Source organism: Pelobates fuscus, chromosome 4 (genome assembly GCF_036172605.1).
Source record: "Pelobates fuscus isolate aPelFus1 chromosome 4, aPelFus1.pri, whole genome shotgun sequence".
Lineage (NCBI taxonomy): Eukaryota > Metazoa > Chordata > Amphibia > Anura > Pelobatidae > Pelobates > Pelobates fuscus.
The window spans coordinates 298548192-298620280 of NC_086320.1; the positions used below are offsets into that span (position 1 = coordinate 298548192).

Genomic DNA, 72089 nt, shown 5'->3' on the forward strand with positions numbered 1-72089 from the left:
GTGCATGTGGTGGATTTGACAGGGTATATGTATAACTGTGCATCTGACTGTGGGACTGCGTGCACATAACTCTGCAAAAATATACACCTGCATTCACACATAGGCTTAAATGCATATTTTTATCTGAATTAAATACCCATCACACACGGCCAATAAACCCAGTACAAATTTCACATACAACCAATACACACATATCACACATAGTTCATACATCCATTACAAATATCACACACAGCCAACACATAGCATACATATCACACACAGTCATCACACTATCACATACACAGACAACACAAGCATTACATCATTTATAGTGAGATGTATTACAGTGGAGCTCTGGTATATAAAATGCACATTACTCTGTGTTTTATAGTTAGGTAGCTCGGTGATACACTAATCGACACATTACTTAAAGTTGTATTGTTGTGTAGTGTATGAACTTGTCACAGAGCTCCACATTACTGGGAGTTTTATTGATGTGGAGCTCTGTGATAAATGGAGAAGTAGCGCATTACTACAAATTTTTATTCCAAAGAGGTCAAGGTAAATAAGTATAATCCAGAGCTCCAAAGCAAAACCACTCATACTTAGTCTGACATACTTAGTCTGCTCCTCTGTAATGTAGGGGAAGCAGTCTGGCACTTCTGGCCTGCACTTCTGTTGGCTGCAGACCATAAGTAGCTGTGTTCCTAGCTCGGGATAATCAGAGCGCTGCCGCAGATTACCACTGGGTACTGCAAGTCCCTGAGCTTGCGAGACAGTTACGGATGGTCTGTACCCAGGGCCGTCTTTAACACGGGGCAAAAGGGGCAGCTGCCCCAGGCCCAGTCAGTCTTAGGAGGCCCAAAGCAGCTGCCCCTGCAACCCTCCAGCCGCTGTGGTGTGTGCGGCCCGCGTGGAACTACCACCGTGGGCTGCGCGATGTGGAGGCTCATTGGGTGGCCAATGCTCTAAGGGCCACCCGATGGCGATGGATTTTCAGGGGCCTGGCCGCTTTAGGAGCGCAACCGGGCCCCCTGTGATGTCAGGATGCTGGGAGGAAGTGACAGACAGTCACTTCCTCCCAGCATTCATCGAGCGCCGCGCGGGAGGAGGAGTAGAAAAGGAGGGAGTCAGAGTGGGAGCTCTGACTCCCATCAGCCTGAGCCAGCCTCCTGCACTCCAAAGGTAGGAAACAAATAAAAAAATGTGCATGTATGTATGTGTCTGTCTGTTTGTATGTATGTATGTATGTGTCTGTCTGTATGTATCTGTTTGTATGCAGTGTCTGTTTGTATGCATGTGTGTTTCTGTATCTGCATGTGTCTCTATGTGACCCTGTGCATCAGTATGAGTTTCTGTTTGTCCATATGTGTGTCTTTGTATATAGGTGTATCTGTTTCTGTTTGTATATGTGTATGTCTATATGTGTATATGTTTATATGTGTATCTGTTTGTATGTGTGTCTGCATGTCTTTGTATCTGCATGTGTGTCAGTGTGTATCTGCATGTGTATCTGTGTTTGTAACTTTGTGAGTGTCATTTTGTGTATTTGAATGTGTATCATTCTGTGTGTATGTGTAGCTGCATGTGTGTCTGTGTATCTGTATGTGTCAGTGTCTGTATCTGTGTGTGTATATATGTATCTGCATGTGGGTCCCTGTATGTATCTGTATGTTATTGTGTGTATCTGCATGTATGTAAGTGTGTTTGTTTGTGTGTTAGTGTTTCTGTTTATCTGCATGTTTGTCAGTGAGTGTATCTGTGCATCAGTGTATGTAGGTGTGTCAGTGTGTATATGCATATGTGTCTCTATGTATGTCAGTGTTTGCATCTGTAAGAATGTTAGTGTGTGTATTTTGTCTCAGTAAGAAATGAGAGGGCTAAGTGTGTGTTTTTTATTTATTTTTGTGTGGACGTTGATGGCGTGATTTCATGCTAGGAAGGGGAAGGGCTAGGTCAAGGGGCCCCAATCAAATACCTGCCCAAGGTCCAATCAGTATTAAAGACGGCCCTGTCTGTACCCAGTGGAGGGGCAGGCCAGATTAAGATCAGCATGACCCTCTCCCAACTAGGTAACAACAGGAAAGGAGGAATGAATATTTGCTTTTAAATCATTATTAATTTAATAAATTTCCTATACAATCACTACACTCCTATGCACACACATTATACATGGATGATGGTGGGGGTGGCGGCGCTGTCAAGATTTTTCGCACACGGCACCTAAAGCTGGCCCTGAATGCATTGCTGACTAAATTTACTGAATTGATGAGTGATAAGTGTCACTGTGATATGACATGTCATACTATTTATTTCTGTATTGCTGAATCTTTGAACTCTTAAATAAATTTGAAGAAAAAAAAAAGATTAAAAGTAAATGGTAAGACAACCCACTGACTTGCAGCAATAAGGCCTATGTTAATTTCGCTCTGCAGTTCCACTTTGACCAGCATTACATTGCATGTTTATTAATCTGCTCTTACATGTGGACCTTGACATTTAACACAGTAAAAGTTATTTTCGTATTGCGATTTGTGTTTTCCTTAATAGATATTTTGCTACTTATAGAGGCTCAGTCATGATTTTTTTTTTCTAACAGTTGTTCTTTCATTTTTCCCTTGTTTCTTAAAGGGACACAACTGTCAAAAGAAAAAGAAAAGCTAACATCTCTGTTAAGTAGATATGCCCACAATGAAAACATGCATGCACTGAATTATACATTTTTGTGTGTGTATCTAAAAGAAAAACGACTTGCAAATCGTTTTCTTCTGCTGAAGTGCATTAGGGGTCTGGAGTGCCCCTTTAATGATTATAATCCCCTCTTTGCCACTTCCCTTTATTTATACTTATTGTTCTTCTGTGTTACTCATCTCAGTACTTGGGCGCCTCCATTTTGTTCCCCTCTGTCAGTAAAGTCTGCAGTTTGCCCTTCTGTAGGATTATTTTGAATGATGCATTGTGGGTAAATTAGCCTAGCATCTGAAATGATCACTAACTCAGGGGTCGGCAACATATGGCCCACAGGCCACTTCAGGCCTAATGGAAGGGAAGGAAAAGCGCTAAAGTATCTGACTAAGACAAGATATAAAGGCAGCAGCTAACCCCAAAATAGGAATCCCTCTCGTTCTACTGGTATGGATGAAACAAAAAAAACAAAGCAAGATAAGGGTAGCGCCACAATATAAAGAAATAAATAAGTAAAAACAGTGGTATAGTCCACAAATAAATGGGTATGATTCAGTCCCAAGCAGAGTACAGACAGGAAATCCAATATATGAAAGTCCACACTGGTAATAGGGGAATTAACTTGTAAGTAGTGCTGGTCCAACTGGGTATCTGCGTAATTCTTATATGAGCGTGTCAGGTTGGGTTCAGCTTTGGATCCTTATGAAATAACAGAGAGGAGAGGAAATAATAGGGTAGTATGTTCTTATTAGAAGCTGATAAAAGGAATAAGATATAGTCCTACTCACGTTTTATGGAGCTGTAACTAGCTCCAGTATGGATGGCATACAGTGCTACAATCCCCACTTGCAAGGATATGTGAGAGTGGTGTCTTGGTGGTGTGAGGACCATAAAATATAAAAAAACACACAATAGTGCTTTCTATATATAATAATAGATTAAAAATAAATGAAGAACGTACTCACATGTACAAGAACAGGTGAACTGCTTGATGGATAGGGCGTGGGTGGTATAATCCCCACCAGGGATATCTTGAGAGTAGTGCTCCCTGGTGATAAAAATACAGGTGCCAGGGAGTAGAGGTCAAAATAGAATAAAATGTAAAAGAAATAGTAAAATAGCACACTAGGGGAGTGTAGTATAAGCCAAAATACCTTTATTTTAACAGATAAAAAACAGGATAAAACAGCATATAATAGCCACAACGCGTTTCGCCTCAGAGGCTTTTTCAAGTGGAGGTATAGTGATATATAGTGATATTTGTGCTGGGTTTATTGGCTGTGTGTGATGGGTATTTAATTCATATAAAAATATGCATTTAAGCCTATGTGTGAATGCAGGTGTATATTTTTGCAGAGTTATGTGCACACAGTCAGATGCACAGTTATACATATACCCTGTCAAAAATGATAAAAGCAGGGGGGTGGGGCCTAACCGCCGAGCTAGATAGACGTGCTGAGACACAGCTCCGGCAACCAAGCGACAAATATTGGGGTAATTGCCCAAAAACCAGAGGGCACACCAGCGGAAAGGCAAGCAACCTAGCCAGGATACCCGGGGGCACCAGCAGACACCCAAAATGAGACAAACAACTCCCGGGATCCCGAGTGAGCAAATGAGGCCTACCCGAGGAGAGGAGGTCGCTCTCCTTAACGGCGAGGCCCGGGACAGACCCCTCAGCAACCTCACAGCCTACCTCCCCCCCCCCTCCATGGATCGGTGGGGGTTATCCCGGTCCCCGATGGGAGTCTGGGGCAGCAAGCCAAGACCTCACCTGCGGCACGAACTCGAGAGGCGCAATCAAAATGGCGTCTGGAAGCACTTCCTACAGCCCGCACAGACAGCCTATGACACAGCAACAACAGGATTTCTCGCAGCGCCTGGAGGCCATCTTTACCAGCTTCTGGGACAAGCTGAGGAACCGTCAGGCCGCATCCCGACCCGATACGCATGCACCACGATTGGCAAGGGAGCAGAGCCGCAAGAGATGGGAGGTGAGAGAGAAGCCCTTGGGCACACCACTACCGCACCAACTCCCACACACCTACTCTGGCCCACCCGGGCTGCAGGCCACAGGGCGAAAAGGCCGGAGGCATCATCCACATAGACGGAGGCACAAGCATCGTAAAAGTCACACAACAGTCAGACCCTTCGTCAATCCCACACGTGGAGACAACTCGAACCCCAGAGGTGACCGAGTTGGTGGCCGAGAGATGCAGGCCTGCACACAAGCCTGGGACTGGAGGGACACTCACTCCCACATGACCGCGGAAGACCACAGAGATCCAACGGCAAACCCCTACCGTCCCCTGAGAGAGGGCATCGGCTGAGAGGGGCAATACCTAAAGCCTCCTGAACGTGTCACAAAACGGACATATGACGGGTGCGGCCTGTCGTGCCACCCACAGGAACCGGGAGATACACCGAGCAACAGGACACTCAAGAGGTCCCCATACCACAGTGATTAATCTCACCATGACCTATCATAAGTTAGCAGAACTGTATTTTAGCTCAAGTTACCTCACCTGCCTAATAGCATCATAGCAACATAATTAAGCCTGTTTTCCGTTATAGGATTGTCATTAGTGTTAATGTTCTGTTGACATAACCATTCAAGCCGGTTTCTAGTCTCAACGCAATGTTAATGTTGATGCCTAAACGATCTAACTATTGATGCTGCTGCCTGCATGACATAACTACTGACATAACTTAATTTTGCAACTCTACACTTCAGCCAAAGTTACCTCGCCTGCTTACTAGCATCATAATTACATAACTAACTTAGCATGACTATGTTATCAGCTCATTGTTAGTGTAGATACTCTGAGGATATAACTGTCCAAGCCTGTTTGCTAATGTTTGCATGTCATATCTAACTAGATTGTCTTACTACATTTAAAAATGTTAAAAAAGTGCTTTCATCTCAATGCCACATATGTACAAATCTGTGATATTGCTGCGATCACGTTTGCTGTCGTGGCAACGTACATCTTTTTGTCAAACCATGCACAACAAAAATAAAAAATTCCCCCCAAAAATAAATGATGAAAGCAGTACCAGCGCTAATATTGAAGAGATGTACAATATCACGAACTAGTGAAATACAATTTCCAAACAGCTGCTATATCACCAGAAACGTATCTTGTAGAAATAGTGATTGTAAACCAGAGTGATGGTGAAGCGCTTATAATAAAATAACGGTGATTTTAAGTGGCGGGAAAAAAATTTGAAAGTATGGTTTTTTTTGTTTTTTATTCTTTATTTTGTTGTGCTTTAGTATACAAATGGCTCCTGCAGAGCCACAACAGCTTCGCATGAGTAACGATTGACATTTTACATGCATACATGGGTTAAATTTTGAAGTCCGTGGTTATGTTTCATAATGTGGCATTCAGTCTCTTCGCACATTTTTATAATATAGAGCTTAACTTTGTAGTAACGGTGAGTTTTAACAAGAAGGGAAAATAGTTTAATATGTTACGGTAGTGATATGGTGATGGATAGGGGAAAGCGACCTGCTGCTACCGATGGAGTAGTTTTGTCGTACAGGCAAGGTATGGCTGAGAGTATGCTCTATTAGGGTGGAGTTGTGTAGAGGGGAGCTCCCACCCATATGCTGCTATGGTGAGTCTGTAATAAGAGTCTTGGTGTTGTTCGCTTGCCTATGGAGTGTGTTGGAGGAGTGAGGGCGTAGGTTTTGTGCTGGTGTTTGTTGGCTGATGTGTATGTGTCAGGGTACCTTTGGAGTGGGAGCGTGTGTGGTGGGTGGAGTAGGTAGGCCCCTGGGGCCATGGGAGTGTGACTCTTTAGGGGAGTCTCCCGGTGTTTGGGCATGTGATTGCGTGAGTGTTCTCTCGAGGTCGAGACAGCTTCATTAGTTTGTATGAACCTTGATCAGAGGCAGTGCTTTAGGTCTTGGTGCTTGTTGCCCATAACCTAGAGGGCTGCGGGGGGAAGGGGGGGAAGGGGTAGGATTGATAAGGGTTGTGTCACTGAATGTGTTTTTATGGCATCCCTAACTAAAGTGTGTGTTTCGCTTTAACTGAAAGGACATTAAAATGCATTATAAACTAAAGAAACATTGTCGATGATGTGGGTAATTAGGTGTTTTCTTGACCCATGGCTGAACTTGCGAGCCTGGGGAGTGGTGTGGGACCTTCGCTGTGTTACAGGTTGAGAGTCCTGAGTCCCCATGTGTCCCCGGTTCTCGGGACAAAAGGGGTGGTGCGGTCCGGGTCCCAGATTGCCCTGGAGGTTGCTGGAGCCGGTCTCTCGTAGTGGGTGGTTAGTCCCAGTGCTTTTAAAAAGGCTGGAGCCCCTTCCATTGAGGTGAGTACGTGCGTGGTTCCGTTATGAGTCACTGTCAATGTTCCTGGGGCTCCCCACTTGTAGGGAATGTCCGCATTTCGCAGTTGTGATGTGGTGGGCCCTAGTGATTTGCGCCAAAGAAGCGTGTTTTTCGAGAGATCCTGGAAGAAAGTCAAGGATGCACCCTCAAAGGTCAGAGGTATTTTGCCTCTTAGGGCCCCCATGATTTGTATCTTGTCGTGGGTGGTTAGGCACCGGAGTATAGCATCCTTTGCGGTGTTAGGTGGGCCGTTTAGGCGGCATGCGCCGTCTATGGTTACCTTTTTGGCCTCCGTTTGTGGTAGGATGGTTGATAGGAGTCTCCGCACGTAGTGTGATAACTCTTCCGCCGTGATTTCGGCAGGTATATCGCAGATCTTTATATGGTTCCAGCGTTGCCGGTCTTCCAGGGCCATTAGTTGCATTGATAGTGGGTATTGGTCAGCTTGGATTTGTTGCACCGTTTATTTAATGTCGCTGATGTGTGACTGGATGTCTGAGATGTCCTCTTCTGAGGCCCGCACCCGGTCGGTGATTGCCTGGATATCCGTTCTCAGGTGTGTTAGGTCTGCCGCCCACAATTTCTGTATGTCTACCAGCATTAGTTTTAGGTCATTTCTGGTGGTGGGGGCTGACCCATCCAGTATCTCTAGGGACTGGAGTAGTCCAGACTGTTGGTGTGTGTCAGTCTCAGTTACCTCGTGGTCGGATCCTCTGCGGGAGATTGCTTCTGTTGTTCAGGTCTCCGGAGCATGTCTCCTATGTCCCTGCCGTCAGTCACGATGTTTGGTTTCTGGGAACGGCGTCCCATTGCAGGCATGTGTTCTGACTGGGGTAGCGGTGTGTGGAGTGGCGTGGGTGGAAGTCCTTCTGTGAGTCGCCCGCTCAGGAAAGCCTCGAGTCCCGTGATCGCTGGCTCGAGAACGCCTCTTATATTGCTTCTGCGGTTGAAAGAAGGGCATCTATCGATGTATGCAGGTGTGGGGATGCCCGCTAGGTAGTTTACAGGGACGGATGGGTTGCAGTTTTAAGATATTTGACTGGATTCAGCTGCTTGTGGAGGAGCTTTAGGATATGGCGTCTGTTCTGTTTGGCTTGCAGGCTCCGCCGGTATTTTCAGTATACCTTAAGCTTTTTATCCTATATTGAGGTCTGTATGTAGTTCAATTTCAAGAGCTAAACGACTAAGCTCTGTTAGTGCGCTCTTAGGGTCCATAGAGGCTATCCTCTCCCTTTTTTAGGTGGTGTACTTTGCTTCTTTATCCTATATGGCAGATGGGAAAGAGTGCATATGGTGCAATAATGTAGATCTTATTTTATAAAGGTGGTAAAGTAAATGGGGTACTTACAAACCCGGAGCCTTCCAAATAGGCTCAAATGTAGTGGCGTATGTGGTTAAGGACCACACTCCTTCTTTCAAGATATTGCAGGAAAAATGCCAATAGTGATTATTAAAGTTGTAAAAATATGTATACTTTATTATAAAACTATATAAAACTATATCTAAAAAATATATTAATAAAAAATAACAACAACACTATATTGGCAAAATAAGTCCAGTATTTGTCTCAGTTTCTCCAGGACGCGTTTCGCCGTATAGGCTTCCTCAGCTGGATGAAAAAGTCTTTGTAGATCCTCATTGGGCTAATTCCTGCTATATATACCCCTCTCAGGGGTCGTGATGGATTTAAGACTTTGAATTTTTCACGGGCTATCACCATGGTAACGGTGACGCCATGCGTTTCAAGCCTCTCCAGTTGCTTCCTTGTTCGTATGTTGATTCCGTCACTTCCGGTTTATGCGTTCACTAACGGAGCTTAATCGTTTAGCTCTTGAAATTGAACTACATACAGACCTCAATATAGGATAAAAAGCTTAGAATATACTGAAAATACCATACCTTCAATTTTTTTTCCGGCACTTAAAATAACCGTTATTTTATTATATACCCTGTCAAATCCACCACATGCACAAAGTCGCAGGCAGATAGTCACATACACAGGATCAGACAGAAACACACAGGTACAAGTAGTAACACGTTTTGCTTAAGACATGTTAATAGTTGAGCAAATATGATGTATGGGTCATCTTGGAGTGTGTCACGGATGTCATTACCCTAACACACAGGAAAGAAGACACCCACACAATGAAGGTCCAAATAGTCATATTACAGGGCCTTAGAGTGGCCAGACGTAACATATTACAAGAAAGAATCAAAGTCAGGAATAGCCAAGGTCTCTAATACAGAAATATGGATACATGAAAAACAAGCCAAGTCATGGCTAAAGAAATACACAGGTCAATATACAAGCCAGGTCAGGATAGCAGAAGTTCTCAAAGTCAAAACGAAGCCAAGGTCAATAACAGGAAATCACAAGAAAGTCGCTTGAAGCACTATACGTGCATTTAAACAGAAACCACGATAGGGCAATGAATAAGGGGCAGAACAAACTATTTATAGGTTAGCATGTGTTCTGAATGGTCCATGTCATCTCTGCGACCCCAAAAAGAATAAGCATGGGGTTGCTAAGATGATGTAGTCACATTAAGGGCGTACATGATTTCGCTATGTTAAAATTAATTTAAGTTTGTGACTTTAGAGCTGGCAGAGCCTGCATTTCTACCAGCAGAGTGCAGCAGAGGCTTGGCGTCTGTGAATGCAGAGGAGCAATTCGCCAGTGACAAATGGTTAAGTATACTTTCCCTTACAGGACTCGGGCCGCGCCACTTAAGAGGAGCTGCTTGGCGTGGAGCAGGTAAGTATCGCCACAGAGTAAACAGTGATTCACTTCTGGCAGATAACGGTATACCCAATATTCTTGAAGGGTAGATGTGAGAACCAACAAAAGTTACTTAAAACATGTAAGCCCAAAGCTTTATCGTACGACTTCATTTAGTTTTTGGAATGGGAACTACTCTGGCCTACTCTCACCTGTCTTTAGAATGTGACATTAACCCCTTCAGGACGGAGTCAATAGTACACGTTCTGATCAAAACAAAACGTAAACAAAAACTGGAATTTGCGCTATATGTCTGTTCACCCGTAGTTCCCCTCTTTCATATTAAATGCACCCACACTTATTATATATCATTTTGTTCAGGAGAAACAGGGCTTTCATTTCATATAAAATATTTGTATTTGAAACAATTTATTATGAATAAAATTAAAAAAAACTGTGAGAAATTTGAATTTTTTTTTTAAATTTGTAGTTCCGCCTCACATTTTAGCTGTAAATGTCATAATACTGTTAGGTTTTACGGCAACAAAATGCACATATTTGTAATCAGCGATGTCTCACGAGTACAACAGTACCCCCCATTAACAGGTTTTATGGTGTTTTGGAAAGTTACAGGGTCAAATATAGAACGTTCCATTTTCAAATTGAAATTTGCCAGATTAGTAATGTTACCTTTGAGACGGTGTGGTAGCCCAGGAATGAGAATTACCCCCATAATGGCATACCATTTGAAAAAGTAGACAACCCAAGGTATTGAACGTGGGGTATGTTTAGTTTTTTTTAGTAGCCACTTAGTCACAAACACTGGCCAAAGTTAGCGTTCCTATTTGTTTTTGTGTGAAAAAAGCAAAAAACTAATATTTGGCCAGTGTTTGTGACTAAGTGGCTACTAAAAATGACTGGACATACCCCATTTGCAATACCTTGGGTTGTCTACTTTTGCAAATGGTATGCCATCATGGGGGTAATTCTTATTCCTGGGCTACCATACGGTCTCAAAGGCAACATAACTAATCTGGCAAATTTCAATGTCAAAAAAATGAAATGCAAGCCTTATATGTGACTCTCTAACTTTCCAAAACACCATAAAACCTGTACATGTGGGGTACTGTTATTCTCGGGAGATTTCACTAAACACAAATATTAGTGTTTTAAAACAGTAAAACATATTACAACAATAATATAGTCCATAAAAGTGCAAAAAACGTCACTTTTACTTAAAATATCATCGTTGTAATACAATTTACCAGTTTTAAACACTAATATTTGAGTTCAGCGAAGTCTCCCGAGTAAAACAGTACCCCCTATGTACAGGTTTTATGGTGTCTTGGAGAGTTACAGGGTCTAATATAGTGCTTGCGAATTAAATTCTCTGCACTTTCTCCCTGTGTTGTCAGGCATGTCAATCAAATTTTAATTAATCAAATGACATAATTATGTTAAAAAATTACTTAAATATACACGTAGAATTTTAATATATATGCATTTATAGGTATATAAATTCTACGTGTATACTAATGTAATCTTTTATGTAATTATATGTATTTATCTCTATATATATATTTGCAGTTATTTGTATTTTATATATAGATAGATATATATAGAATGTCATTCTAAGTGTATTCTGTTTCCAATATATACATATTAATAACAAAATACAGTTAGAATGAAATTACATATGAATATATAATTTATTTTATATTTTGTTTCAATATTTTATTTATTTATTATTGTAATTATGCGTATATATATATAATATATATACCGTATATACTCGAGTATAAGCCGAGTTTTTCAGCACATTTTTTGTGCTGAAAAACCGGAACTCGGCTTATACTCGAGTCAGAGTCTGTATTATGGCAATTTGCATTGCCATAATACAGACTGAGGGAGAGGGGGCTGGCAGAGATCTTACTTACCCGTCCTGCAGCTCCTGTCAGCCCCCTCTCCCCCCCCCCCCACTGAACTGCCAATGCTGGACCACTAGGGAAGGAGCCCCCTCCCTGCCATGTATCAAGCAGGGAGGGGGGCCGAAAAAAATAATAATAATTAAATAAAAAATAATAAGGAAAAAATATATTAAAATAATACAAAATAATAATAAATAAAATAATAAAATTGCCCACCCCCCCACCACTGCAACACACACACACACACTGCACTCATACACACACTGCACACATACACTGCACTCATACACACACGCTGCACTCATACACACACTGCATTCATACACACACACTGCATTCATTATACACACACTGCAAATAAATATTCAATTAATATATTTTTTTTAGGATCTAATTTTATTTAGAAATTTACCAGTAGCTGCTGCATTTCCCACCCTAGTCTTATACTCGAGTCAATAAGTTTTCCCAGTTTTTTGGGGTAAAATTAGGGGCCTCGGCTTATATTCGGGTCGGCTTATACTCGAGTATATACGGTATGTAGATCTATTATATATATATATAATATATATACATATTATATATATGTAACGTCATTCTAAGTGTATTTTAATATTAATATATACTAATATTAATATTAAAATACATTACGTATGACGTTACATATATATAATATGTATATATATTATATATATACATATTATATATATATATATAAAAAGGCATTTAATTTATTTTATAACATTTTAATATTTTTTTTTTTTACACTACCTACCAGCAGGGGGACTGTCTAATATTTTAGACAGTCCCCCTGCTGGCAGATCCATAGCCAGCTATAGGGGGCCATGTGATCGCTCTTTGAGAGCGATCACATGGCCCCCGGGGGCCTCATTTGCCGGAGGGGGGCTGCCTGGGCTCTCAGACAGCCCCCCAGAAGAGGATCGCGGCGGAGGTGAGTACACCTCTGCTCCTGGGGCTGCAAGCCGCTACGGCGTTCTATGCCGCCGCAACGGCTTTAAAGCCCTTTAAAGCCGCGACGGCATAGAACGCCGTAACGGCGTTAAGGGGTTAATAGTCATTACTACTCTTACATTAATGATGAACAGGCACAGTCCTTCCCATTTCTCAGTGGGATGATCAGAATTATATGGTGGTAATCTATAGTGATATCTATTGTTTATTAAGATATGTCTGATAGAGACTGTAACTTGTTAAAGGGACACTATAGGCACCCAGACCACTTCAGCTCATTGAAATAGTCTTGGTGGAATGTTCCTGTCCCCTTTAGTACTGTAGTGTAAAACATTGCAGTACTAAGATTGCCTCTAGTCACTTAAACGGCTCTGGACGAAAAAAAAAAAACACACACACACACACACACACATACACAGATTTTTTTGAAGAAGGATTTTTTTTTTGTATTATAATTGCGGCAGTTATTATGGTTTTTTTTATTTGTCCTTTTTGGGGGCTGAAAAAAGAAGATTTTAGAAGAAAGAAAACATCGAATGGTAAGTTGTTTTTTTTTACAGGTACTTAGTTAAAGGTCCCCCCTTATTAGTTTTTAGGGTGAGGGCGGTAGGTAGGGGGATAATATTTATTGGGGGGAGGGGGTGACTAGGGGTTTGGGGACCCGTAGTCACCTGGGGGAGGAATGACAAAAAAATTTTAGGGCCCCCACCCGCCGCTCAGGGGTGGGGGCTAGAAGGGAGGACACTAGGTTCCCCCCTTATTACAATTTAGGGCCCCCACACGCCGCTCAGGGGTGGGGGGTCAGGGTAGAGGACATTAGGTCCCCCCCCCTTATTAGTATTTAGGGCCCCCACCCACCGCTCAGGGGTGGGGGCCAGGGGGGAGGACCTTAGGGCCCCCTTATTAGTATTTAGGGCCCCCACACACCGCTCAGGGGTGGGGGCCAGGGGGGAGGACACTAGGTCCACCCCCTTATTACAATTTAGGGCCCCCACCCGCCGCTCAGGGGTGGGGGTCAGGGTGGAGGACATTAGGTCCCCCCCCTTATTAGTATTTAGGGCCCCCACCCACCGCTCAGGGGTGGGGGGCCAGGCGGGAGGACCTTAGGTCCCCCCCTTATTAGTATTTAGGGCCCCCACCCGCCGCTGAGGGGTGGGGGCCAGGGGGGAGGACACTAGGTTCCCTCCCTTATTCTTGTTTAGGGCCTCCACCCCTGAGCGCTCAGGGGTGGGGGCCAGGAGGGAGGACATTAGGTCCCCAACCTTATTAGTATTTAGGGCCCCCACCCGCCGCTCAGGGGTGTGGGCCGGGGGGGCACTATTTTTTTTTATGTTTACTGTTTACTAGACATGCCCCTACTCGCGGTATAGCAAGTAGGGGCAAAATGTACTAATACTAAGTAATTTTTACTTAGTATTAGTAAATTTTGCTGAATGACCAATTTAGGTCTTTCAGCCTTTTGGTAGATAACTCCCTAATACCGTGGGAATTAGGGAGTTATCTACCAAGCGGCTGCAAGAGAAGTCCCAGGGTGCCGAAGTCCCGAAATGTCGAAGTTCCGAATTGCGAAAATCAAGAATTTCGGAATGCCGAACCGAAAATTTTCCCCATGCACATGCCTATTCAGCAGTCTGTGACTGTGAGCAGTCTGTGTGAGTGTGTGTGCTTACTGTATACCTGTATACTGTATCAGTAAAGAGAGAATTGCAGGGAATTGAGATGGTAATTTCAAACTTTAGGCCAAAATAGTGCAGCTGAATGGGAGATTTTTTTCCAACTCAGTTACTTTGGCCTTAAGTTTAAACTTACCATCCAAATTCCCTGTAATTCTCTCTTTATTGAGTAGACCCTGTAAGCTGCACTATGATAAGTGGTCGGAGATTATGTGGGTTGGGCACAGTGGACGGGGCTTTGCAGCAGTGGGTGTGGTAAATTTTCAACGTAGTAATTGATAGCTGTGCTGCAAAGAGTCCCTGGAAATTTTTTTCAAATGTTGGCAACTATGCAGATGAATGGCCTGCTTCCTGTAGGTGTGCTGCTGATACATAGCACAGCATATCATATCAGTAAATGGCCTTCTGTGACTGTATGAGTGTGCAAGGCTGCCTACATGTGTGGCTGTCTAAAAGGGTGTGTGTCAGTATGCCTACATACATGTGTCTGTATGACTGTTTGTATGGCTCTAGGGGGATATTTACGAGAAAAACAAAGCCATATAAAAGCACCATGGGTCAAACAGTGTTTGAAAACTGAAAAAACTGACAATCTCTATGGTCTTCCCTGCTTCACTCCCTGCACAGTGCAGTGACATGACTGCTGACCAGAATAACCCCAACTACCTGTTGCCCAAAAAAGACACAACAACACTTGATATGGGTAAGGGCAACGGCCACAGCTTTATTATTACATTTTTGCCAGCGTCCCAACTCTGTCAGCTGTTGGGGGTTTACCAACACACAGCTCTATCCAAATGAACCACGATTCCGGAGCAGCCTGCCCCCGCCACCAGCTCTCAAGCAGGCTGCGACTCCCCAAGCCACTTGGGCACATTTTTGCAATTTTACTTCGCTGGCCAGGACTACCGTGAGCTGTGACAAAACAAAGAAGAAACAACAGCACCCAAACAACAATACAACATCCACACTAGAATTGCTAGGGCAGACGGGCGGGAAAGCTAGCACCACTACGCCTCTGACAGGGAACTGGTGAGTACCCTCTCCCTTTACCCCTTCTTATGATGTACTTAGGTTGCAACATTGTATCCCCCCGGGACCATCCCCTTATCCCTGTCATCAGTCATGTCCTCCCTTCCTTAGCTTTCCAGGTCTGTATTTGACTGCTGATCAGAATAACCCCAACCACCTGTTGCCTAATAAAGACACAACACTTGGTATGGTATCTGAAATCATGTCTAATCACGTGGATGAGATCCACTGACCTACTGCGCCCTAGGTCGTTACCCCCCACATGAATAATTAATGTCACCGGACCTGTTACGTATCTGAGGAGCGCCACACACTCCGTATAAATTTGCTGCCACAGAAGGCCCGTAACACCCCTCCACCTTACCCTAGCTATCTCATAGGGGAACCCCAAATTCCTTCCGTAAGGAGTGCCCCAATATCCAGATACAACGCGGCCTTGGTCCTACGTGGAAACACACGTTACAACAAGTGAGGCCTGACATAGGACTTGTAGCGATTCGAGCCCCACCTACCCAGGCGCCTAATCGCTGCGGCTGAAAAACCCCATAAATTACCCTGAGTGGCCGCCCCGCTGTGAAAGGAATGAGCTGAGTACTCCTGACCATCCAACCCACACTCCACCAGGGCAGCACGAAACATCGCCGCGAACTGGTAGCGCGTAAGAGGAGACCCATCGCTATGAATAAACAGGAATAGATAGCCCCCAGGCCTGATACTCAAATATGATGAACACAAACAAACTGGGTAAAAATCACCACCTGTAGAACCGATGCACACCCAAGAACCCCTACATTCTTGGTCAGTTTTAGATCGCCGAATGAAGACATCAACGGATGCTTCGGACCAACGAATATCCGCAACCAAGAGAGGCACTACCGACGCCCAATTACTCAAGACCAATTCGCCCTCGTGAAACTCACCCCCAAAAAAAAAAAAAAAAATAGGAAAACACAACCCGAAAAAACAATGTCTCATACCCCAAATAACAAACCACCCCCAGAGCCGTCAGAATACGCCACAACAACTCCGCTGACACTGGGCGACGCTGATCAGGGCCCCCTCTCGCCAGCCCATAAACCTGCATAAAAAGGACAATGCGGACAAGGACTTTTCAGCCGAGCATCTCCTCCAGCAATGTCAAGGTCGTCTCCAAACGTCCAGACTCGGACCCTACCACCTGACTTTGCAAGAGAATGGACAGCGAGTGGCACCACACCGCTTAATACGACCTCCAGGAAGCGTCCGATAGCGAGTCTGCCACCAATCCCCTCAATCCACCTAATTGATCCCCCATAAGGAGTCCAGACATCTGAGACCAACTGCCTCCGCCGCTGGAGCGGACTCCCGAAAGCGGTCCCACTGAAACCGAGAGAGAGAGTCAGCTACCACTTTTAACACACCCGGCACATGACATGCTTTTATCCAGATGTTTAAACTTTAAGCCTGTGCCACAACCAGGGCACCAACTGTGCGCATCACTTCCAGTTGCGCCGTTCAGCGCCCTGACATCCTTCCGGTGGATCATGGGCGCCAACGTGTTCCGTCACTTCCGGCGTCTTCACGCTTTCAGACTTTTGGACCGGAAGAGACGGAGGGCTTCTAGACCTTCCCACCATGCTGCCATCTTGTCCACTCACCCCGGCTCCAGCATCAGGCCTCCGACTCCTCCTCACATCCCAAGCAGACCCTGGGGACCATCTGCCGCTGATGGACGCCTCTCCTCTCTGCCGACCGTGTCGTATCGCCACAGGACTGGGAGATAAACACGTAGGAGGCCGCAACCACGGGGCCCTCCTACCAGCACCTGGAGCTCCTTCCGTTCCTGCGGACCCTGCAGCTGCTCCCAGACGTCCGTCTACCCCGGCCAGCACATCCTCCAACGAACCGGTTCCATGGGAATCGAGGTACGCCTGTAACAAGGCTACCACTGCATCTCTGGACACCGCCGACATCCTGACACGATACCAGGTGAGGAATATTGTGAAGTAAGAAAGTGAGAATGTTATGGGAATTAAATCAGGGTATTAATATATTTTTTTTTTTTTTGAGAAAGCACAGTCCCTGTGGGAAAGCTAAAACCACTACGCCTCTGACAGGGAACTATCACACCTACTAGATGTCAAATTCAAACACTGTCTGACCCAAGGTGTATGGATATGGCTGAAGGATCCTATCGTATACTAAAGGTAGGGATGAGTTTTTCCAAATAGTTTCCCCTCTGTATACTTAATTTGAAGAAGAAAAAAAATATATATATATTTTTTTTTTCAAAAAACTTGATGAAAGACTGTATTAAAATACAGTGAAAAATAAATACTAGTGATCGTATGTGTGCTAGTAAGTAGTGATCGTATGTGTGCTTTATGCTCTTATACAAGCATTATTTGGAAATTCCCTTTTCCTCAAACATTGACATCTTGATAACTGTGACACTGGTGGGAGTGGGTACCAGTGATGTGATCACACACCAGGGTGTCGACCAATCAAGCAGGCAAGTCCCCCCCAATGACAGGACATGCAGACAGCACTGCAGATCCAAGTACCCAGAATGTTCCACTTGCGCTGCACTTTTTGGTGTCCGTTCCCTCGTGTTATTGCCATTGGGATGGCAGGACAGAACCTAAAAATAGGGACTGGGGGGGCGGGGCCGGACCGGACCGGCATGCGAGCACAGCTCCTGCATTTTATTGGGATTATGCAAACATAACCTCTGCAAACACTTGCCCAAAACCATGAAATTAACGGATGGCTATGTAAGCAACTACAGGGGCTACAGATTTCCCCTAAACTTGGTGTTTTGGAGGCCCTAAGAAGAAATGCAGATTTTGAGGCCTACTTGGGCCGGGAGCACAGTAGACGGCCGCCGCTTCGCAAGTTCTGTGTCCAGGTCCTGCATCCACTTACCTGGACCACCAGCCTTGTGATGTGGAACTCCCCATCACAGACCTGCTCCCAGGAGAGTGGTTCACCGGCGAGAGGTGAGCTTCTTCGGGAATACCGATCTCGACTTCCTAGAGGAACGGATCCGAGGGCATTGGATGCTGGCTTGAATAGAGCTCTGGGGCTGGTGGAGCAGTCTGAGCTGGACATACCTCTAAGCTGGGACTTTACCAACTTACACATCAAAAGCACCGCAGATCGGAGTGGGAAGAGAGAATCTCCTGAGAAGCTATTATCACGATCAATTGGTCATGCTATTACTCTGCACATACAATGCAGTCTTTCTGCTCAAACTGACTATACTAAGCAGGATTAAGGCTCTAAGCTTCCTGGAGCTCCAGTGGTTTCTGTATTTTTTGTTATCCTGATTCATCACTACTAAACTTTAACATTTTTTTTTTCTTATTGGTTTTCATTATCAACTAACGATTTTTGCATATCCTCCAGTCTAAGTGACAGGTACCTGCCCAGCAACTCAGTCTTAGCGTAAGACACGTAGCCTATGCCTGTGATTTTCTGTTTTTATGTCTCTTTAATGATATGCTTACCAGCTTAGCCAGTTTGTACTTTGGTTCTCTTTACAAAAAAAAAAGTGCAGTCTATCGTATTCCAAGCTGGATATTAACTTATGTGGCTTCAAATCTTGTAACTGGGATATCCATGCTGTATCGATGCACAACAAAAATAAAGTATTTAAAAATAGGGACTGTCCTGCTGAAATTGAGATATTTGGAAAGCTGCATTCACAAAAGTAAAACCAAGATCTCCAGGAATATCAGCTTTTGTCCAGCCATAAAACACAATATATCTTTGTTAAAGGGACACCAAGCACCAAAACAACTTTAACTTAAAGTAATTATGGTGTACAAATCCTGCCACTGCAGTCTCCCAACTCGATTCTCTGAGTTAAATCAGTGTTTATATTGCCCTAGCCAAACCTCCCCTGCCTGTGACTTACACAGCCGCCGTACATACTTCCTGTAAAGAGACACCTAATTTGTAAACTTTTTTTATTGCACAGTATGTTGAATTCAGAATGTCTTATCTCCTGCTCTATAAATTGTGTTTTACAACCTACAGCAGTATTGTGTGGGATTTGAGCTCAATTAACAGAGTAGGCAATAAGATCCCATTGTACAGCGCTACGGAATCTGATGGTGCTATATAGATAATAAAATAAGAACATATGAATTAAAAATACAGTGTTGTAAGACTGGTTTGAAAAAATGTTTTTGGAGGCTGAGTCCCAGCCAGGGCTTCATAAACAAAGTGAAATAAGTCCTGAATGGCAAAGAATTGAGCAGTGACACTACTGGGGCATACAATGTTCACCAAAACCGCTTCATTGCAGAGTTGTTTTGGAGTTTAAGAATATCCCTTTAACAGTAGATAAATGCCAGCCTATCCCGGAAAGCATCTAGCTATTATTGGAGACAATTCATTACTGACAGAAGGAAAACAACCCTCTCAGATATACATATTTAAAACGTTAATTTAGTTTCAAAAAGGGAAAACAAAATTCCTCACTGGCTTCACTTACAAAGATCACATCATCAACAAGGTCAGTTACTAATGCATAGCCTGGACAGATATATTTAACACCCTCCTGAACAGATGTACTGCATCAACCACCAACTGCACACAGGGCAGATTAAAGTAACAAAGAGAATCAACAAAACATTAATTACACTATAAAATTCTGTGTGGAGGGTGGAATAAAAATGCAAGAATCCTCGTGAAGATATCAGCTATATACATACACTTGTCCAGTTCATAAATAAGAGATGTTGGAGCTATATCCAGCATCTATAGATGCTGTAAAATAATAAAACTGTTAATAAAAAGGTCTCACAGTGCGGGTATGAAAAAGAGCGGTTCTTTGCGGTGGTCCAGAATTGTTCCAGACATATATAGTTGTTGGCTGTATATGCCAAGAGAAGCAGAAAATGTAATCAGGAAACAAGTTTTATACACAAATACGGATTAACAGTCCAAGGCATTATGTATTTCAACGTTTTGGTTACATCTACAAGCCACGTTAACATAAATAATAGCCGTCTTATTGACGTCACTCATTCTCTTCTTTGTCTTAGTTTATCTTTTTACGGTGTTTAAATTTGCCATCTGAAATTCCAAACACAGTCAAAAGATAAAATAAGACAATAAAGAGAATATTTTGACTCAGTATTTCTCCTAAACTTGAAAAAAAAGGAGGAGCTACCTTTTGTCAAGCCTTGTAATGCTCCCAGCCATCACTAGTTACAGCTAAGGGGGTAAAAGGGTCGGTCAGTAGAGAATACTACTGTCTCTTCCATAGACCCCAGTGTCAGCTCCTGGCAGCTTAAATGCTATTAGCTGAAGAGGACCGGCAAGAAGAAAATGGCGGTTGCAGCGAGGGACAGATTCAGATGAGTATAACTCACCTTGCCCAGCAGCAAAGACACAGTTGGAGTTTTTTTGTGAATTATGCCATAACACCAGACAGAGACAGAGCAGCTTTAAGGACTTGAATAAAACATTAGGAGTCTGTATCTAGAAAATATCATACAAAGTTCTGGGTCTCATTATTGACCATCTAGAATTAAAAAGTGACAAGAGGTATATGGTGTTAGTAAAATCTTTTATTGCATTACAACATCATTTGTAAAACAAAAACCTTAAATTTAAAGATGTTAGATATGCTTTTACAACATTCCAGTTGTGCAGGTTCAAGCAAAAAAAATCTCTCAAAAAAAGTTGGTTATAAATCACAATATGTTTTGTTCATAGAATTCTAAATCAGTCACTGGAACTGTATATAATAAAACGTACATAAATCTACAATAACTTGTATGTAATACATTTCCCTACACTCCAGTTATGTGATGTGGGTGCTGGAAAATATATATATATATATATATATATATATATATATATATATATATTTAAAAAGTAATGGTTGTAAAATAAAAAGTTACTCAATAGGATGGAGTGGACCAACCCTCAATTACTTTGTCAACAATCATGTTTGAAATAAGAAAAACCTACACATAACAAAATTTACCTCTTAATAGTAAACGTTTGTCTCAAATACACACAGTGCTAAAACTGGCTAGAAATTCATAATGGTAGCAGCTCTCACAGAACAAGTCAAGACAGCCTGTACAAGCAAATCAAGAAACAGGAGTTGTATTGCACTCTCTGGGCAAGAGATGTCTGAGGGAGGATCGTTTCACGTACATCATATCAGCAGGTGGAAGGATTTCAATTCACTGCTAAGAAAAAAAATAAAAACAAACTAGAGGGAGACACAAAGTGGGATCTCCTTGCATATCTTATGTAAGAGGCATGTATGATTGTCTATGATGCTATCAGAGTCTCATTATTTCAGGTTACAGCTATGAACTTACAGGGGAAAAAAAAAAAAAAACTATTTGCAAAACGAATATTGCGTTACCATAAATCTTGTGTACATAATTTTGTTTATAGTAAGTCATATCAGCAGATATTAATGCAACATTATGTGGTGAAGTGTTTCCACCGGTTGGTAACAAATAAATCAACAAGTTAACTATACTGTACTTTTAGATGAAATCTGAAATGGTTTAATATTATGTGAAATACCAGAGAGGCCCACTAACTAATGCCAGCTGTCTTGGCAATGTCAAACAGAAAATCAAAAGCTTTGATCCATGTGAAAAAAAATAAAAATAAAAAATAAAAAATAAATCACACATCCACAACCTCTGAGCATGACCATTTCCCATAGACATTATGTTTTTAGAGTGGACTTTGAGGAATCTATTCAATTACTTCAGTTCTATGGCAATATTTTGAAAGACTTTTATTGAGCAACAAAGGAATTGAAAGATACTTCACGCACTAGGGACGTTTTGGTGTTAAAATTATTATTTCACACATCAGGGCTGTACTTCAAGTAATGGCTTTAGACAAGAGAGTTTTTAGTGCAACAGCTTTAACGGTCACCCTTCTGTTAGCCTGCAGGCTTCATATCGGATCTAGACATTTCCCACAGGGTTATTCATTAAATTGAGAATTCAAACTTTACGGTGACAATAGCCAAAATGGAAAAACAAATCTCTAAATCAGCTTTGCTTCAAGCTACTCTGCTTACATTTGAAATTCAGTTTAGTAAATAACCCTGACAGTTTTGTAGTAAAAAAGTCAGTATAAAATAATTGATGAATTATAACTGATTTACAGACTTCCTTAACTCCCCAGTGACTAACTTAGAACTGCCACACTTTGAAGGACAGAGTGCAAATGTGCGGGTTGTAGTAAAACAAGCATAGCTGCCATACACTTCCACACCTTTACTACTCCAACTTTTTCAGAGGAAAAAAAAAAATAATTTTATAGGCATCAGTTTGAATTAAAATTATTTCAATGAAATATTGACTTGTTCCAGTTGCCTAAATGAACTTTATTAAAATGAAAAATGAGTGAGAACAAAACCATGCATCCATATAAAACACACACTTCCCAAAAAGCAATGGGCTGAAAAATGTGCAAATGCAGCCTTGGGAACACACAACAAATTCAACAGCAGCAGAATTTCAGCCATGAGGATTTTCATTGATATTGGCACCTATGAAAACACACCTTCGCACAAAAGGTGCCCAAACACACAAAGAAACTGACACACCAAATACTTTATACTGGTTTTAGTGGCATTCTCAATAAAACTGAATACCAAACAACCAACATAATCCATACTGAAATTTTGACGGTGTGAGCGTTTCATCCTTTAGGGGCTAGGTGAAATGTCAAGAGCGTTGTGTTTATGGTGTGATTTCACAGTCAAGAAACCAACCACCTTAACATATATCTAGTCACCCATGCATCTTTCTTATATGCATCAATTGGCACAGACACCTATTTCACAATAAAAACATTAAAACGATAAATAAAATAACAGTGTGCATAGAATTACTCAGTAGTGACATTGTCACAACATGCATGGAGTATAAAGCTTACACCTTAAAGGGAGAGAAGTTCTTGGAATATTTCAACACAGGACCTTTTTTCCCCCAGTTAACAGGTATGAATATTGTTCTGTAAATATATATATTTCCTTAGAAATTTAACTTATAAATATAAACACTCTGAAAATTGTTGTAAAAGCTGTACAGCACTACTAATTTGAATTCCTACAAAAGGCACAATTCTGGTTCAATGTGCAAGTGTCTTTATAAAAACGGGGAAAAAGCACCAGTAATCAGGAAGCACATAGCAATTAAAGTGCTCTATCTGCATTGTTTTGTTTGCATCCTTCTGACAAGCTGGAACGAGTGCCCATAGGAAAGAGGGTTAGCGGTCTTAATCTCTCAATCCACAGAATCACAGATCTCTGATACTTTTTGATTGAAGTCTTCTGGCTGATCAGCAAAAACATAATGACCAGCTCCAAGAATTGCCTAAAATTAACGAGAAAACTCTTAATTGATCTTCACATAACAATCGACATGTGTACAAGGAGAACATCGCAATTCTTAAAAACAAAGTTATTCTAAGAGTGCATTAAGAGACCCTTACATAATTTGCTTAAAAAGGACCACTACAGACTTATTTTCTTTTATTAAAATCACTGTTTAGTGGATAATCTCCCATGAATACATACATGCATTCATTGGTAATAGATCTTGAAAGAGTTTGCAGAAGTTGCAGTTCTAATTTCCTGCAGCCTTTGCAAGTCATCTTTTTTTCCTCCAGAAGAGACCAACATTCTCTTCACAGGGATAAACCTATCAAAGGCTTCTCAGTAGAAGCCTCCAAATCTGTGCACTAGTGTGTGCGGCAGCTTGTGCACGTGGAGACGCTGGATTGTCTGCAAACTATGATCTGAGGTCTTTGTGAGTGGGAGGTGAGCACAAGTATAGCGCGCTTACCACATCCGTTAGCAGAGGGGAACTAATGTAAGGAGATCGCAAACCTCACTAGCTGGGGTGTTCCATAATTTATTAATAGAAGTGCTGAGTTCTCATTAAAAATACACATTTTTATCCGGAATACCTAGCGGAACCTATGTCTCACCAATGTTGCCAATGCGGATTCTACTGTGGTCAAACTACTGCTTATGTTTGTCGCATACCACTGTATATGTCACTGTACCACTAAAACACAAATAAAGAATGTAAAAAAAAAAAAAAAAAAAATTATAAAAAATAATGCGTTTTTAAAAACTGGGGTTATAAAAAAAATAATAATAATAAAGAACACTCCTCACCCATAAAGAACTTCAGCAATTAAACTGACATTTCCTGTAAGTTTAATAAAATATTTAGTGCATTTTCCATTCCTTTGACTTCTGACAATTTGGAAAAGTATTGCATTCCCAATTTGTCGTTGAAGCATGTGTTTGAACATGTAATGCATAATTACACAAAGTGAGCAAGTCAGCCTTCATGCAAGTATACGTCATAAAATTCATGCACCAGCACTACCAAAGGCATGCGGTTAGCTTTTAGGTCACAGGTGGGAGGGTATCAGTCAGCAAGCAGTGTTGCAGTAGTGTGTGCACATTTCATAATGATTCTCTATGACTGGAGACCTGGAATCGGCTGTCCATCCGTGTTAATTTTGGCTGTAAATTTCAATTTAGTTTTCGCCAACAACAAAAATCTAATGGGTTTAGTTAAAGCCTCTGTCTCTTTTGCCCCTCTGTGCAGTGTTAATTTTGGTGTCAAATTTCAATTTAGTTTTAGTCATCTTAATTGTTTTAGTCTAGTTTTAGTCGACTAAAATTTGATTAAATTGTTAGTTGACAAAATTAAACTGCTGTCCATGTGAGATTAGTTTTCTATGGAAATCACATTAGTGTGGAAAATAGCCAAACTGGTAATACATGAAGGATCAGTCACTGAACACTTATCTCTGCAGCACTTCCAGGGTCTGGGGTGGACAACTTCCCAAGGTATGCTGCCATAATTGTGTACAACATTATAAGTGGCATCTTCAACCTTCTTTTGGCACTCCGTATTTATCATGTGATATAATATGCCACCTATGCTGAATAGGAATCATGGGAGAGGCAGCCAAATAAAAAGGTCAGCTAAAGTATTTTACTTGAAATGCCCAGCCCAGGTAATGGCAGGGTTCTAGTAACGTGATTAAATATACATTTATGTACTCTAGAAATTAATTCAATATTAGTCTGCTAAACGTTTGTAAGGGAAACTAGAACTCTGAACTGGCATTACAGGCATAAGGGTTGCAAAATACCAGTGATGTCCTCAGTCATGATCAGAGCAATAAAGATATAAAAAATTTTTTGCTATGTATAGCGGTCTGATAATCAGTTGATGTGTGATCTCCTGATTAAGTGAAAGGACATGATAATACTTGATGCGCTGTGACCTTGCACACTCTGAAAATAGCACATTGATATCTGCCTTGCAGCAATAACCGATGTAAAGACTTACAATGGTGTTCACATAGGAATTTGGACGCAGTAAAGGGAGATTGTTGCCAGAGCTTCCGTCGATGCAAGATCGGGCACCATAGATCACAGTGATTGGAATGTCTGGGTGCAGTTTGTCAATACGATGCAGCATTGGTCTTCGTGGCCAGCCATGTGAAACAGTCATATTCCTGAAAGCAGTCTCACCGCTGCAATGAGAAATATATTTAGCTTAAATTCTATCACAACTTAGTTGATATTTTTTGTATTATGCACAAGCTTACCTTGGTGTCTGTGCATTGCAGTGGTAAATATATTCAGTTACAGTGTCATCATCAAACAGCGAGGAAAACTTTTTCTTGAAATCAGGCCTCAGACGTTGAACCAGGCTTAGTCCTAATGTGAAACAAGTCAAAATATAAAAAGTTTAACAATAGCTTGCGGGGAGGGGAGAGAGAGATTGAGGCACATTCAAAGCACTATTTTACTGGTTATTTCTTTGAGATCACAACCTAAGAATACTAGTGCAGATGTAGCTGGACGACTCCATATCTTATTTTTAATCCATGATTATGGAAGTACATTTCCATAGTGGTTATTACTGCTGACAAGGTGGGTCACTCACAAACTTCATTTCACACCATACTGAACCTATTCCTCTTATGCAAGGATAATGCTCGAGAATGTAGGACAGTTGATTTTTAGATTGAGACTGTTAAATCTGTTTATTAATGTGATTATGTATCCAATTGGATTAACTATATCAATACAGATCCTAAAAGTGGAGGTTGGGGTTGAACTTGATTGCCATGATGGGCATACACATTGTTTCAAAGATTCTCCAGTCTTGCCAAATATTTGTCTTATATTGACTTCTATAGTCATTTAAATTCAGCCTACTCACTAAATCTTTATACGTAACAACACCCAAAAGGAAATGGACATACAAATCTTTACTTGAGGCCATTAAGGACTGATAGCCAGGAGAGGCATCCTAACTTCTACGTAACACAGTCCTCAGTATGTCTCCAAAGTCCCTGCTTTTGGCCCAGAGCAGTGAACGTTAGGGTTTGAATCAAATATAAAGATCCATGTATGAACTATTAGTACATTTGCCTGAAACAATGCCTACAAAGCAGATTGAACCGGTTGTGTTTCTGACATTATACAGGTCAATAGACTAAAGTCGTGAAATAATGACAAAGTGTGCCAAGATAAAGGCCTAATTGGTAGGAACGAGTAAAGATTAACAATTTAATTAGGCCAAAGTCTCTTCATAAAACTTAACAGATCACCTTGAAGGCAGATAAATAATTTTACGTTATTCCCTTATGTTACATAGTTACATAGCTGAAAAGAGACTTGCGTCCATCAAGTTCAGCCTTCCTCACATTTGTTTTTTGCTGTTGATCCAAAAGAAGGCGCAAAAAAAAAAAAAAAACCCAGTTTGAAGCACAATTTTGCAACAAGCTAGGAAAATAATTCCTTATTGACCCCAGAATGGCAGTCAGATTTATCCTTGGATCAAGCAGTTATTACCCTACATTGAAAGATTATATCCTTGAATATTATGTCTTTGCAAGTATGCATCTAGTAGCTGTTTGAACATCTGTATGGACTCTGATAAAACCACTTCTTCAGGCAGAGAATTCCACATCCTGATTGTTCTTACAGTAAAAAAAACTTTCCTTTGCCTCAGACAAAATCTTCTTTCTTCTAGTCTAAACGCATGGCCTCGTGTCCTATGTAAAGTCCGGTTTGTGAATAGACTTCCACACAATGGTTTGCATTGGCCCCGAATATATTTGTATGATGTTATATCCCCTCTCAGGCGACGTTTTTCTAAACTAAATAGGTTTAAATTTGTTAACCTTTCTTCATAGCTGATATGTTCCATTCCTTTTATTAATTTTGTAGCCCGCCTCTGCACTTTTTCTAGTGCCATGATATCCTTCTTTAGAACAGGTGCCCAAAATTGCACAGCATATTCAATATGTGGTCTTACCAGTGATTTATAGAGAGGCAAAATGATATTCTCGTCCCGAGAATGAATGCCCTTTTTCATGCATGACAATACCTTACTGGCCTTGGCCACTGCTGATTGACATTGCACATTGTTGCATAGTTTGTTGTCTATAACAATTCCCAAGTCCTTTTCGTGTGTTGTTATCCCTAATTCACTTCCATTAAGGGTATACGTTGCTTGTGTATTCTTTACGCCGAAGTGCATAACTTTGCATTTTTCAACATTAAATTTCATCTGCCATTTGAGTGCCCAGTCCCCCAGTCTATCTAAATCCTTCTGCAGCAAAGTAATATCTTGCTCACATTGTATTATTTTACAAAGTTTTGTGTCATCTGCAAACACTGAAACATGACTTTCAATGCTGTCTTCAAGATCATTTATAAAAATGTTAAATAGAAGGGGTCCCAGAACAGACCCCTGAGGGACACCACTTGCCACCTCTGTCCAGCTTGAAAATTTACCATTAACGACAACTCTTTGTATTCTGTTTTTAAGCCAATGTTCTACCCAAGAACAAGCATTTTCATCAAGACCGATTTCCTTGAGTTTGAACACTAATCTTTTGTGTGATCCTTGCAATCTTGGTTGGAAGATTTGACACATGAAAGTGAAATCTTGAAAATGTAACCTTGAACAAGGTTTTGTTCTGGTTGATTTGAGGTATGTTGTGAACTGAAACAGTTGGATATCTACCTGACCATTCATCTTACTCAATATAGAGGAAAGCAATGTTATCACTTGACTCTTAAAGAGCATGATAGTAACTCACAATTAGCAAGTCCCTTGGCCTGGAGATCAGTCATGATAATCTCCCAGATATGGAGTGGAGCTGCAGTGAGAAGACTGTCTTACTGCAAGAATAAATGTGAATAACTTTTTTTCTTAATTGAGAAAGTGGGGGGTTCTAAATCTACTCCAGAAACATAAAAAACAAATGCATTTTTAATGTTGAAGTATTCCTTTCAAATAATTTAAATACTGGTTGAGGCACTTCCTTATCTAGGCAAGACCCACTAGAGACCCTGCAAAGAATGTCATTTAAAACAAAACGCAGGAGCTTAAGAGATTTTTTTTCTTGGTTGCATATTTGTAAGTTACCTATGTAAAAAAATATATAAAATCAATGTTAAGATTTAAATACCTATATCCCGGATATGCTACGAGATTTTAGAAAAGATGTTTGGCAATAACTAAAAATTAAAAATACAAAAATACAAAAAACAATTCAGAAAAAAAGTCTGAGAAACTGCAATAATTACATTTCCGGGTTAACTCCACCTCAAGTTGAAATCCTAGCACGAGCGTACCCATTGCCATGCATGTGAATAAGGTCTCTCCCGGTAGCAGACGTCACGGAAAAGGAGCATGAGCGGAGTCGCCTGACCCAGATTTACGGTAAGTGACTAAAGGGGTTTTAACCTCTTAAACACCACGGGAGGGGGTGTGTGAGGGAAGGGGGCTCTGTAGGAACCTATAGTGCCAGGAAAACGCACTATAGATCCCTTTGAACTATATGCACACCCACCACAACTATGTGATATTAAAAATAATTCCTAGTAACGTGTACCGACTCGCTAAGGCAGCAGCTGCGCTCGTGTGGCTCAAGTATTGGATAAGCCATGCTTCTGTTACCTTGCCGAGTAGTTTCATTCAGGAACTTATGGGATATGAGGAAAGTTCCCTCAGGAGAAATAGGAAGGTCAGGAGCTTATAATTACCACCCATTTACCAGTTCCTAGAGAAACTAGGGATTTGAAAAGAAAATGGAAATTGCAGAAAGTTACTTTTTCATTGAAATAAACATTTAATGGGGAGAGTGGCACACTACTCGTCTTTGAGTGTCTCAATGTTTCTGAATAAACCTCTAAGATTTTAAATGCAAAATATGTATCCCTATGTTTGTTTTGCACATTTGTATGTGTACGCTATATTGTACATACACATTGTAAGGTGTTTTTTTTTTGCTGCTAATCTGGAGTGTACAACTGATATCTAGATATGTCAAAAAAATATATATAAAAAAAGTGTATATATACACACACACACACAATATATACATACATACATACATACATACATACATACACATAGGTTATGGTGGGAAAAATTGTGATTGAAAATCCTTTCCATCTGAAGTCTGTGGATAGTTAATACAATGTTAAACAAAAATCTGCACACCAGTCAAGCCATAAGACTTGCTTTTCCCACAGAAATCCCAAAACTGCAGCGATGTTACAACCGCAAAGGATTCTGGGTGGACATATGCAAATTAGTTTAACAAAATCCCATTTTTGCCTCATTCCATTTTAAACATTGATTCCTTTTAATCTGTGTTTGCTGTATACAACAGCTTGAAACACAATATAGGAAAAGATTCAAAACCAGTGAACCACTCATGGACAGCTGTTTCATTGTTAATGCAACTCATCAGCATGAGGTTGGTAACTGGTTTGCTTATTGACTGGTGTGCAGATTTTTGTTTAACATTGTATTAAATATAAAAATAGAATTTGCATGAGAATATATATATATGCATCCTTTATAACTTTGTAACTCACCAAACGGCCCTGCTAAGCGAAGTCCTGCCAGTGGGTTAAATGGACTCAGCATGGCTCCAACTGCTCTGATCCAGATTGGAATTGGTCTTTCCTCATCAACATTGTCTGATCGTTCTGAAAATCCCCATGGTTCCACTAAAATTAGACTTTTTACCCTTATTGAAAAAACAATATAATAAATTAATCTCTGCACTGAATTCACAGCATATAAATAAGGCTGTATTCAGACCACTAACCAAGTCATTAAAAAGGTACTGTTCAGCAAAGACAAAATAAAGTACAAACAAACAATCCAGGAATCCATGATACAGGAATGTATCAGAGAGCATCATGCAAAAACTACTTTTGCATCCTTTCTATCCCACCACAATCATCTTCAAACATTAAGAGGGACACATAGGTACAATCCAAATCTCTTCTATACATTTTTACAATTCTATATTTTTTATAAATACAACTACGACCACCACACTATCTGACAATGTATTACATGTTAACCCCTTAAGGACACATGACATGTCTGACACGTCATAATTCCCTTTTATTCCAGAAGTTTGGTCCTTAAGGGGTTAAACAGGTTTCTGATAACTTTGTAACTCTGATAAGGACCTATTTGGCAGTGAATACTTCCCTAATATCTCCACAGCAGGTCCCAGTTATGTCATGGTCTAGTACTACTACTGTATAGTCCAATATCGTGACATAAGTTCACCAGGTCTTTCATTGCCCACTGCAAAGATCCCAGAGGCAGATACATGACTAAATGAAAATTGTATTCCTACACTGCTCTATTTGTATCTGTACCTGTATATTAATATTTATAAAGTGCCAACAAATTCCAATGCGCTGTACAATAGGTGGACTAACAAGTATTTGTAACACGACTAGTTGGACGCAAAGGAACAGAGGGTGTTGAGGGCCCTGCTCAAACAAGCTTGAGTTCTAGAGGGATATGACAATTCATCATACATCTCAAGTATGTATCTTAAAGGTGGAGGGACCATTTCAGAACTTAATTCTTCTATTGTGTTTTCTGCTATTCCTTACTGCATTATGAATGTAAAGTACAAGAAAGGTGCTTACACATTATTTTGCATTATATTTTTTGCACTCCATCGTTTTTTCACTCCATAAGATGCACATTTTTCCTCCTCAAAAGTAAGGGGAAATGTCTGCATCTTATGGAGTTAATGTGTGTTCCCTGAAGCCGAATCTGTAAACCCGAGTGCAGGTGTGAAAAGCAGATCCCAGTCGGGAAGCATACTGAGATCGTGCAGCATGAAGGAGGGAAGGCAGCAGAGAGGAAGCGGCTGGGGTTCCTGTGTCGGATCTGTCAGGAGTTCCTGAGAGTGCAACCGGATATCAGGGCAGTGGAAGCTGAACCCCACAACTTCGATAGGAACCATGACAAAAGGACTGGACTGGTACAGGTGAGTGTTGCTCCCTGCATGCCGTTTGATATTTCCCAAACACTGGCCAAGCACTACCTAGCAGCAGCCAAACACAACAGGGTCCCCGGTCTCCTGCAGCCAGGGAAGAGGGCTATGCACGGCTGGGGTCCTAGCTTCCTAATCTGGCTTCTACTTTAGGAGACGCTACATTCACTGAGTGACAAGTCCATGTAGAGACACACTGATCCACGCACACACAGTCACCGACAGACCCCACGCAGAGACACACACACACACACCAACTCTCTTCATGCAAAGAGTCGGCATCAGAGATATACCATGACATCATATCCCAGTGGCAGACAAAATGTATGAAGAGAGAGCAATATGTATTGCAAGGAGCAGGCTGGCCTGCTACCACTCCTCACAACTTCCCGAGCAATGTAGTGCAGTGTCCTCTTAACTTCTGGTCATGTTTCATAATAGTTTTGTCTCATTTGTGGTTATATCCCCATGTTATAATTGTAAAGCACTGTGTAATAAGTAGGCACAATATAAAATGCAAATAATAATCCCATAAAAATAACTGCTTATAAACAAGAGAGCAGATAGCATTACTTACCGAGAAGGGTATTTCAAGGAGTAGGCAGATGCCAAAAATGCACCCAGATTATGTCCAAGTAAAATCATATGCTCCAAATCTAAAGCATTCCTCCATTCTTCTATAGACTGGACAAATTTTTCTTCTGCTTTTCTCGCGTCTCCATCAAAAAGAGGTCTACTACTACGGCCAAATCCCAAAATGTCAAATGCATATACAGGTCTGTCCTTGCAAAGTGCCTCAAAATTGAGAGCCCACAGTCCAACCCCACCACCAAACCCATGCAGCAAAACAAGCGGAGTTTTATCTGATAATGTTTCAGTAAATGATAAGGTCCATATCTTATTTCCGTCAGATATTACCATGTGTTCTTTAGTGCAGGGGCTTTTAATACCTGTACAGAGTGAGGGAAAAAAAAAAAAAAAAACACAAAGTCAAAAACATTAAATCTTTTTGGGTTATCAATTAAACCCATTAAATAAAACGAAATATGCAATTGATAAATTTAGCTAGAGTAGAATAGTAATCCTGATAATGGATACAATGTTAAAGGGACACTATAGTCCAGGGCTTGAAAAAAAAAAAAAAAAAAAATAATTGCTTTCAATCCACGAGCCAGCAAAAAAAAAAAAAAAAGGAAAAGCTTTTCCCCCCATCGACAAAAATAAAATTCTTAAAGGGACACTATACTCCCCCAGAACTACTACAACTTAATGTAGTGGTCTGGTGTCTATAGATTGGCCCTGCAGGATTTTCAAAGTAAACTATGCCTTTTCATAGGCAGTGTTTAGATTGCTGCCTAGTAACACCTCCACTGGCCGTCACTCAAACGGCCACTAAAGTGTCTCCTACCTACATTCAGCGTCTTCACGCTCTGCATGAAGTCGCTGGACATTCCCCATAGAGATGCATTGATTTATTGCATCTCTATGATGAGATGCTGATTGGTAATTGATAATCTTAGCGATAGAGGCTGGCCAGCTGCAGCGAGAACAGCATAGCGTTGAAAAAAAGGTGAGTAAGAACACCATTCCCATGCGATCAGAGGGGGCTGGTGACCTAAACTCACACAGACACACACCCCCCCTCCCGACAGAAACACCCGCCCCCCCCCCAGACAGAAACATACACACACCCATATATAGTTTTAAGCCACCCTACAACCTTTTGGGCTCACGGGGGTGGCTTCCCTGGGGTCCAGTGGGACTGGGTAGGAGCAAGTGACAATAGGTTAGTGGGGGCTGGCTGCGGCTGATGGGAGCAGCTGCCGCTGTTCAGACTCCCTCCTCCCGTCTCCTCAGCCCCATGCAGATCTGTGCGCCAGGACGAAGTGAAGGGAACTGTAATTCCTTCATCCTGGCGCGCAGGCAGCTCTGCTTAAATGGGCGGGCTGGAGGGCCGGCTCTGTGGAATGGGAGCAGGCGGACCAGCTTTGCAGCAAGCTGGCAGTCTTTAAATGCTGCCCTTCAAGCTTGCAAGTCCCCTGCTGGCGGGATCAGACTGACCTATTCCATTGTTGATTCGTCAAGCCCTGCTATAGTCACCAGAACAACTACAGCTTTTTGCTGTAACGGTCTTTTCATTTAAAAAAAAAAAAAAAAAGGCAGTGTTTACATTAAAGCCTAGAGACGTCTAGTGGATGGTCACTGAAGGAGTTTCCTGGGTCAGTGCTGAACTGCCATTCTGCGTCTCCACATTCTGCATGGAGACGCTGAACTTTCCTTATAGAGATGCATTGATCCAATGCATCTCTATGAGGGGATGCTGGCTGGCCACGCTGGGGTTTGGCCCCGCCTTCCTCCTTGACAATCTAAGCCAATCCAATGCTTTCCCTATGCGAAAGGATTGGGTTGGCTACCATCATCAATTCTGATGACAGTCAAAGAGGCGGATATGGGGCAAGGCCAGCGACGGCAGAAAGGTAAGCTTTAATCCTTACTAAGGGAGAAAATGGGGCGGGGCAAGCCACCTAAATGGTAGTTTTCACACTATAAAAGGTCAGTTACACACGTTTGTGTTCCTGACCTTACAGTGTTACTTTAAGGATCAGGACTAATCCCAATGAAGCTCTGAACCGCTCATCCGATATGAAGGTTGGCATGACCATCTGCCCCAACCCCATGCCAAAGCAGTTTTTTTTCTATGTTGTGACTGGCACAAGGAAAAAAAATATAATGCAATAAAGCCTGATGAATGAAACAATAAATTGGCCAATACATTTATTTAGTAATGGAAAAACAAAACCCCTCTGTGGCGAACAGAGTCTCGCCACAGGCTTTTGGAGGGGCCTGCTTGCCAGCCTCCTGCCAAAAGACTATGGGCCAGGACAGCAACTGTAATGACCCATATTTTATTCCCCTTGTTCGGCACTTTCCATAGAACCGAACGGTAGCTCCCTGACGGCTGTTCGCATGGACCAAAACCGCAAATAGACTTCAGGGGGACTTAACCGCGAATGCCCTGGAACTATTTTCGGAATGAAAACTTTGCCATTCCCGGTCGGTCCCCCAGCGACACTTGGCTGCGATGCTATGGAAACGTTTTAGGCATAGGACCATGCGTGTGGTCCGTCAAAAAAATAAGACTTCCGGGAAATTCCTGAATCGATCTGGGAGATTTTTGAATATGTTGTTCACCCAGATCGGGGCTATTAGGGGATATAACTTTTGTGGGTTTTTTTTTTTACGTTTTGAAGGTATTTTTGGGGTTTTATAAAAAAACAAAAACGTGTGTTTGTGTGTCTGGAGATAATCGAGTTAATACAGTACTTGACTCAATTATCTCCCAGGTACAGAGGAGGGATTGACCTAATTATGTGTGGGAGTGTCCTGGATCTGAGAGCCAATGTATGCGTGTATTTTTTCTGCTGTGGTTTACTCTCAGGTCCAGCAGGGAGTGCTCCTTGCATGGGGACTTGCATATAAGGCCAGTTGTGGCTACCAATAAACGAGTTCCAGCTTACCCTCAACACAGAGCCTAGTCTCGTGATTGAGGGAACTACTATGCCTGCTATAATCTCTGCTCCTGGGATTGTTCTTTGGATTGGTATAGATCACTAGCTCTTGAAAGAGCTACACTGCTATACCCTATTGGAGGAGAGGCCTTCTCACTGGGAGCTGGATCCAGGAGTTTGGTCCAGGGTGGGAAGGGACGTCGAGACCCCAGCCAAGCTGCGGTGGCTAAGGTGCTTATGGTGTCCGGTGCGGTGCTTATGGTAGTCAGCGACAGCTAGGAAGCATCGATTGGCGGAGGTACCCAGTCGGGGTGCCAGGCGGTCCGTCACACCCTCCACAACAAATTAATCACAATTTGCTACCCACTCCGAAGGAAACAGAATATCAGAAGGAAGATTGCATCCAATGAGTGGATCATCCAAATTTCAAATGTATAAACCATCCCCTATTGCTCTGACTAACACATGTGGGAAGGTGTTGCCTAAACAAACATACATTATAAAACCATTCCCTACCATTGGCCAATATTAATAAATCAGTATCCTTGCCTTATCACAGTCCACTTTACCCCTTATTATATTCTTGGGTAATAGAGGTGAAATAACATTTGCAGGAAAAAACAAAACAAAAAAAACACACCATACAATAAAATTTGCACATGGAATCCACCCATTCGCAGAATCTCTGAGCTCTATTGAAATGGCTCCCTGTATTTTCGGACCCCTATACAGAGAGAGACTCCACCATTGAATTTTCGTTTGTTCCTTTTTGTTGGTCAAACATCTACTGGAAGCACAACCACCCACCTACTGTGAACAATTATCAATTATTTATTCAGGAAGAGACACCCTTGGCAGGATCGTTGCTGCTACATATATACAGAACTGATCTAGCGCTTGATCCACTGTTTGTATAACGTTACTTTAGATAGAATTCAAAAATAGAGCAGAAAACGTTGCCACTTGCCAGAGATTTAAATTTACACTAAATAAGATATACAGCATATAAACATTAACAAGATATGTAGAAACACATACATATACTCCCTACAATTTATTTGCTAGACTTTCATTCTTCGGATTAACTGACTAACTTTTGTTGGGACCAGAAAGTCAAAAACTGAATTAGTTCGACTTTACGATCATGGAAATAGTAGGACTGGATACACCGTCATGGAATGTGCAAGAGGCTATGGGCAGCATTACAGCATTGCCCCAAGATTTCCCAAGGACTTCCAGGAAACTGAAAGTGCAACTAAGAGGAAAAAAAGCATATCCTTAAAAAAAAAAAAAAAAAAAAAAAAAAAGTGTAAAAAATTCCCTGTATTGCGTGTGTAGCCAGACTTTATATGAAGTATTGGTACATACATTAATTAAATATCAGTACACAATTCACAATTAATCAAACCATCTTCTGGAAGATAACAGCATGTGTAAACAGACGGGGTTAAGTGTTTTAAATTAAAGCGAGGTGAGGCATCCAATAGATATGCTTCACGAACAACTTAAAAGAATTCCAAGCACACCATAATCACTACAGACAGCCTGCTGTAATGGTTACACTACTAGAAGTGCCCCGGCACCACCCCTAAGTATGTTGCCAAACCATTTAAAGAACAATTTGACAACTTACCTGTGGTCCGCTGGGTGCCTGTTACTGCCTCACCTGCCACCAGAGCCACTGAGCTAAGTGAAAACTCCTTGCAGAAGCTTCCAGCTCCTGGGGAGGCGGTGACAGGCACCTGTAAACCTTAGGTAAGTTGGTTAACATTCTAAAAAAGCCCGACTACTAACTAAGGGAGAGCAGGCTGTATCCATTATGGCGCGTGTTCATATAAACACCTCCTTGACTTACTGCTGGCAGCTAAAACAAAGGACTATTCTAAACAAACCTTGGTAGTATGCGCATGTTCATCTAATTTGGCTTCTCCATTCAACCCTACCTGCAAAAATGCAACTTACGCTTTAGTATTTTCTCTTCAGCTTCTTCAAGTTGACACATGGACGTGGGGCACCAAGTTGGAAGCCAACTTGAAAGCCATCCTGACCTGCAAAGTAAAAAAAAGTTTATATTCCTGTATAGCTCAACCATACCAGTGAACATCAAAGAGGAAATGACAAGCTACTAGGTCACCATGTGTTCTCTATTAAGTCGACCCCATTTGTTACCTAATCAGGGCTAATAAGTGCGTAGGGGTTTAAGGAAAATTCCCCTCTCTGTATCAGAGATTTTTACCTGAAGCTGAAAGAAGCATGGTGAATTGTTAGTGTAGGACTCACCTAAGAGATTTGTCTTGACGTGGCAGGAGAGCTTGCACTTTAATGATCATTGGAGTTATACTAAAAAAACTCCAGTTATTTAAATATGCATAGGGATTTGGGATATTGCACAAGTAACTTTTTTCGTAGGTCATCATTTTAGTTTACCATAATAAAGGTACACAAATTATTATTATTATATTATAGTAAATTAATATTTTCATATGTTGCATTTTGCTTTCTGAAGTGGTCTGGGTGCACTGGTGCCTTGCCCTGCAACGTAAACAGAATTTGTATGGCAAATGTTTAGAACCATCGTAGGCAAACTATCTTTAGCTTGTCCCCATATAGCTTGTCCCCACTTTATGGTCAACAACCAACATATGTATTGTAGTTTTGTTATGGCTGTTTGAAAATACACACATTCATATTCGCTTGAATTCACGACAATTCTCACTTTAGAGACTTCAAACAACACTTTAGGGTCAGAAACACAAACATGTATTACTAACCCTATAGTTTTAGAAAACCACGTAAAAAAATTTTTTTTTTTAAATAAAAAAATCCACCTGCATGGCTGTGATAATCAAAACTGATGTCAGACAAAGCAATGGAAAGCATTGGTATAGCGGAGATAGTCAATTAGAAAACTCTCTGCCAAGAAGGTGTGGCTGGGGGCAGAGCCAAATGCCCAGCTGGTAAATCAGCATATCCTCATAGAAATGCCTTGAATCAATGCATCTCTGTGGGAAAAGTTCAGCAGGAATCTCCTCTATTAGCCGCCTGAGAGACTACCACTGAAGGTGCCCCTAAGGAGAAATGTAAACACTGCCTTTTCTCTGCAAAATGTCTGCAGGAACATACTATACTCAGCAGAACTACATCCGGCTGTAGTTGTTCTGGTGAATATAGTGTCCCTTTAAATGCCAAAGTAGATTAAGTGGAAACATAATCAACTAATATTCCTAGAGAATTTTCCTTGTTCAGCTAATTTAGTCATAACATTTGAAATTCACTTTGAATCTGTGAAAATTCTCACTTTGGTGTACAATCCTGCTGGTCTATTACAATGCAGCTCTGAATTCAAGCATCTCCCTGAATTTCCTATTCACTAGCTTACTGACAAAACAGGCAGGTAAAGTTCATATTTGAAAGATTTTTTGAGTTTCACTCATTTCATGAATTTGTGATCATTTAATTCAGCACTGGTACAGGGTATCCAAATCTGTTACATGCTTCGCAGGGAACAGAGCTACCAGAACCACCACTTTACCCTGAGCGCCTATCACTAATTCAAGAAAGTGTTTGACAGTTTTCATTCCTGCGACATTTGAACATTCTATAGTGCAAGGCAAAAGGTTTCATGTGTTATCTTTAGCTTGAATTGATGTCCAGAAAATATAGTGTTTGATAAAAGGCCTCTGTGTAGGTCAAAACGTTGCAGTTTTTGTTTCCATAAACCTGCGTGCCCGGACTAAATTTATTTTATCTACTAAACTGGGTTTTGCCAACCCTGGCCCTAATAAACACTTGGATTCCTAAGAGAAAGTGCGGTATCCTCAGTTTGTGAATTACTACAGGAAAATATAGTGGACAGAGTCTCAGGTATTTATTATGACAAAACCCTGGGAATTGTACCAGTAGTATATGGATGAAACCTGCCATGTACCTCAAAAGTTTCGAGGCCACTAGTGTACATTCACTAAACAGGCAATAGGGGTGAAAAACTAATTTGCTAAATTTAGGCTCAAACAAACAATCAACAAAGTTGATAAATATCACCAGGATAGAGCTTGTTTTTAAGCTCACCTATTTAGGCTTACATTTTGTAAATCTGCTTTTTTATTTCATAGATTACACCATCCCACAGAGATCACAGAAAAACAGAGGGCAATTTGTACAAAGTTGAATTCCCAGGGATTCTTTCAAAGAACGTTTGGCTGAATAAATTTACCAAGAACTCTGCATTATCAACTCTTAGCTATTTGCTTATAACAAACAAAACCTATGTGCCACAAGATAAATAAGCACTTAGTTTTTTCGAAGTGGGTATTACAGATCCCAGAGCAAACAAAGTTCAACTGGCAGACCTTTTAAAGGATTCTCTTTAAAAAAATTAAGGCCAATAGAAGATTGAAAGTAATTAGCTCAAACGTTCCACTGTCATTTAAATCAAATAGACCGTCACTATTGCTTGATATGATTCAACTTCATACAAGCACAGAGGTCAGTTTACTAAATGCCAAACTGTGCTAGTTAAAACAATCAAGTCTGGGAAGCCTAAGTTTTGCTTCTCAGAAATGCAGATATTTCAACCATAGCTGTGCTACAAATTGGCTACCATTTGGTTAGTTGTTAAAAATCCATGTGATTTACACAGAGATCCAGAGATATATATATATCCTATAAATAGATCCCCACTATTCTTTTAAAGCGGCACTGTCATGGCGAACTTACATTTCCCCAATCGATTCCTCTTCTCTCAGGATCTGTTCTACATTTCTTCCGGTCTGCTCTTGTGCTCTTTAAAACATAAGACAAAGACCATCGGAGGAGCAAAGTGTGCTCAGTTTCCTGTGGTCAGACATTTTCCCACAATTCTCACCTTTGATCCATTATCTCGCGATGCTTCCTGTCAATATTCCCGAACGTCCTGTCACTTAGGACGAAATTAGGTAGTTTCGCCAGTGTTCTAACAGAATGAGAACAGTTTGGGACGCAATTCAGGACTTTGTTCGGATCGGAATCTTATCCTAATGAATGAAATTCCGATCCTATTCGTGCCACAGCTGCATCTTGCAGCCGCTTAGTAGATAGCTCCCTGATACCGTGAGAATTAGGAAGCTATCTACCAAAAGGCTGAAAGACCTAAATTGGTCTTTCAGCCAAATTTACTAATACTAAGTAAAGATTACTTGGTATTCATAAATTCTGCCCCTACTCGATATGCCGTGGCGAGTGAGGCCCCTAAATTAAAAGAGAATGATGGGGGGGACTTATTTTCCTCGCCCCTGACCCCCACACCTGAGTGGCGGCCCTAAACAATAAGGTGGGGGGGGGGACCTATTGTCCTCCGCCCCGGCCCCCCAACCATGAGCAGCAGGTAGGGGGCCCTAAGTTAAAATATTAAGCTGAAGCTCCTGTCAATGCCGCTTTAGCCTGAAATCCTGCTGCTTGATATACTCTTCTGCTAGACTTTTCTGCTCTTTTATCCATAGGGTCTTTAAGTCCAGAAACTTCTCCAATCGGTATAGTAGTTTTTTTTAGACAACTGAGCAACTTGTACGTCAACAACAGGCAAGTCTTCCCACTTGTCTTCTCCTTGCAGTTTTATGATCTTGAAATGCCTGGAAATAAACACCCATGTTTCAGTGTTTTTCCACTCTCACAGGGATGTACCAGAATCTGCTGTGGAACAGGAAAGGCTTTCTTACTCGCTTTATCTGATGTTTCTTCAGAGAAGGCAACATGAACTTCCTTAATTCTTCTTGTGGGAAATAGAGTTCTGTAATAGAAAAAAAATCGCTGGAAGTTTCTGAATAGGAAGACTTGGATCATTCGCCCAAGGACAGCTCTGATCTAGAAGAAGATCTCTTCTGTTTTTGCCTCTGGTTGGCTGTAGCTTTAACGGGTGTTACATTCGACTTTGTAGAATGTTTGAATGAATCACATGTCTGGGCCTGATTGTCTTGAAACCTAGATAAGAATTACTTCATGTCCTATTGCTTGGACTTTTCCAGCGATAAGGAAGAACACTGGTTGCAGATTTTCCTTTTAGTACCATCTGGTAGTGGTGTGGAGCATTCGCTACAACTCAAAAGGTTTTGACTTATAACTGGCTTTTTTTAGCAGCAGGAGCAGGCACCTTGTCTTTATCCATAATATCTGGAGAGACAGGACTAGACATCTGCAAAACATAAAGCAATTAGGAAATTGTAGAAATTTAAGAAAAAGAAGATCCACAGGTCTTAAAGATCAGAGACTAAAATATCTTGCCTATAAAACCTCTGACCAGTGTGGTGGTGGTGGGGGGTGACACGGGAGATCCTTCCTGGCAAGCATTTATGCTGTCAGTAGGATCTGCACAGCTTAAATAGGTAGCATTCAATAAAATTTTGGCGCAGTTTCTAGGAATTCCGACCGCGCATGAGCAGTAGAACGCATTACCTCCCGGGCGTGCATTCCACCGTTGTGCGCATGCGTCTCGCTGGGGCAGTGATTTGCTGCCGCTAGAGACATCCTCCTTGCTTTGCCAGTGACCGCACTCTGCACAAAGCAAGTGAAACATACCTGCTCTGCAAGTCCTGCAGGATACATGCAGGCTACACTGCTCTCCACCCGGGAGGCTAACAGGCCAGATCCCCCTGGCAGCAACCCATGTGCCTCACCACAAAATCCAGATGCTGTCCGTTCCTTAATATGGTGGCAGTACATCACTCCCTCCCTTTATTAATACATTTTATATTTTTGCAGTAGTAGGTCTCTGATGTTTTATTGGGACTTACTGAGGGTCCATGGCAGGTTGGTGTCTTATACCTATTGGGGGAGGAACGTTTATGTTAATTTTTAATTTCAGATGATTGTCCCATGGGAAGAGTACATCCCTATTGAACTGCCACCATATGTCAGTAAAAAAGATTTACTGCTACCGAAGGGAGGTGGGGTGTCCGGGTTCTCATGGTATCATAACCACTACAATAGTGGATATTTCAGACTGCAGTGGCACCTGGTGAACCACATATAAGAAGTCAAATAATTTAAAAACGGTTTAATGAATATCTGCTAGATGTTATCACAGAGGTGATTAAACTTTCTGCTTGAAAGAAGAAAGATAAAGAAGCTGACAAAAGAACTTCAGAGAGCCAAAATGCTCTGTAATGAAAGCTATGCAGGTGTTGGGACACCTCACTTCCACTATTCCAGCAGTAAAATGGGCCAGAGCAGAACCAAGGCCTTTGCAGTGGGAAATTCTTATAAAGTGGTCAAAGAAAGAAAAAGGTCCATCTTTTCGGCCAAAACGATGGGTCATAATCACCACAGATGTTTTGAATACAGGTTGGTACATGGTCTGAAGAAGTATAAAGGCAACCCTCAAGTTACAAGGAGTTGATAACCGTCTTATACGCTCTTCATCAGTTCAGAGATCAGAGATCAGTTCAGAGATCTCATGATAGGGAAAGCAGTGAAAATTGAGTCAGACAACCAGACTATGGTGTCTTACCTGAACAAAGAAGGGGGCACAAGGATAAGAAAATTGCACTCCCTTTGCACGCGAATTACGTCCTGGGCTCAAAGTCATCTAGAAGACATTTCCACTACTCATATAAGAGGAACAGACAACGTTATTGCAGACGACTTAAGCAGATCGAAATGGTCCCAGAACGAGTGGTCTCTAACTCCGGTCATTTTTTCCTCAGCTGGTGAAGATATTTGGACTGCCTGTCATCGATCTTATGGCAAGAAGGTCAAATGCAAAAGGTGAAAACATTTGCCTCACTCTTCAAGGCAGACATGCCTCTGGTTCTGGATGGGCTATCAATCAAATGGGACTTCAGCCTGTCATACATATTTCCTCCAGTGAGGCCAATTCCAAGGATCTTGAAAATGGTGAAATCAGAACATGTAAAAGTATTGACCATATTTCTGTACTGGCCAAAATCGGAAATGGTTCTCCGTTTTAATGACGATAGTTTTGAGGTACTTGAAACTTCCGGTTTCAAAGGAGATCCTGGAGAACGAAGATATTCCACTGAAGGTATTGAAAATGTTCAGGACGACAGCTTGGCTGCTGCACGGCTAATCCTGCATAGCAGGGGCATTAAGAAGAAGAGATTCAAGATTCTGCTGAATTCCACCAGAAGATCTCTCTCTACTATCTATTTGAAAATTTGGACGAAATTCCTTGGGCGAAATTCCTTCACTGGTGCATATCTCAACATTGCCTGCGACATTCTCCTTCTACTGATACTATCTTGCATTTTCTACAGGTCGGCCTTAAAGGAATTTACTGTGAGTAAGATTGCAGTCTTAGTTTATCTACCCTCAAAGTTAAAGTTTCTGCCATTTTTTAGCTCTGAATCCTTTGATTAGGAGATTTAAGGCCGTCAGGCTGATTACGCCCCCAAGAAGAGAGGTTTTTTTCCCTCTTGGGAAAAAAGGATGTCGGAAGATATATAAACATCTACTTCGACCGCTAATCATACTCCCTTTTCAATTAAAGCATTGCCAAAATCCCATGATTAAGTTCCAATGTTCATCCACCCAGCTGCAGTTGGGGATTCCAAAGAATGCTAAAAACTTAACTGAAATGGTCAATATTTCCAGAAAACTGTATAGAAATGCCTCCTGCTAATGTGATGTTTTCCTGGACGTAGCTCCTTTAAAAAAAAAAAAAAAAGAAAAAAGTATTCATAGAACAAAAAAAAAAAACCAAAAAACTTCTCAAGACAGAGAATTCAACATGAATTGCGCTTATTTATATATATATATATATATATACACACACACACACACACATTATATTTTCCAGATATTGCTTTATGAACGTGAACATTGCCGTGGCAACAGAGTAGTTTTACATACACTCATCTGACAGTGCCACCATGTTGCTCCCTTCGATACATTATGCCATTGATTGTAGCAGAAATATTTTAGGTGTCATGGTCACCAATTTCCTCTAAAGCCTGAGTCTGTGAGCAAGTCATGTTGTTAAGTAGCACAATAGAGACATGTTGTTTCCTACCACTGTCCTAGGCTATGGCTTAGAAATATTAAACAGTTTTTTACCGTGATAACTCCAAATGTAAAATTTTGTCTCAAATTAATATAAAATATAATTATAACTACATTGGCCAAGGCAGTCACTAGATTTGTGGGGTTTTTTTTGCAGCACTTTGAATTGACGGTATTTAGAAGTGGGACTATGTACACAGATTCTACACCCTGTTCCACATTATTATGCAAATTCTATTTAAGTGTCACAAAGATTAAATATTTAGTTTTTCAGTTTAACTCATGGATGGCATTGTGTCTCAGGGCTCTTTTGCTCACTGAAAACAATCTCAGACACCTGTGATAATTAGATTGCCAGGTGAGCCCAATTTAAGGAAAAACTACTAAAGGAGGGTGTTCCACATTATTAAGCAAAGCACCATTTTCATGCAATATGGGGAAGAAAAAGGATCTCTTTGCTGCCGAAAAGAGTGAAATAGTTCAATGCCTTGGACGAGGTATGAAAACATTAGATATTTCACAAAAACTTAAGCGTGATCATCGCACTATTAAGAGATTTGTGGCTGATTCAGAGCACAGACGGGTTCGTGCAGATAAAGGCACATTGAGGAAGATTTCTGCCAGATCCATGCATCGGATCAAGAGAGCAGCTGCTAATACCATTACATTGCAGCAAACAGATATTTGAATCTGCTGGTGCCTCTGGAGTCCCACGGACATCAAGGTGTAGAGTCCTCCAGAGTCTTGCAACTGTGCATAAACCTTCTATTCGGCCAACACTAACCAATGCTCACAAGCAGAAATGGCTGCATTGGGCAGAAAAATACATGAAGACTAATTTTCAAACAGTCCTGTTCACTGATGAGTGCCGTGCAACCCTGGATGGTCCAGATGGATGGAGTAGTGGATGGTTGGTGGACGGCCACCCTGTTCCAACAAGGCTGCGACGTCAGCAAGGCAGTGGTGGAGTCATGTTTTGGGCCGGAATCATGGGAAGAGAGCTGGTCGGACCCTTTTGGGGTCCCCAAATGTGTAAAGATGACCTCTGCAAAGTATGTGGAGTTTCTGACTGACCACTTTCTTCCCTGGTACAGAAGGAAGAACTATGCTTTCCATATTAAAATCATCTTCATGCATGACAATGCACCATCTCATGTTGCAAAGAATACCTCTGCATCAATGGCTGCTATGAGGGTAAAAAGGAGAGAAAGTCATGGCGTGGCCTCCATCCTCCCCTGACCTCAATCCTATTGAGCACCTTTGGAGCATCCTCAAGCAAAAGATCTAGAAGGGTGGGAGGCAGTTCACATCCAAACAGTAGCTCTGGGAGGCTATTCTGACATCTTGCAAACAAATTCAAGCAAAAACTGTCCAAAGACTCACAAGTTCAATGGATGCAAGACTTGTGAAGCTGCTATCGAATAAGGGGTCCTATGTTAAAATGTAACGGGACCTGTTAAAATGTTGTTATAAGTTGGATTGAAATAGCTTTTGATTTCAGTAAATATGCTGCAAATACAGCAAATGACAATTTTCAGTTCTTTACAACCTATAAAGTGTTTTGAAACTTACTGTGCGTAATAATTTGGAACAGTGCATTGTAAGTTTGTTTAAGGGCGGGGCCTGACACCCAAGATGGCCAGACGTGCTTTCCACTAGCTCCCGACACATGAGATATAAAACAGCGACTAACGTCGACATACTGGCAACAGAGACCCCGAAAGCCATGCAAACAGCTACTTAAAGCGCAAATTGATAAATCGAGCCTGAAAAATCCTGCTTGCCAGCAATCTCGTCCGTTATTCTAGAGGCCTATTGGACTGGCGCACGGCAGAGGCGGCCGATCTCCCGACGCAGTGTGCGGCCTGATGGCTACTCTTGGGAAGTCCGGTTAGTCCCGTTACCCCCCCCCCTTTGAACCGGCGAGGGATATCCCAGTCCCCACTGGGCACACTTTCTCCTACCACGCAAGATAACCCTGCAGCCTTGGAAGCCGCGTGGTGCGACCAAGATGGCCATCATGCACAAGCATCAACCAAGCCAAGCGGGCCCGGAGGACCTGGAGTGGAGAACACACTTCAACGCAAGATTCGACAAAATATGCCAGAGGTTCTGGGAACGCATAACACACAGATTGGATACACGCACCTCCAATGCTATGCAGCAGTGCACCATGGCCACACTGCCGGGGTCGTCATGTGCGGAACCGCTAAATATGGCTACATATGGCTTCCGACTGCACCTGTGAAAGGGCGCCTAACACTGCTCCTGCTGACCAATTTGCGGGTGCCCAGGGCCCTCCTGCTGCCCAACACAGTCATAAGCATCTCCCACGTGTTTCCCGAGAGGGGCCGCACAGAAGACTGCGCAAGAAGCCACAGCGACGGACGGCCCCACTTCATCCAACTCCGTGTTTCCGCTGCCACTCACCCTTGCCTCCAGCACGACCAACCTGAAAGGAAGATTTCTCACTTATGCTGCCACGAGCGCAAGATCACAGTCCTGCAACCACGAACCCCAGCTGAAACCTGGACTGTATGTGGGGGGGGAACGGAGCGGACACTCCGGGGACTGGGGCTGCACGCAGGGGCATTGGTTAGATGGCATATCAGCATACACCTGCTATCCTTTCGGTGTCTCCCCTACTAAAATGATTTAAACACTCAGCTGCAGCAACAGCTTACTATTCCTGCCCAGTGAAATCTCATGCATACAGTTATTTGCTATATGGCATGTTACAATATGTTTGCCTCTGTCTGCCTCTGTCTGCTCTACTCCTACCAACAGTGTCCCAGTCAGAGACAGGATCCGTGTTTTATAAACTCATCTAACTATAGTCCTGCCTGACAAAATAGACTATGGGGGAATCGTAGATTAAAGCCTAACACTCAGACGCAGTTATATAGCACGTTTAGCCCGCTTAACACTTCTATGTCTACAATGTTATGCATGCCATTACTCATGATTTGTAAAACTACTTAACTCTATCGTCACCTTATTGTTTATTACGCTTACAAAAAAAAAAAAAAAAAAAAAAAAAAGTGCTGTTAACGATTACCGCGACAATGTAGAATATGTATTATTACACTGGCATGTACCTGCTGTCGTGAAAAACAAGCATGTTTGTGAAATTTAAGCACTGCAAAAATAAAGAATTAAAAAAAAAGGTTTATGTTTAAAAAAAATACTGTTATCATTAGGAGGTTTGTTCAATAAGATTTGAATTGTACTCTTAATAGTTGATAACATGAGAATTATGCTGACTGTTATTTACATCAATTATTTAGGTAAATGAGAAAAATATCATTTGCATAATAACTTGGAACAGGGTGTATTTCATGGCCTATCAGAGCACACTATTGCTTTAAAACAGCAGTCAAAGTGGCTATTTCACTTTCTGGGGTCTACTATGTTTTATATCCAGGAAATTCCAATGCAGTAAAAATCTGATTGAAATGCTCAAAGTATCACGAGGCGATAGACACTTTAAAGGACCACTATAGGCACCCAGACCACTTCAGCTTAATGAAGTGGTCTGGGTGCCAGGTCCATCTAGGTTTAAACCCTTTCTACTGTAAACATGGTTTCAGAGAAACTGCTATGTTTACATATGGGTTAATCCAGCCTCTAGTGGCTGTCTCATTGACAGCCGTTAGAGGCGCTTAACCCCTTCCTCCCCCTTCAGCGCCATGGGAGTGGGACCCTGAGGGAAGGGGGACCCTCAGGGCATTATAATGCCAGGAAAACGAGTATGTATTCCTGGCACTATACTGGTCCTTTAAGGACAATACTGACGTATTTATAAATAGGAAGCAGAGGGAAAAAAAAACCAAATATAAAAAAATAAAACACTAGTGCAAAGTGATAGTCAACAAAAACATGAAAAGAACACTATAATGTTAGGAATACAAAGCATTATTCCTAACACTATGGTGTCCCTGTGTCCCCACCGTTTCATTTAAAAAAGTAACCTTTGCCATAATTTAACTCATACTAGAGAAGGCTATTTTACATAACTTCTGCAAATTACATAAACCAGTGACTATTTACAATACATCCCTTGTGTATTTACCCAAGCATTCCTCTAATACAAAGTATCCAGAAGGCTATCCAGGGTTAAGACTTTGCATGGATTACCCAGGATGAAACATGCTTTAACAAAAAAAAAAAAAAAAAAATTAGGTAGTATTTCATGAGAACCTATAGTCATTGAAAATAGTTGTTTTCAAGACTATAGGTTCTCCTTCTATCATTTTTGACCGAAATTCTGCCCACGTGGAGAGTGTAGCAGAGTCATTGGGGCAACATTAGCCAGCTGAGAATACGAGTTCCTGGCTGGCCAAAGTCAGTTCTAAGCCTATTTCTGCAGTGGTTATGAGGCTTCAGAGTACTAACCCTCTGAATAAGCTCTGTCATTTCTGAGCACCAAATAAAGATGATATCTTTATTAAAGGGACACTGTAGGCACCCAGACCACTTCAGCTCACTGAAGTGGTCCTGGGTGCAATATCCCATGTCCCTTAAACCCTACAGTGGTAATTATTGCAGTTTCTGAGTAACTGCAATAATTACCTCTCAGGGTTAACTCCACCTCTAGTGGCTGTCTACCAAACAACCACTAGAGGGCATCCTGGTTTGAAACTGACCTTTGTTACGTTATTCAACGTTGGACGTCCTCACGCTCTGCATGAGGATCTCCAACGTCAGATTTTGCCATTGGAAAGCATTGATTAAGGCTTTTCTATGGGGAAATCCTAATGCTAGCTCGGACATTGTCGCACATGCGCATTAGGTCTCACCTGTTGGCTGGGAAGGAGCATGGGCACAGCCTCACCCTGCACCGAGGGACATCAGCGCTGGATTCATCTAGGTGACTGAAGTTTTAACGCCTTTGTTTTCCTGGCACTATAGACTCTTTAAATACTTGTGCTGACTGAGTTGTCATTTCATTGAAAACCTAAGGCTGACAAAAGGCGGAACTTTGCTGTCAACTTATGGCAAATCCCAGCAGCTATGTGATCTATGGAGGCTTGCCCGGGATCCTCCCTATACCTGAACACTACTGCCCAAAAAGATTTGAAGACATAAGCACCTCCTCTATTAGATGACGGACTCATTCATAAGGTTTATTTAGTGAACATTGAACTGAAAATCAAATTCCAAAATTCCATCTAAGACAGCCAAGCAGTGACTAAAGCATAGTTTGAGAATATTTTCTATAGTTATAAGAAACAGAAGGATGGGTGGCAGATAGCGGAGTTTTTTGGATCATAACAGTTAACCCATACAAGAGAAATACCGGTAGGTTGTCATGATTAAAATGTTCCATGTCCAAGTGTTATTTTTAAAATATTCTGGTGCTACAGTCACAAATGTGAGTACGTTATTGCAAATCATTTCACCCACAAAAATGGTTAGCAACTACACAGATTTTCAGATGTAAGTAACCACATCTCTAATTTAACCCTAGATATGAAATTTGCTACAGGAATACCTTTGTGAATATGCATGCTACACATGGAATGCATTGCTTTAGGCAAAATCATAAGAGTATGTTGTGTACAGTACAGACAAAACCTGTTCACCCACGTGTTGGGTAGGTATGTCTAGGACAGTCCTTTTAACCCCTTAAGGACCAAACTTCTGGAATAAAAGGGAATCATGACAAGTCACATGTCATGTGTCCTTAAGGGGTTAAACATGGATCAATAAGAGTCTTATGATACTATGCCCATTTTTATCAATGAAAATACCAAATGAATGGTTTTTCACAGGCATGATCAATGTGGAAAACAAAACACCTAAATAGGAAAGGGAGCAAAGTCCAAATCTTAGCGTAAAATAAATAATAGCAAAGGACAAAATACATTTGCTAATTATTCTTAGCATCAGTATTAAATTACGCAAACCTTACTGTACCAATGAGTAAACTCAAAAACATGCTTTGAGAAAGAAAACAGTATTTATAAGGACTGATTATACATGTAAACACTGACAAAGCAAATAACACCTTACACCACAGACATTTCCAGTTAAATGAAACATTTAAACATTAAACACCATATGACACTGCAACCGCATATTGTATCACCAACAAGCAGGATATAGTATCTTAAAAATGAGCGTTACACAGGAGATCTGTTGGCAAGACAGCACAATTCACTGTTTAATGGCAGAATCCTTAACACTGCTTACAAAATTCTGACTGAAATTTTTTTTTGTTTTGTTTTTTTAAAACAGACTAACTGGAAAATACTATTAGGCTATTTTGACTGGAAATGTGCAATTCTCGTGAATTATTCATAAGTTACACTTTAAACAGACACTATAGTCACCCAGACCACTTAATTTCATTGAAGTTGTCTGGGTGCAGCGTCCCTGTCAGTTTAAACCTGCAATGGTAATTATTGCAGTTATTGAAAACTGCAATATTTATGTTGCAGGGTTAACTCTACCTCTAGTGGCTGTCTACCAGACAGCCACTAGAGGGACTTCGGGTGGTTTGGTAACTTTTGGTATGCATGAGGACATCTAGCCTCAGTCAAAATTCCATAGGAAAGCCTTGATTCAGTGATTTCCCATGTGGTTTTCCTAATGTAATGGCGGACTAGGTCCCCGGATATTGGGGAGGAGGAGTGAAGGCAAAGCTTGACCTAGCGCCAAGGGGCATCAGAGCTGGATTCAGGTAAGTGACAAGAGTTTTTAAAGTGTGGGGGGGGGGGGAGGTGCATTTTAGGCTAGGAATACAGTTTTGTATTTCTATCCTATAGTTTCCCCTTTAACCCTAATCTAAATCCCCACAAAAAAAGCACTGACTCAATGCTTTCCTAACGCACATGCGACTTAGGTCCCCACTCGTTATGAGGAAGTGGAGACTGAGCAAGCACAGGTGCTGGAATCGAATGGGTGTTCCAAGTTTTTTTTGTGTGCTAAAAACCCTTTCATTGCCATGGGGGAGTGCATGGGGGCAAATATAGAGTTAGCAATACAGATTTGGAACACTAGTGTTCCCTTAAAAGGATTATTCCAAGAACTTAAAACGCCACAGTGCATTCTAGAACAGTTTTGACAGGCACCACTCCATACGTCCACTACCAACGATAGAAAGCTAGCTATACTAGACTGGCAAGTACTGCCACACTTTTTAAACAAATGTTGATTTATACAATTTTTAAATAATTTTTCTGGCATGCTCAGTAATTTGCTGCAAACATTCTTTAGTTTATAATGATGTATCATCTAAGTGTAAGTCATCATCAGTAACTACTTTGCAATGTATTGAAGTACCAACCTAATATCACCAACTATTGTATACGTTGTCAATCTATGAAACACATTCTGGACATGGTAGCTATGTAAAAACTGTTAAATATAGTGTTCTGGTGACAAACTCTGATTGACATGGTATAATTAGAAGGTACCCATTTCCTGAGTACGACAAGTGATAAAAAACGCTTGTTCCTTTGACATTTTACACATTTACAAACTGGTTATGGAGAACCCAGATACCATTATTTCCTATGTCATAAAATTAATTATTATTCTGAAACTAAACCTGCAATCAAGTTTTACCACATCTTGGGGGGGGGGGGGGGAGAAGCAGTACTGTTTACTAGACTTAGAATTTTAGGAATTCCCAAGTGAATTGCAAATTTTAAAAACAATGAAAAAGTTTCACCACATATACAATTTTTATATTAACTATGCTAGCTAGTCTATTGCGATTTTCTGACTATTCCCAGTTTAAGAAGAACCCTGTAAGATTTATACAAGACCAACAAAAATGCATCAATACCCAATCATCATCCACCCAAGGTCATGGCTGGGAATGTTATCCTTACATAACTAAAAAAAAAAAAAAAATTAAAAATGTAGTTATCTTAGAAGTTTCCTCAATACCTCTTGCGTCTTTAAACCCAACTATTTTTTCTTAGACCACCTACTATACACAGCTGCTGAATATGTTTGTGCTTTATAGCCAGCAATATTAATTACTATTGGCACTCCAGCTACTGTGGGGAGCAAATAAATATGTAAAATTTGTAAATTAAATTATTTACAAATTTTGGACTTTTAAAAAAGTTATTTAAGGATAACTTAAGGTACAAGAGCACCTAATCAAAAAAATAAAAAATAGATTTTTATTTAACCGCTAGGACCTTATAACATTTTTAGTCACCATCATAAAATGTGTAGTTCACAGTGCCAGGACCATAAGTAGTCCCAGTAGTAGTCATTGGTCACTGTACTAGCCAGTAGTCCCAGTAATAGTCATTGGTCACTGTACTAGCCAGTAGTCCCAGTAATAGTCATTGGTCACTGTACTAGCCAGTAGTCCCAGTAATAGTCATTGGTCACTGTACTAGCCAGTAGTCCCAGTAATAGTCATTGGTCACTGTACTAGCCAGTAGTCCCAGTAATAGTCATTGGTCACTGTACTAGCCAGTAGTCCCAGTAATAGTCATTGGTCACTGTACTAGCCAGTAGTCCCAGTAATAGTCATTGGTCACTGTACTAGCCAGTAGTCCCAGTAATAGTCATTGGTCACTGTACTAGCCAGTAGTCCCAGTAATAGTCATTGGTCACTGTACTAGCCAGTAGTCCCAGTAATAGTCATTGGTCACTGTACTAGCCAGTAGTCCCAGTAATAGTCATTGGTCACTGTACTAGCCAGTAGTCCCAGTAATAGTCATTGGTCACTGTACTAGCCAGTAGTCCCAGTAATAGTCATTGGTCACTGTACTAGTCAGTAGTCCAGTAATAGTCATTGGTCACTGTACTGGCCAGCAGTGGCCATTGGTCACTCTGTAGACACACAGTGTGGTCTCTCTCCTGTTATGTCTCCCACGTGCCCACACACTGAGCGCGAGCTCTCCTGCCTGCAGGTCACGGGGTCGGGTGCAGCGCGTGCTGCTGACCTCCACGCGCTGCCCAGGTGACCGTTATTAACCCGCGGTGAGCAGGGGGGGGGGGGGCGCGCGCGCGCACTCACGCGCTGTCGGAAATACAGGACAGACCTAGCAGCCGCGCTAAGGCACCTTATCATTCCTCTGTCCGAGGTGTGTGTCAGCTCTGCCTCGTCCGACATCCCTTCGTTTATATAAACAGTAATTAGCCGGTAGTCGTTTGTCCAAATTCCGCCTCCCGTCGGACACCCTGGACACGATGAACTCGCGCTGCCTTCTGGTATCAGCTGGTCGGCACAGTTTGTTATGAAGCGAGGATTCGCTCTCTTACGTCACCTCTCCTCACGACACTCGGAGGGGCGTGGCAGAGTGTCAGGTGACTGCTCGAACCATTGTTCACTCCGCCATGTTTGTTTAGGGCAGTAGTGTTAGACTCTGGGACAAAGGTTGCGGCTTTGTACCTTTGGCTTACTTAGAATCCATTTTTTTTTCCTTTTGAAAAAAACTTTATTGCTAAAACTTTAACTCCATAATCTACCCATCTGAAACCAGGAGAGGTTAGATACTTTGGGTAATCTGTGGCTGCAATATTATAGTGTACACATTATTATTGATCATTATCTGTTCCCTCCAAAACTGAAGAATCTGATAGATACCTTATACCAGTGCTGAATTAAATTATCTCTAATTCATGACGAGTGAAAATCTCAAGACACTTTAAAATATATACTTTTCCTGCCTGTTTTGTCACTAAGTTAGTGAATGTGAATTCAGGGAAATGTTTGGATTCAAATAGACCAGCCCTGGAGAAATCTTGGAGGCGAGCATTAGAGGTGGGAGTACGGACAGAGGAAATATTTAGGTCTTTGGCAGAGTGTAGGGGCCTCGACGGGACATACTTGTGTATTAGGGAGGATAGGTAGGTTGGACCAGCATTATGTAGGGACTTGTAAGCAAGCACCAGAATTTTAAATTGAGCACTATATCTAACTGGAAGCCAATGCAGGGACTGACAGAGTGGGGAGTCGTGGGAGGTGCGAGTTGAGGGGAAAACTAGCCTCGTCGCCGCATTCATTATAGATTGCAGCGGTACAATCTGGGAACACGTAAGACCACTGAGAAGTGTATTGCAGTAGTCAAGGCGAGAGAGAACAAGAGCATGGACCAGTACCTTAGCCACATCCAGGGTTAAATAAGGGCGGATGCGCGCTGTTTTTTTTTTTTTTTTTAATTCTTTATTTTTCGTGTGCATGGTATATCTTACATGCTGTAAAATGCCATGTTAGTTGTAACAAATGCATTGATAACTTTCAATATTGGTCAAATACATGGTAATTCGAAGTCTGCACATTTAAAAAAAAAAAAAAAAAAAAATGAATAATATGACAATAGAGTAACACGGTAGTTCTACAGGTATGCATTGGAGTCGATGTGCGTGCCCTTACAGTGGCGATATAGTATATGCAGCAGGCAATAATTTGTCTGAGTAGTATCGTGTCGGTATGACCTGCTGCTTGTATATGCCTTGTCTAGTCGTCTATATAGAGTGCACGGTAGTCCACTTATCTGGTGTGTGGGGTCTACCTGGGTACCTTACGTGGAGCGTTTCTTGGGGGGGGGGGGGTTCGATAGGATTGCGGTCTGTCAGACAGGTTAGTGTCCCCTGTAACCCTGGGGTGGGGGGGGGGGGTGCGGCGTAGGGGCCAAGGGGTGAACCTCTTCCATGTGGCCTGGTCTCTGTTGGCGAGCTATGTGGGTGCGGAGGTTAATAAAGCAGTTTGACCGCTTAGTGGGTTTAGTAGAGTCCCGAGTACGTCCCTTTAGGGCCTATCATGGAGTGTCTAGGGCAGTAATTAAGTTAGATCCAAAGACATATCGGAAAGGTTATAACGAGAAAAAAAAAATATATAAGCAATGCTAATCATAAAAAACATGGAAACAAGAAATACAATAAAAGAAAACCAGCGGAAAGCCGACTGGTTGTTTTTTCAGCGCCTCTTTACGAGATTAGAGGTGTATTGGGTTATACAGTCAGGGTGTCAGTCCCGTAATGCTTCCTCCAAGTATGATGGAGGACGTCCCGTTGCAGGTGCTGGGCCTTCATGTGGTCGCTGCTACTTTCTCAGGTTTCCCTGTTCCTCGTGGGATGAAGGGGATCGTCTTTGCTGGGTCCCATCTTGGCGCCGCTACTGTTGTTGTTTCCTGTGCTGTGGTGGGCGGTAGCCCCTCCAGAGGCAGGCCCAGTAGCTTCAGCAAGGCCGGAGCCTCTTGGATGTCCGAAATGGAGTGAGCCTTGTTGTCGTGTAGTACGTGTAGGGTGCGTGGCATGCACCAGCGGTAGGTAATCTGCTTTTCTCGGAGCAGTTTGGTAACTGGTAGCAGGGACCTGCGCCATTGCAGAGTTTCCCCCTACAGGTCAGCAAAGAAGGACAGGGTCATCGATTCAAAGCTGTAGGTGGCAGCTCCCTTCAGGGCCGTGAGTACCGCTAGTTTGTCCGCCGCGCTTCTGTATTTCACCACCAGGTCACGGGGGGCCGCTTCAGGGGCTCTCCGGGGTTTTGGGACCCGGAAGGCCGCTTCAAAGCCGATGTTCCTGGCTTGCTTAGGTGTCAATAGGGCTCCTGAGAGCCTTCGTAGTAGATGTGGGATTTCCTCAGTGGGTATGTCCTCCCGGATCCCGCGGATCTTTAGATTGTTGCGGCGTCTGTCATCCTCCAGTGCCGCGAAGCGTTGGTCAGTTTTGGCCTGCCTTTGCCGCAGTGCCTGTAGTTCCTGCCTGAGCTCTGTTATTTCTTGTGCCTGTCTCGTAGAGGCGACCTCGACCGCCTCAGTACGGCCTACCAGTCCCGTTAGGTCTGCACGTAGCTGAGCGACGTCCGCCTGGAGGGTTTTCTGTAGGTCCCCCAGGAGAGTCTTCAGCAACGTCGCTGTCACCTGTTCTGTAGCCGTCGTACTTGGCGCTGGTTGTTGGGATCTCGCTGGAGGTAAGGTAGTATCTTCCTCAGGGTAGAAATCCCCCAGGGAGTCAGAGAAGTCCTCGAGGTCGGCGGCCATCTTGGGGCCATATGCGCCGTGCGCCTGGTTGAAGAGATCCCGTATACTGGCCCCTTGGTTGGGTCGGTCCGGTTTTTGTTTTTTGGTTTTCCTTCCCATTTTCGTTCTGGGTTGTTTGGGTGATAGTATCAGTTTTAATGTGGCTGAAAATAGTCAGTTTGCTTTGGATAGGCACGGAGCCCATCTACCCTGCGGCCGTTCGGATCGGCTGCCAAGCTCCGCCCCCCCGCGCTATGTTTTTGAGATGGAAGCAACAGGATTTGGCGATTGATTGGACATGAGGGGTGAAATAGAGGTTGGAGTAAAAAAGAACACCCAGGCAGCGAGCCTGCGAGGTAGAGGTGATGGTAGCGCCGTTGACTTGAAGAGAGACATACACGGGAGTAGTAACACTTGAGGGAGGAAAGACCAGAAGTTCTGTTTTGAACAGATTGAGTTTAAGGAAGTGAGCCGCCATCCAGTTGGAAATCGAAGAGAGGCAGTCAGAGACACGAGTCAAGATGGGCGGAGAGTGATCAGGAGAGGACAGGTAGATTTGCGTGTCATCCGCATAGAAATGATAACGGAAGCCAAAGGAGCTGATGAGTTTACCAAGGGAGGCAGTGTAGATAGAGAACCGTAGGGGACCAAAGACAGAACCTTGGGGGACGCCGACAGAGACTGGTTGGGGGGAAGAGGCAGAGTCAGAGAAAGAAACACTGAAAGAGCACTGGGAGAGATAGGAGGAGCACCAGGAGAGAGGAGTATCCCGTAGACCAAAATTACGGAGAATGCGAAGAAGCTGTTAATGATCAACAGTGTCAAAAGAATTAGGATAGAGTAATGGCCGTGAGATTTAGCAGCAATTAAATCGTTGGATACTTTGGTCACAGCTGTTTCGACAGAATGACCAGCACGGAATCCAGACTGAAGGGGTTCAAGCAGAGAGTTGGATTCGAGAAAGTCAGTCAGTCTGGTTTACACAACACTCTCGAGGATCTTGGAGGCAAATGATAGTAGCGAGATGGGGCTGTAGTTGGATGGGGAGTTGGGGTCAGGGCTGGGCTTTTTCAGACATATAAAATAAAGACAGATATATAGAATTTTTTTAAAAAAAATATACCTATGAATAGATATAATTACATAAATATACACATAGGATTTAAATACATATATATGTATGTAATCTTTTAACATAATTAAGTCATTCATTATAATTTGAAGCACCAGCCTGACAACCCAGGCAGCAAGTCCAGAGATTTTAATTTCCAAGTCCTATGTTCATCCCTGTAACTTTCCACAACACCATAAAACTTTGACATGGGGGTATTATTGTGCTCGGGAGACTTTGCTGAACACAAATATGTTTGTTATAAAACAGTGAAACTTATCACGACGATGATTGTGACTAAGAGGCTACTAAAATCATTGGACATACCCCATTTTGAATACCCTGGGTTGTCTACTTTTTTAAATGGTATGCCATGGTGGGGTTAATTCTCATTTCTGGGCTGCCGTCTCAAAGGCAATATAGCCAATGTTGATAGACAGCCACTAGAGGAGGACTTAACCCTGCAAGGTAATTATTACAGTTTATAAGAACTGCAATAATTACACTTGCAGGGGTAAGGGTGATGAGAGTTGGCACCAAGACCACTCCAATGGGCAGAAGTGGTCTGGGTGCCTGGAGTGTCACTTTAAGCTATAGTTGTTCTGGTGACTATAGTGTCCATTTAAGGTTAAAGTAGATGAACTGGGAATATAAATTGGTTATGTTTCCAGTTCAGCTACTTTGGCATTTAATGTGTAAGTCTCTTTGAGGTTGTTACTATTACCCAATTTAATGGTAACATCCCCAGGACGTACTTGAAAACAAGAATAATCTGAATGTACCTTTCCTGGTTAAATACTTTGTTATTATTATTATTTTCACATTAGATTTTAAATGTCCTAGTTAAAGGAACTCTATAGTCACCATATAAAAGCAAGAAAGACAGGTCCCCCAGCCTTCCTTCTTGCTTTTATATGAACTTTCATTCATTAAAAAAAACAAAAAACGGTGTTTTTATATTAAAAACTTACCTCCGTTCCAGCGCCGAGCTCCCCGCTCGGCCGCGCCCCCTTTTTCGTAAAAATGACGAAATCGCGGGGCCCAATGGGACGGCTTCGCGCTGCACCAATCGCGTTCTTCATAGAGCGGCATTGAATGCCGCCCTATGAAGAACCTGAGCGCTTTACCGCGCATGTGCGCGGAATGCGCGTTCGCGAGCTGAGCTGTCTGACTGACAGCTCAGCTCGCTTTCTAAAATTATCAATGAGGGGGGGGACCTACTGCCCCCCCCCGGCCCCCACCCCTGAGCGGCGGGTGGGGGCCCTAAAATGATCAATGAGGGGGGGACCTACTGTCCCCCCCCGGCCCCCACCCCTGTGCGGCGGGTGGGGGCCCTACAATTATCAATAAGGGGGGGGACCTACTGTCCCCCCCGGCCCCCACCCCTGTGCGGCGGGTGGGGGCCCTAAAATTATCAATGAGGGGGGGACTTACTGCCCCCCCCCGGCCCCCACCCCTGAGCGGCGGGTGGGGGCCCTACAATTATCAATAAGGGGGGGACCTACTGTCCCCCCCGGCCCCCACCCCTGTGCGGCGGGTGGGGGCCCTAAAATTATCAATGAGGGGGGGGACTTACTGCCCCCCCCCGGCCCCCACCCCTGAGCGGCGGGTGGGGGCCCTACAATTATCAATAAGGGGGGGACCTACTGTCCCCCCCGGCCCCCACCCCTGAGCGGTGGGTGGGGGCCCTAAATACAAAGGGGGGGGGGGGACCCTAGTTAACCCTCCCCCCCCCCCCCAAAAAAAATATCTCCCTACCTACCCCCCTCACCCTAAAAATAATGAGGGGGGGAACATTAACTAAAAACCTGTAAAAAAAAAAAAAAAAAAAAAGAGATAAAAAAAAACTTACCATTCGATGTTTTCTTTCTTCTAAAATCTTCTTTCTTCAGCCCAAAAAAGGCCAAATAAAAATCCATAATAACCGACGCAATTAAAAAAAAAAAAAAAAAAAAAACCGAGCGCAAAAAAAAATAATCCATCTTCACCCATGGAGGGCTCCGCGCAGACTGAGCTCCGCAGGGCGGGGGAAGGCTTATAAAGCCTTGCCCCGCCCTGCAATTATGCTAAGAACACTCTGATTGGTGGGTTTAAGCCAATCAGAGTGCTCTGTGTCATTTTACAAGCGTGGGAAAGTTCTTTGGAATTTTCCCACGCTTGTAAAATGACACAGAGCACTGTGATTGGATGGATTTCAAGCCATCCAATCACAGTGCTCTGTGTCATTTTACAAGCGTGGGAAAATTCCAAAGAACTTTCCCACGCTTGTAAAATGACAAAGAGCACTGTGATTGGATGGCTTGAAATCCATCCAATCACAGTGCTCTGTGTCATTTTACAAGTGTGGGAAAATTCCAAAGAACTTTCCCACGCTTGTAAAATGACACAGAGCACTGTGATTGGATGGCTTGAAATCCATCCAATCACAGTGCTCTGTGTCATTTTACAAGCGTGGGAAAATTCCAAAGAACTTTCCCACGCTTGTAAAATGACACAGAGCACTGTGATTGGATGGCTTGAAATCCATCCAATCACAGTGCTCTGTGTCATTTTACAAGCGTGGGAAAATTCCAAAGAACTTTCCCACGCTTGTAAAATGACAAAGAGCACTGTGATTGGATGGCTTGAAATCCATCCAATCACAGTGCTCTGTGTCATTTTACAAGCGTGGGAAAATTCCAAAGAACTTTCCCACGCTTGTAAAATGACACAGAGCACTGTGATTGGATGGCTTGAAATCCATCCAATCACAGTGCTCTGTGTCATTTTACAAGCGTGGGAAAATTCCAAAGAACTTTCCCACGCTTGTAAAATGACACAGAGCACTCTGATTGGCTTAAACCCACCAATCAGAGTGTTCTTAGCATAATTGCAGGGCGGGGCAAGGCTTTATAAGCCTTCCCCCGCCCTGCGGAGCTCAGTCTGCGCGGAGCCCTCCATGGGTGAAGATGGATTATTTTTTTTTGCGCTCGGTTTTTTTTTTGTTTTTTTTTTAATTGCGTCGGTTATTATGGATTTTTATTTGGCCTTTTTTGGGCTGAAGAAAGAAGATTTTAGAAGAAAGAAAACATCGAATGGTAAGTTTTTTTTAATCTTTTTTTTTATTTATTTTTTTTTTTTTTACAGGTTTTTAGTTAATGTTCCCCCCCTCATTATTTTTAGGGTGAGGGGGGTAGGTAGGGAGATATTTTTTTTTGGGGGGGGGGGGGGGGAGGGTTAACTAGGGTCCCCCCCCCCTTTGTATTTAGGGCCCCCACCCACCGCTCAGGGGTGGGGGCCGGGGGGGACAGTAGGTCCCCCCTTATTGATAATTTTAGGGCCCCCACCCGCCGCACAGGGGTGGGGGCCGGGGGGGACAGTAGGTCCCCCCCCTTATTGATCATTTTAGGGCCCCCACCCACCGCTCAGGGGTGGGGGCCGGGGGGGACAATAGGTCCCCCCCTTATTGATAATTTTAGGGCCCCCACCCGCCGTACAGGGGTGGGGGCTGGGGGGGGGACAGTATGTCCCCCCCCCTTATCGATAATTTTAGGGCCCCCACCCACCGCTCAGGGGTGGGGGCCGGGGGGGGACAATAGGTCCCCCCCTTATTGATAATTTTAGGGCCCCCACCCGCCGCACAGGGGTGGGGGCCGGGGGGGGACAGTAGGTCCCCCCCCTTATTGATAATTTTAGGGCCCCCACCAGCCGCACAGGGGTGGGGGCCGGGGGGGGGACAGTAGGTCCCCCCCCTTATCGATAATTTTAGGGCCCCCACCCACCGCTCAGGGGTGGGGGCCGGGGGGACAATAGGTCCCCCCCTTATTGATAATTTTAGGGCCCCCACCCGCCGCACAGGGGTGGGGGCCGGGGGGGGTACAGTAGGTCCCCCCCCCCCCTTATCGATAATTTTAGGGCCCCCACCCACCGCTCAGGGGTGGGGGCCGGGGGGGACAATAGGTAGGTCCCCCCCTTATTGATAATTTTAGGGCCCCCACCCGCCGCACAGGGGTGGGGGCCGGGGGGGGACAGTAGGTCCCCCCCCTTATTGATAATTTTAGGGCCCCCACCAGCCGCACAGGGGTGGGGGCCGGGGGGGGGACAGTAGGTCCCCCCCCTTATCGATAATTTTAGGGCCCCCACCCACCGCTCAGGGGTGGGGGCCGGGGGGACAATAGGTCCCCCCCTTATTGATAATTTTAGGGCCCCCACCCGCCGCACAGGGGTGGGGGCCGGGGGGGGTACAGTAGTTCCCCCCCCCCCCTTATCGATAATTTTAGGGCCCCCACCCACCGCTCAGGGGTGGGGGCCGGGGGGGACAATAGGTAGGTCCCCCCCTTATTGATAATTTTAGGGCCCCCACCCGCCGCACAGCGGTGGGGGCCGGGGGGGGGGGGAGGAGAGTAGGTCTCCCCCCCCCTTCAACCACTATTGGGGACCGTAAGCGCCCCTGTGGGTTCGGGCTTCAGCTGTCAGCTGAAGCTGAAGCTGTCAGCTGAAGCCACGCCCACAGCAGTGCTGACAGGCTGTCAGCACACAAAGCGCGTTCACAGTGCTTTGTGTGCTGATAGCCCGTCTGATGCATTCACCCAGAATGCATCGGACGAGAGGCCTTTTTAGGGCCTCTGAACTCGGAAGTCCCTCTGGTGGCCGTCTGATTGACTGCAACAAGAGGTGTTCCAAGCTTCCAATGTAAACACTGCATTTTCTCAGAAAATACAGTGCTTACAAGAAAAAGGCTCCGGGTAGCTGTAGCACTCACCTGAACAACCTCATTAAGCTGAAGTTGTTCAGGTGACTATAGTGTCCCTTTAACACTGGTTGCTATGCAATATCCAAGACACGCATGATAAATAATTGCAGGGCTTAATCACGTATAGTGAAACAATATTGTGAGCAAATTATAAATGTATGTATTGAGAGTATTTTACGTGATATAACTCCGTTGCTATTCATTTATAAGTCATTCCAAACATCTGCTTTTGCAAATTGAACATTTTACCAGTTTTTACAGGGGTGAGACCGCCACCTAGATGTATTAATTGTCATAGAAACCGGCTAGTACTAAAACTTACTTGTACTTGTATCTCAGAAATAATATCCACGCAATGCACTCGTTCACTTTGTTGTTGGAAAAAACAATGTAACTAGCAATATATTGTGAAACAGAATATATGGCGTAACTGTTACAAAACAATTATTCCAAGTAAAGAACAGGACAAGCTAGAAAAAAAAGATTCACAAAACTTCAGTTTATTGGGATTGAAAGAGTTAATAGGAATTGGAGGGGGGAGGATCTGGATAATACATTGGCAAAACAAGAGATGAGGTGGGTGTTTAAGTTGAAGTCGTTATTCCCTAGAGGTCTAAATGGGGAGAGATCTGACATTTCCTATAAATTGACAATTGAATCTTTAAACCTGTTATGCCTTTTTATTATGATGCCTAACATTTTTTTCTCTTTTTTTCTCTAGAAGAGAAGTTGTTAATATTTGTATATAAAATCTCCTTTTTAAAGTATAGGTAGATGTGTGCACAGTATATTTCAGTTCAGTTCAGTTTTGAACATGATGTATTATATCTAAGCGTATCCACTACTGCCATTCTTATAGCACTCCTCTACCTTAAATGATATAATATGGAATGTGATTGTATTTATTGTTTTCTCCATTATTTGTATCCCAGCAGGATTTCTCTTATTGATCTGAAGCGATTAAAGTTTAGATCTATTATCCTTTTAGGATAAATGTAGACCCATATATTGCATTGGGTCACTAAGTCATATGTAATTATAATGTGTGATAGTATGGAGGTGAATCTCCCTTTAAATTTAGCAATTCAGCAATGCCTGTTCATTGATTGTGATGGAGGAATATCTCTGATGATTAATATGTAGCTGTCTACATTTAGATCTCTAAGTGAAGTCTGCCAGCATGCTCAATTTATCCTGTATTTTATGATATACTTTTTTAATATTTCTGGATCAATATAGTCTTAATATAAAGGCAAACTTATATATGACACTGTGTATGTTTAGTTTAGTAATTATGTTCAATAGTAGGTTGAACACTAGCCCTTAAACATTGGTTTCCTGATTAAAACGTATATATGCATAGGTAGGCGGGACATTAGAGTTAGATTTTACTAGATGAAGAAAACCAGCCTTTCCGAGGAAACCACGCTCCCGGACCAATGAAATAACAGAGGGGGAGGAGTGAGACACTTAAAAGAAAGGGCTGGATGTCCATGACGTTGTCAGAGGAAGCCTGTGGAGGCGGGCGAAATGCATCACACATACGTCACGAGAGAGGCGGACCCGGAAGTGATCACGTGATCGGGACGGACAAAACCAGGAAGTGACTTTGTATTTGCTGTTTACATGCTTTTATGTGGGTAGCTATGCCACCATAACCCACCATTTGCAAAGTAAGAGTTTTTAACCGTTGTTTTTTAATAAATTGTCTTTGATACTATTCAATTGGAGGTCCTGCCTCTCTCTGTCCTATATTGCACAGCCTTATCAGTTTCCAGTGAACATACCACTTGGAGTTCAGTGTGGGAATCTTCCCTCTCAAGTGGAGCATTTCAAACCCATAGCCAGGGGTGATAGGGCTCTGGTAAATGTGAGTTTTTTCCCCATATCATCCTATATATATTTTGATTTGGTTTAGATGGTCTGCACTATTCTTTGTCATTCTATATTTACAGATCAGTTTAGCGCGCTTTTTTGGTAACTATTTGTCTATATTCTGTGTATACTTCTGTATCACTGGTATTGAGTGCTGCCATACTGTATGTTTTATATCCTATAGCGCTGACACACTGTTGGTCTCTTTTTTAGAAAAAAAAGATACTCACCATGAGAATGCCAAACAAACAGGCACATAACCACTCTAATCATACTAATGTGTAACTGAGAGATGCCAATGTCATCAACTACTTCCAAATTGCCTGTGTTCAGGCAATTTCACAGTTGCTAAAGGCATCAAACCACCAATAAATAACGCTGCAAGATCCCTCTTTATGTTGTTACCTACTGCTTGTGTTTAGATTCATTCAAGTTAGGTCACAGGGCTCAGGAGGGGAGGATGGTTGAGAAGTGGGTGGAGATTAGAGTTAGTGTAAGCTGTATTTGAGTAGTTGGTCAGTTTTTGTTTTTTTCCCATTCTTTATTTTTTGCGATGCACAGAGTAAATGACAGGGTTGTATAAACATTTCACAAAATTATATTTGACAATTAAATGCTGTATAGGCAGCATGAAATGTCAGAGATACAGCACCTTTTATAAAAATGATGAAAGACAGTAGAGTCACATTTCTACCAGGATATGCAGTGAGAGAAGTCAAAATGCTATAAGGTAGAATTGTAGATACTATAAAAAAAAAGGTAAATACCACTGGTTGTGTAGGGTTACTCAATGCAAGTGCTCTTGTATGTCATAATAACAAACTTAGTGAAGACAGATCATATACTATAGCTAGGTATGCAGAGCTAAAATATGATATAATAGTTAGATCCATATAAACTTAGCCTATCTCATTGCTAACTATAAAGCATAAACGAAAACAAAGAAATATGTATAAATATGTACAAAGGATCAGCGCTAATATACTAGATCTTACAGAGAAGAATATGTAGCAGAACCCCCTCTGGCTGTCCAACACATTTCCTTCATATTTTTTTATTTGAACATAAAAGGTTTCCGTATGAACTTATTATAGAGATTTTCCTGTGAATATATATATATATATATATATATATACCGTCCGGTTGTTCGGTAAAAATCCATTCAAATCTGCATTGAACAGCTACATTCACCATCCGAACCAAAGTACCGAACAACCGGACCACCCTGATGTGAAGTGTGGCTGTAATTAACCCCCCTGTTCGTCCATTACATTCCCCTGGTTAAAAAGCATGAACGCGGGGCGGAGCCTAGCAGCCGGGCTGAACGGACGCATGCTGGAGGAGCTCCTCACGAAAAAACCAGAAATAAGCCTAAATAGGAACATTACACCCTACAACTGCCTACTTTTCAGCCCCTGTACAGAGGACTTACCGCAGAGAAAGTGCGTCCGCAAAGCCGCGGCAACCCACAGCGACGACGGACCGGGGATTGACCTGAGGCCTACAGGCGGCCTACTCAGACGGCACGGGGGAGGCGGCCGATCCCTCTGCTGGCTGATGCCAAATTACTTGGAGGTCTCCCCGACACACTCTCACCCCCCCCCTGCCGGAGAGGGATATCCCGGCTCAAGCCTCGGCACGGCACCGTAAACAACTCACCGACTCCATTGCTCTGGTGTGCCACATCATGGCAGACGCCACGTGCCAGCCAGAACGAAGACCCTCACTGCCACCGCTTTCGGAGCGGCTGGACCGACTGCTAGCTGCTTTCTGGGCGAAGCTCTCCGTTCCAGCAGAGACACAAGCAGCATCACCCTCTCAGATCACCAAGCTACAACCCGCAGCTCCTGAAAGGGGCCATATTAATGCCTGGAAAGCTGGAAGGAGAAGGCGGGAAACCAGACGCAAGCATCAACGGGTCGGCAGCAGACCACCAGCGGTGAGTCATTTAACTAAAAGGCGACATACCCCAGGTCTGCCTGCTTACACCCCCCCTTCCCCCGAGGTGATCACTATCCCTCCCAAGCAAAGAAACCTCTGCTCAATAAGGATGGGGCGTGAGAGGGGATCACCTTGCCATACTGCCCAGACAGAGTGTCCCAGCCACCGCCAGCTTTACAACCCTTGCCTGGGACAACAGGCCCACGAAAGGCTTACTATAAGTCAGGGGACCTTAACCATCATACCCCCAGACTCCAACCCGGTTGGGAACTGGAAGAACATCAAAAGCGGGGACCACTGCCTCACCACAACTAACACAGACCCGGATGAGGGCTGGAGATGGGGACATTCCACACGCTCAGAACACAGCAGGGCTGCCCCAGATAAATCCCGCAACCAACCCAGAGCAGAGCTCAGACAGGGAATCGGGTGAAGACCCTCATAAGCAAAGGACAGCCGGATTAATGGATGCCGACCGCAAGCTACCACAACCGATGACTAGCAACTATAAAAATGGACAATAACAAATGTTTAGCTTTCATTATGTTTACATTATTTTTCCTTCCCTACTAGCACCCGCATAGTCTAGCATTTAGGCATGAATACATAGCCTGACAGGAGAGAATTGTTTTCTTTTAACTTTTATTATTACTGTGTGCTACATCCTAGGTTCAATGCTGCTTTTACTTATATCTGCCCACTCAGTGCACAGTTACTATTATTTACAGTATGTACAGCAGACACACCACAAAGCATATATTCTAACTTAACCTGCACGGTGTACCTACCAAGCCTGAATCTTATAACATAACATGCGTTGAGTTACCTCGTAATTGATAAACTTTATTAAATGGAATAGCTGGTCGATATTAGTTAGAATAGCATGTTTATTATGCATAAAATATTACCTTACTTAACTGTTTTTTGTTTCAAATATTGAATCCACCTTTAAGCTACGCGTAACAGAAGTGACCTTTTACATTAATATAAAAAGTGTGCAAATATGATTATGTTCCCCAATGTTGTGAATGTCATTGAAAAGCATGTGGAATGCCTTTGGGGTACCACATACGCGTTGTTATTTCTTTATGCACTACAAAAATAAAGAATTTAAAAAAAAAAAAAAAAAAAAAAGCATGAACGCTTTGCTGTAATCCCTGGGTGGCCGCCATTTCGGCAGCCGAACATGTGGCGTCGGCCATCTTAACACACGAACAGCGTTTGGTCGTCGAGTGTCTGGAACTCAAATCGGACACTCAACTACCCGAACACCGCTAAGACCTCCAGGGCTCCAGAAACTACCGATTGAAACTCCTGAACGGCCCGCCATTCAGTAGGATGAATCCCACGAACCAGGGGATTAATCTGAATGCCAGCTCAACCCTGGATGGCATATATTTTAGGGACTTTTAATGCACAAACAGAGACAGACCGCAAGGCCAAAACTTATGGAATTGTTTTCGGCTACTTTGCCTGTGCGGTCGGTCTAATCTTTACTTCCACATAACTCCCGAACCCCTGGTCCGATCTGGGTGATTTTTGAATATGTTGCTCACCCAGATCAGGGCTACCAGGGGATAGCACATTTAGGGGTGTACCTATTATATTCTAGGATACCAGCGGAAATAGGCTGTGGGAAATCAGCTCTCCGCTACAGAATATAAGGCAGCACACCTGAAAAATGGGGCTCCCTCACAGGCCCTATAGAGTAGACAAAACAAAAAAAAAGGTGAAGGGGGAGGCGATGCCACAGGTGGAGCCGCATCCCCCTTCACCTTTTCTTTGTTGTAAAGAAATATGTATAGCTGTGAAGGATCTGTTGGACTGCCACAGGCTTGCCCGTGAGTGCCACAGGCTTCAGCCAATGCCCGTGAGTGGAGGATCAACAACCTCTAAAGACAAGAATGCATCTAGACTTGAGGAGGTACCCCTCTGGATCCAAACAATGATGTTCTCCTGTTTTGTGACTGCACAGTACCGGCTGTGGCCTGCTTCAGGAGAAGATCTCCACGCTTGTTTCTTTACATGCCACTGCCTTGCTGAGCGAGAACATTACGATTACCATGGTTCGCTACCTGAGGCTGTGAGCTGCGTGTGGGAGATCTTCCCCATATGAGCTGAGGCGCAGGTAAGTGACGGCTGATGGCATGTTGGTGTCCCTTAAGTCGGGGTGCCCTCTTCGCCTTCTTCCTTCGCTTCATCACGGTCGGTAATGCGTCTTGCGGTGTAGTGCAGGCTTTGGTCTAATTGTTGCAGTGGGCCGTCCTGAGGCGTCTATGACTGCTCGTCTCTGTGCCTGTTCAACAAGATTAGCCCAGAGTTGTGCCCAGAAATGGTCAAAGGCCCTTTGCTATGCGGTCCTTGTGGTGGGCCCAGAGATCAGGTCTACGTGTGGTGGCCATCTTTGTTACGAGCATGCGGCTTGGCACTAGTAAGCACCTTACACCAGGCTGTTTGCAGACGGACAGCCAGTATGGACCGGGATTACCGCCTCCAGTCCAAAGGGGGAGTAACGGGGTTATGAGTGGCTCGTGATGAGGTGCGGGCCAGAGTCAGGAGAGCACCAGCCACCAGGCCGTCAATCTCAGGAGGCTGCATGCTCGGATGTGGTGAGTATTCAACACTCTTGAGTGCTTCAATCTGTCAGAATATGTGGCTGCTGGCACCAAGAGTCTTTTGCCGAAGTTGCTGGGTGTCCTGTGGCAAGATTAAAGCAGATTATCCCCAAGGCAATTTTGAGTTAGCAGGAGCAATTATAAAGCACGTCTGGCCATCTTGGGTGCCTGGCCCCACCTCAGTTTGTCAATTTTAATGTCACATACCATACTTTTTTGCATTAATATACATTTATTGATACTTTATTTATTTTTTTTAAACACATTACACATTTTATTTAAAATTTCCAGTGTGACTAAGTGTGATAGGGTACTGAGTTGCCCATTAATTGGCCAGGTTTCTGTTGATGGGATGCTAGGATGTGGTTGTGCGTTACAGAGGAATGGGGAGGTATGTATAGGATACAACATGCAGACAGCTAGTGATAGCACAGAACATACAAAACAAGGGCCATCAGCAGCACCCACTTAACAAGCGAACAATGTTTCGACCTAACATAGGTACTTCTTAAGATCTTGAGAAAAACTTTCTTGTTGTTCACTTGCTGTGGGGACCTCATTAAACTTGGAGTGTTTTTTTATATATTGATGAGTAATAAAACAGAAACCCAAAAAACTTTACCTTCACACTGTCCTAAATTTCTATGCACATTAACAATTGAAGGTTTTTTTTTTTTTTGTCACTCCAATGTCCATTAAAGTGTGAGCAGGGCCCAGATTACTCTCTTTGCTGCCCCAAGGCCAGTTTCCTCAAAACGCCAAGCCTCCATTGCAAGCCTGTAACCAACCTCATGCTGATGAGTTGCAGTAACAACCAAACAGCTGTCCATGAGTGGTTCACTGGCATTGCTCCTCTTCCTGAGTTGCGTTTCAAAGCTGTTGTATACAGCAGATACATACTCCAAGGAATCCATGTATAAAGTGAAATTATGAGGCTAAAATGTGGTTCTTTGTTGAGCTCATTTGCATATGCCTACCCAGAATTTCAGTAGTGAGTAGTAGTGAGAGCACTGTTAAAGTGAGATTTCTCTGGGAAAAGCAAGTCTGGCTTGACTAGTGTGTATTTGTGTTTAGCAATGTATTAACATATACATATATATATATATATATATATATATATTGTGCAAAAGTTTGTGGTATGCAATTGGATGCATAATGCAAGGGTGTATGTATGTGTGTGAAGGCTGCTTGTGGTGATGTGTTTGTGGTGGGAAACTACTTTAGGGTTTGTATGTATGTCGAGATGCTGCTTGTGGGGTTATGTGTGTGTGGCTGCTTGTTGAGTTACATTTGTTAGGGAAGGCTTCTTGTGTTGTTGGTTGTTTCTGGAGATGTTGCCTGTGTGGTTGTTTGTGTGAGTGGGGGGATGATGCATGTGGGGTTGTGTATGTGGGGGAAGCTGCTTGTAGGGTTGCGTGAAAGTGTGAGCTACCTGTTGTGTGTGGATGGGGCTGTTTGCGCCGTATTATGTGTTTGGGCATGTAAATAAGGGCTGTTCGTGGATTGATTGTTTGTTATTGAGGATAGTGGCTGTAGGGTGTGTTTGGGAGGATAGACACTATAAAAGGGGTAGGCAACATTCGGCACTCTAGATGTTGTGGACTACATCTGTCCTGATGCTTTGCCACACTATGGCTGCAGGAGCATTCTACGAGATGCAGTCCACAACATCTGGAGTGCCGAAGATTGCCAATCCCTGGACTATTGTGTGTGTTTGGGAAGAAAAATAGGGCTGTAGAGTGTGTGTGTGTGTGTGAGAATTGAGGCTGTTTTGTGTGTGCCGGGAAATTAGGGTTATAAAGAATGTGTAGAGGGTATCAGGTCTGTAGAGTGCAGGGTGGTGTGCATTTTGGGGTGATATGCGCAATGTGCATGTTAAAGGGGAGTGGGGGCTATAGTTTTAGAAAAGGTGCTATGGGACCTATAGTGGGGAGATAGTGGTTGTATTGGGGGGGGGGATAGTGGTGAGGGAACAGAGGCTCTGGTGGGGATAATGGGAGTAGGGGGGGAAAGGGCTTGGTCATCAGGGACAGGGGCTGTAATGTGAAGATGGGTGCTGTAGTGGGAGGACAGGGGCTCTAGTGTGAAGGATAGATGCAGTGGTGAGGAGGACAGGGGCAGCAGAGGCATTGGTGGGTAGGAAAGGGACTTTAGTGAGGGGGATTCTGGCTGTAGTGAGAAGACAGGGGCTGTGGTGGGGTGGATAGTGGCTGTAGTGGGAGGACAGAGGCTGTAGGGGAGATAGGGGCTGTGGCAGTGGGGATAGTGGCAGAACCGGGCCTTGAAGGACAGAAACTGAGAGGCTGCTTAAAAAATTAGAAATAAATATATATACTTCAGCAATTAACGTATAACTAATACACCCTATACTTATTGTAGTTTATGATTGAATCATCATGACTATTGTGGCGGACCGCCTGGTACCCTGACTGGGTACCTCCTCCAAACACGCTTCCTAGCTATTGCTGGGACACCAAAAGTACTTTAGCCTCTAGCCGCTGCAGATTGGTTGGGGTCTTGACGTCTTTTCCCACCCTGAACCAGGGTCCTGGATCCAGCTTCCAGTGGTCACAGCTCTCCTCCAGAGAGTATAGCTGTATAGTAGTAATTATAGCCAGTATAGCATTCCCCCCATACATTAGCCGAGACTTAATGCTGGAAGTAGATCTGTTTAATGCAGGCAAGACTCACAGTTTATACACACAGTAAACTCCTCCCCTGTGCCTGAGAGATAATTGAGTCAGGAACTGTACAAACTCAATTATCTTCAGGTACAGAAAAATACAACAATTTTACTACACCCCAAAAGTACCCCCAAAATCCATGGAAAGAGTCACATCCCCTGATCTGAGTGCCTATCAAAAAGCACTCAGATGGTTTGGATTTTCCATGGAAGTAAACTTTTGACCGACCGCACGCATGGCTTCTGCCCAAAATAGTTACATAAGAAAAGTGGTAGCGGTCTGTCACTTTCGGGAGTCCAAAACCGAATGAAATACCGAACTCATCCTCTGGCTCTTAGGTAGCAATTGTTTGCCTAGTTCATGCGAACAATCCAACCTAACGGCACTCTCCTGACATGTATATAAAAGAAGCAGGCGTTCGTTGAAATTCAGCAGTGTTTTCTAGTTAGAGTGTCCGATTTGAGTTCCATGTACTTGACGACCAAACACCGCTGCCTGTGTTCGTGCGAACAAGATGGCCACAGTTTGCAAGAACACAGGCAGCGGTGTTTGATCATCGAGTGCATGGAACCCAGCCAAACACTTAGAACGTTGAGGTGTTAGGAGAGGTCACTTGAGTTAACGAGCCCAGAGGTGGTGCGCAATTTCTGTGTTTGTTCGGTTCCCGAACAAAAAGGGAAATCACACGAACCAATTATTTTAAAAGGCTTTGAATGATCACAGTCCTTGGGCAGGAGGCTAGCCAGCAGGCTCCTCCAGGAGCTTGTGGCAAAGGCATCTTTGCCATAACTATGAATATAGATATATGTATTTTTGCATTAACTTACACTTACAAATATTTTTGTATGTTTTCATCAATGCTGTAAATTTTTATATCTTATAACATGGCATTCTGTGATAGGTTTGTTTATTATAAAATCTTTTTTGGCGTGCATTATTTATACTCATGAAAATCTGTGCACTACTTCACCACTAACGACACGGAAGACATCAACCC

At 42.8% G+C, this 72089-nt stretch overlaps 1 protein-coding gene across 1 annotated transcript; it reads right to left on the bottom strand.

Annotated features, from left to right (window-relative positions):
* Positions 1-22172: 22172 nt before the first annotated feature.
* On the bottom strand, positions 22173-53435 carry ABHD5 (abhydrolase domain containing 5, lysophosphatidic acid acyltransferase). The gene is made up of 7 exons (XM_063452230.1): positions 53234-53435; positions 37167-37252; positions 32273-32645; positions 30260-30414; positions 25960-26071; positions 25698-25884; positions 22173-23693 (listed from the first exon to the last, which is right to left on the bottom strand). Exons 1-7 carry the CDS (start codon positions 53281-53283, stop codon positions 23604-23606), a joined length of 1053 nt encoding a protein of 350 aa, XP_063308300.1. The 5' UTR covers positions 53284-53435; the 3' UTR covers positions 22173-23603.
* Between the last annotated feature and the right edge of the window lie 18654 nt (positions 53436-72089).

Excerpts from the sequence above, each read along its gene's own strand:
- ABHD5 (XM_063452230.1), bottom strand. The coding sequence starts at position 53,283 with ATGTCGGACGAGGCAGAGCTGACACACACCTCGGACAGAGGAATGATA. Across the intron at positions 26,072-30,259 it reads TCGCTTAGCAGGGCCGTTTG|GACTAAGCCTGGTTCAACGT; the intron begins GTGAGTTACAAA and ends GTTTCACATTAG. Across the intron at positions 23,694-25,697 it reads ATTCCTATGTGAACACCATT|GCAATTCTTGGAGCTGGTCA; the intron begins GTAAGTCTTTAC and ends CGTTAATTTTAG.